The sequence below is a fragment of the Rissa tridactyla genome, chromosome 7 (genome assembly GCF_028500815.1).
Source record: "Rissa tridactyla isolate bRisTri1 chromosome 7, bRisTri1.patW.cur.20221130, whole genome shotgun sequence".
NCBI lineage: Eukaryota > Metazoa > Chordata > Aves > Charadriiformes > Laridae > Rissa > Rissa tridactyla.
Genome location: NC_071472.1, coordinates 741,528 through 811,029, shown reverse-complemented (window position 1 = coordinate 811,029; position 69,502 = coordinate 741,528). Strand labels below are relative to the sequence as shown.

At 53.7% G+C, this 69,502-nt stretch overlaps 3 protein-coding genes across 4 annotated transcripts; all 3 read right to left on the bottom strand.

Moving 5' to 3' along the window:
* Window positions 1-2,029: 2,029 nt before the first annotated feature.
* Window positions 2,030-5,467, bottom strand: ERMN (ermin). The gene is made up of 3 exons (XM_054210139.1): window positions 5,221-5,467; window positions 4,810-4,896; window positions 2,030-2,454 (listed from the first exon to the last, which is right to left on the bottom strand). The coding sequence occupies exons 1-3, from the start codon at window positions 5,465-5,467 to the stop codon at window positions 2,030-2,032; spliced, it is 759 nt and encodes a 252-aa protein (XP_054066114.1).
* A 9,336-nt stretch (window positions 5,468-14,803) lies between these two features.
* CYTIP (cytohesin 1 interacting protein) lies at window positions 14,804-27,218 on the bottom strand. The gene is made up of 8 exons (XM_054209727.1): window positions 25,817-27,218; window positions 22,817-22,866; window positions 22,439-22,493; window positions 19,677-19,779; window positions 19,452-19,545; window positions 19,224-19,293; window positions 16,170-16,236; window positions 14,804-15,664 (listed from the first exon to the last, which is right to left on the bottom strand). The coding sequence occupies exons 1-8, from the start codon at window positions 25,979-25,981 to the stop codon at window positions 15,195-15,197; spliced, it is 1,074 nt and encodes a 357-aa protein (XP_054065702.1). The 5' UTR covers window positions 25,982-27,218; the 3' UTR covers window positions 14,804-15,194.
* A 10,155-nt stretch (window positions 27,219-37,373) lies between these two features.
* Window positions 37,374-67,210, bottom strand: ACVR1C (activin A receptor type 1C). 2 transcript variants are annotated; one of them, XM_054209845.1, is made up of 9 exons: window positions 67,090-67,210; window positions 54,959-55,189; window positions 42,817-43,062; window positions 40,395-40,625; window positions 40,018-40,185; window positions 39,348-39,504; window positions 39,040-39,164; window positions 38,655-38,785; window positions 37,374-38,346 (listed from the first exon to the last, which is right to left on the bottom strand). In XM_054209845.1, the coding sequence occupies exons 1-9, from the start codon at window positions 67,160-67,162 to the stop codon at window positions 38,221-38,223; spliced, it is 1,488 nt and encodes a 495-aa protein (XP_054065820.1). In that variant the 5' UTR covers window positions 67,163-67,210; the 3' UTR covers window positions 37,374-38,220. The 2 variants fall into 2 exon arrangements, with proteins under 2 accessions (XP_054065820.1, XP_054065821.1); XM_054209846.1 differs by lacking the exon at window positions 42,817-43,062.
* Window positions 67,211-69,502: the final 2,292 nt, after the last annotated feature.

Here is a 69,502-nt window from a genome sequence, read left to right as displayed (position 1 = left end):
GCAGAGCTCAGTCCCAACTCCAGACAAACTTTTCTGTAAAATAGTTAAAAAAAGATCGCATCGACATCGCTGTGGGTAAACAAAGGTTTGTAAACAAAACAAAGGTTTGTAAAAATGGAGAAAGGTTGTGTTCCAACGGCAAAAACAAATCATGCATAAAACTTGCCTGCTTTGAAAAAAAAAAAATCTTTAAAATTTTGCGTCTAAACTTAGTGTGAAGAGTGGGAAGACATGTGAGAGTCTAAACTGGTGGCATTCTGAAAATACAGATTTCTGGTAGTGGTCGGTTTTACGGGGTGGACACCAAAGCACGCGTGGGCACGTGCCGTGCGGGACACACGGTGTCTGAGCCGCTGTGCCCGGGCCGGCCCAGACCCCGGCTGTGCCGCTGCGCACGGCGCTGGTCACCGGTGCCACCGGTCACCTGTGCCACATTCCCAAAGGCAGCCGGCCACCGCCGCAGGAGGAGGGGCGGTGGGGATGTTGCCGGCGGTGGTTTCGGCTGGCCGCACCCCTGGTTTCACGCTACCGCCGAGGACGGGCGAGCTGGAGGGCAGCTCCATGAGCCCAGCGGTCCCCGCAGTGCGCGCTGTGTGTGACGGTGAGCTCCCCCCCAACCTTTATCTCCTGATACAGCCCTGCCCGAGCGATAGCCACCCGTGGTGGTCACAACGGGTGCATCTCGTCGTGACGGCTCCACGGGCTCAGTGAGGTTTCGGGGGGACAGGTAACGACACGCCAGCCAGGGGCTGCCCGGAGCAACGCAGCGCTGGCACCTGGGTGAGGTGCCACCATGGCTATGGGTCAGGCATCCCACCCCATGGGCCGCGGGCAGCCCCAGAGCCCGCTGAGCTCTCCTGCGGGGCAGCGGCTGCGCGCCGCGGTCTGCCCCGGGCAGGGGCGCGCTCAAGCGTATTCCTGGAGATTCAGAGGTTCCCGGACACAACAGAGCCTCGGTAAGTGGTTTACAGCATGCTAGACTCTGAAGCTTCACTAAGATTATATCTTAGAGTGAGTGTGCACATATATATGATTGTGCACATATATAATCCTTTAGACATAAGCCGTTGCCTGGGTCTGGATGCAGCCACCCAGACCCCGCTCTGAGACGGCGTTTATAAAGCCGGGGGTGTTCTCCCAACCTCGACCCGACGGGAGGGTCTCCCTGACAGCTCGGGCTGACCCTGTCCTCTGGGCAGTATGTGCCAGTGTCCTTGCCATCGCATCTCGTTAAACCACTATCGAAATCGCTGGTTTCTATCAAGAAATGCTTCTCTCTTACGAGTGCAGTGCATCCCTCCGGCCACGGCACTGCGGCAGGCAGGCGAGGACACGTCTGAAGACACCCAGGCTGAGACCCGTCCCCGCGGCCGGGGCCAGCGGGCAGCAGCCCTTGCTGGCGCCATCGGGAGCCCAGCCCGCCTGGGGAGCGGTTGGGGGGCAGCGGGGCAGCAGGGGCCTTGGGGCCTTTTGTAATTCCTGCACGCCAGCATCCACCCGCCAACGCAAATCCCCCCCATCCCACCGGCACGGGGTGGGAATGGCTGGGCGCCGGCCGGAGCCGGCTGTCGGTGCACCACGAGACACCAGCCGGACAGAGAGCAAAACGGAGCGGTGGCAAACAGTCGTCTCTTTTATTGTTCTCTGAGCCACGGCGCTGCCAGCCCATTGCCAGCACGGCTGACGGCATGGACCACCCGTCTGTCGGCAGCCAGAAAAGCCCCAGCCGCTCCAAGACATCCTATTGTTCCCATACGGTTACAAAAGTTGGATAGAAAATGAGAGGGTAAACTTTAAATCAAATGGTATTATATTTAGCAAACTGATTATTTATTTTCCTGCGCTATGGATGCCTCTGCCCGCTGTCAAAGCAAAGATGTTAAATTTTCACAGTGTATTATGAAATCATATACAAAACCGAAAAAAGCAGCAACCTCGTGTGTGAAGAGACATGTTTTGGGGGAAACAAAAAAGAAAAACCAAAAACCAGAGTGAACGCTCGGCTCGCTAAGCAATTCTCCACTTCAGTTTATAAGTGCATCATGGATTCAAATTCATCGATTCGTTGTTTGGTGTTTCCTTTTCTAATCCTCCGGTAGGAAATTGTGTTGTATCTGGAATAGCTGTGTCTGGAGATATCATTTTTTTTCCCCAGGCTGGGCTGCTCCCCGGGTTTCTCCGCCTGGGAGTTGCAGCCGGGGCTGGAGGGGGGGGACGGCTCCTTGCCGCTGCCTTGCTGCTGCAGACGGGACGCCTCGCCGTTCTCCTTCTTCAGTTCGATCACCTGAACTTCATCCTCTTCGGTGTCCTCCTCCTCCTCCTCCGCCTCCTCCTCCTCCTCGGCCGCGTTCCCTCTCCCGCCGTCGCTGGCTGCGAGTGTCCCCGCCGTGTCCCCGCCGGCGCTGGCCGCCCCCGTCCCCCCGCTGCCCGCAGGCGTCCCCTCGCTGCCGGGCCCTGCAGGACACAGAGGGCTGTGGGTGAGGACGGGCTCGGCACCTCCGTCGTGCCCCGTCCTACGTGTTTCTTGCCACAGCGTCGCTCGTGGTGGCTCTCCAGCCGCTGCCCCCGAGGCACCCACCACCTCCCTCCCCCCGGTGGGGGTGCCCCCCCCTCCAGCTGAACCCCGTCACGGGGGATGGGGTGGGTGGTGGGTGCTTCAGAAAGGCTTCCTGCGTCCTCGCGCCCACCCCGTAAGGCCACCGGCCCTTGCGTTCCGCCCTGCCCCGCTGCTGCTCCACCGTCCCCGGGGAGCCCTCCCGCCGCCCTCCTGTCCAAGCGAGGGGCGGCAGCCGGCGGTGGTGGAGCCTGGGGAGGGCAGAGCGGCATGGCGTGCGTCCCCCACCCTGGGACCACTGTGCCCCCCCGCAGGCACCGGCTCTGCCCTGCCCTCTCGGACACAGCCTGGCAACCATCCCGCTGCCGGGCCTTCCCAAAGGCCTTCCCAAAGGCCTTCCCCGCCCTGCTCGGGCTCTGGCCTTGGGCAGAGGCTGTGCTCCAGGGGACAAACTTGCCGGGAGTCCCGTCTCCCCACGGCTGGGGGCTCAGTGCTGGCTCAGCCCGCCGTGCGGGGCGGGAGGGAGGGATGGAGAGAGAGAGGGGATGGATAGAAGGATGGATGGAGGGAGGGAAGGATAGAGGGAGGCATGGAGGGGGGAGGGATGGAGAGAGGGAGGGAGGGAAGGATAGAGGGAGGCATGGAGGGAGGAGGGATGGAGAGAGGGAGGGAGGGAGAGAAGGAGGGATTGAGGAAGGGAGGGGAGGATGGAGGGATGGAGGGAGCCGCTCTGCAGGCAGCACCCCGCAGCACCCAGCACACAGGGGGACCCCGGCACAGCCCTCCTGGGACACGTCCCTCCTTCGGGGGTGGCCGGCCAGGCTGGGATGGCTGTCTCCCTTTCGTCCTGTTTGGCACGTCGCTGCCCTAAATTATGCTTTAGTGTCACAACAAATGGTCTATTCAACATTTTGCCTGTGGGGTCCTGAGTATTAATTAGACTAAATTGGTTAGGTCCTAAAAAGCTGCCTGCAATTTAGAGATAAAGTGCTTGTGGCTGGGGGGAGCAGGGGGGGTGACTGTGCAAGATTGTTTAATAGGTTTTATTGTGCCCTCATAAAGCACCACGCTGGAATATGGATGGCAGCTCGAGGTGGGAAAGGCTCCATCGTGATTCACCTCCTCACAACCTACGCAGCTGCTGTGAAATATTATTTTGCCCATGACAAATGTTTGTATATTTTTTCCTCCTCTTAATCAAAGCAAAGTTTCTGTTTACAGGGCATGGCCCATCCATCTTTCAGAGCTACGGTCAACGCCTTTGCCAGGGCTGCCACAGCTGCTCTGGGTTGTTCACCTGCTCCGCTCCGAGGAGGGGGTGGTATTTCGGTGGCAGCTCACTGCAGAAAATCCCAGCTCGTCGTGGCCAGGCGGGTGCGTAAATGACAAGAGGGCTCCGGCACAGCCGGGTTTTGGGGCACCGGGGCAGAGCCGGCCGCCCTGAGCCCCGCCATGGCCCGGGGGAGTGACGGGGGTGTCAGTAGCCCCCAGCCCAGCCGCCCCTCGTCCCGTGGTTGCCAAACCTGGCGAGCCGGGATGAGCTCGCGGGTGGGAAACGTGGACGGGCAGCGATGCTGAAAGGCCACCTGCAGAGAGACGGACCTTCCCTCCTTTAATAATACTCAATAAAATACTGCTCCTTTTTGGAGGAGCGGCTGCATTTTGCATAGTACGATTACATTCCTGAGTCTGTGTATAACTCGCGCCCCGCTCCCACAGGAGGCAGCTGCGAGGTCCAGCCTCGGCACCGACTGATTTTTACCATTTTCACCCAGGAACAAGTAGAGAGAGGCCCGTCCGCAGATGTTTAGGAGAGCAATTTTCTGCTAAGTACTTGCGCGTCAGGGGGATTTATACATTCCGTGAACCAGGCAGGAAGAGAGTTTGGGTTTTGAGGCCACGGATTTTTGCCTGACAGCCTCGCAAGCTCCCCCTCTGAGCTCCCCCGCGTGCAGCAGAAGATGCAGCATCTCCCAGCCTCCAGGGCTGCCGGAGACCTCCTGCGCAGAGAACCCACGGTGCGCAGAGACCCCACGGTCACGGCGATACACGCAAACCTCGCGAAGAAAGATCCCAGCCATGTTTCCTGAGGTGCAGCAACTCTACGGATGAGAAATGAGTCCCTGCTCCCCAGAATATAGGGACTGACCGAACTTAAAAAAAACCCAAACTAACCACCTGTAGGTGGTTGTCTTTGAAGGCTACTCATTGCTGTGCTTCGGGAACACCTCACCTCACGCGGCATTCCCCATTACCTTCCTCCGATCCCTGGCCGTCAGTCCCCGTGTCCTGGCCATCAGCTGGTCCCTGCTGTAGCGTCCCACCGTTCTCCTCTGGCTTTTCTTTGGGAATACAAAGCATAAGGAATGGACTGGTGGAGCAGTTAGTGACAATAATCGGGTTGTAACGGTTGCAGAGCAGCAGCAGATTTTCAAAGTGAAAGATTATGAAATTGCTTGTTTCTTTAGTCACGTAGTTTTCATCGCACCCGGTGTACCTGCTAGCTCAGATTTGTCCCTAACTCGGAATTACTCCGAGTCACTGTTATAATGACCATAGGTTAGGAATTTTGACTAATATAGGTAGTACATCCTGTTATTCATAAGGCTATACATAAAACAGAACTTTTCTCTCCAAAGACTTAAAAAAAGGCACTTGTACTTTACCTTTGTGTTGCTTCTCTCCATCACAATCCCCACGAACTATGTCCTCTGCCAACAAATTTCTATTTTCCTCCTGATTTTCCTGTGCAGGTGGAGGGTCAGGGCTCGTTTCTGCGTTTGCGTAAGGAACCGTCCCGACAGATTTGGCTATTTCATCAATGACGCCGATGACCTGGAGTGGGCCCTTCTCCGGGGGTACGCTCCCGTTGCACTCGGGCATGGTGGAAGCTGCTGGGACCTCTTCTGTCATGCTTAGGACCGTGCTGTGCCGCACCGCGCCGTGCCGCCGGCCGGGGCTGTGCACCACCAGGGCCCCGCTCCTGCACCCCGGGGTGGGGAGCGATGCTCCTCACCCCTTCTCCCGGGGGTTTGGTCCCTGGGCAACGGTCAAGGCGTGTCTCCGCGGGCGCTGCGGCAGAGCCGGGACCGCGGTGGCACCATCAGCTGCGCCGAGGGCTTGCCCGCGGGCTCTGGCCACGGGGCGATCCAATCAGCACCGCGCTTGTTGCTGAGGCTGGTCCCGTTGCATAATTAAATGCACCATTTTAATTTACATAAACAAACAATCTGAAGCAAGGAAGCTTTTGTGCTGGCGTGGAGAGCGGGTCGTTCAGCATGTCAGCTCCGCCGTAATAAACAGAGATTTTGTACTCGGGGCACAATGGCCCTTTGTGCCCCCGCCTGGTCACAGGGACGAGGATTGTTCTGACCCCTAATCCCCAGAGGGTGACCACCTTCCGCGGCGCTGCCGCCACCTAACCCGCTTAACATTCCCCGGGGGGTTTGTGCCGATAAACCCCGCCGTGCCGCCGGCCGGACAATGCGGGCATTCTGCGCTCCTCAGGAGCAGAGGGGCCGGTGGGGAGGGCACATGCCCCGCACACGGCGCCGTGCCCCGCGCAGCCCCAGCCCGACCACGGCCGACAGATGCCTGACATCTGGAACGCCCCGCACGGGGAGACGCGCCACGAGGGCTCAGCCCCGGGGGCAGAACTGGGAGGTGAAAACCAAAAGCACCAGCCGAAGCGATGGTTTGTGACGAGGTGTGAACCGAGGTGTCAGGTCCCCGAGGCTGAGCCAGGCAACGGGACACTCGCCCCTGCTGAGACCCCAGCACGTCCCCTCCCATACAGCACAACCCCCGCTGCAGAAACAGCTTCTGGCCACAGCGCAGAATCCCGGAATCCCAGAGCGTCCGGGGTCGGCAGGGACCCCTGGAGGTCACCCGGTCCCAGCCCCTGCCAGAGCAGGGTCCCCCAGAGCCGTCGGGCAGGAACGCGTCCAGGCGGGTTTGGGATCTCTGCAGAGCAGGAGACTCCACACCTCTCTGGGCAGCCTGGGCCAGGGCTCGGGCACCCTCCCAGGAAAGGAGTTTTCCCTCCTGTGGGGCTGGAAGTTCCCGTGTCCCGGTTTGTGCCCGTTGCCCCTTGTCCTGTGCGCGGGCACCACTGAGAAGAGTCTGGCCCCACGCTCTTGCCCCCCGCCCTGTAGCTGTGGCTGGGCATTGCTGAGATCCCTCTCAGGCTGCCCTTAGCAGCAGAAACTCTCTTTAAAGGGATACAAAAGGAGCAAGGGCTGAGATTAGCACTGACATCGGTGGTTACCAGTCGGACCTAAAGGCAGCAGGAGCGAGAGGGGAAGGTCTCCCAGAGGGAAGCAGGAGGATCACCCCAGCCCCGGCAGCACCACGGCGTTTCCCGACTGCGGCTGAACTCGTCTCAACCCTGGTGCCCAAAGCCAGGTTTACGTAAGAGTGTAATCTCCTGCTGTGAATGACTTTTTGTGTTCATACAATACAACATTTTTGATATCTTTAGGCTTTAGGAGTTGGAAATCCTCTTGTCGACTCGATTAGAAATGGACCCAAAGCCTTCCCACTGGTTTTGTTCATCTGTGAATTTGCATTTTGAAATCAACAAACTTTCATCATTGTTATGCAAATGAGTTTGGTGTATTTGATTTATAAAAGCTATCTTTTGCTGGAAAAATTCATCCAAGAAAAATGGACGATGATGTTTGGACGCGAGTTGCCAACACGCAGCAGTCGGTGCTCCCAGGAGGAGTGGCCAGGTACCGGCACGGGCTGACGGCTGGAGGGGGGAAGGTTACTTTCTGTTCTTATCAAGATACTTCCACATCCCCAAGATAATCCAAAGGGCCCTACAGAGGATTTCTGTTTTGACAGGTCCTGTCCCCAGGGTTTCCCTTGTTGTGGAAACACCATCGGCAAGGGTTTCACGGCTGGGACTGGCCTGAGCGTCCCTGCCGAGCTGTCACCTCGGGCTGTGCCCCTGAGGGTACCCGGGAGAGCCGCGGGTGACAGTGGCAGTGCCGATGGCCACGCCGTCACCTCGCTTTGTGCAAGGAGCCGTGGGGACGTCCCCCTCCGGCCCCGCACAGGCCATGGGCACCAAGGAGCAGTGACAGGGACATGGCAGGGGCAAGGGGCCGCGGCCACCTCAGGACAGGCAATTCACCCCGCTCGGTGCAGCTGGCACAAATCCTGCTCCGCGGGGGGCAAACTGCCAGCCAGGCTTCACATTTGAAAACAGCTCAAATAACCCAAAAAATAACCCAAATTGCCCAAAAAATAACCCAAATAGCCCGTCTATTTCACACTTGAAATAACCCAAAGCTGAAAACATGGCACCAGGCTTGGCAAGCGTGAGCCCTGCTGCCCTGGGAGCTGGGTCAGCTCCCGCGGGGACGGGGACAGGGATGGGGAGAGGTCCCATCCCCATCTCCCCAGGGACCTGCCAACCTGACTTCTCGATTGCAAGAAGATATTGGAACAATCTGAGGTATTTCCTGGTGCCATCTATTGGTTACACAACCAGTTCTTGACAATTCACATTTTCCCAAATACGCGCCTCGTGGTCGAAACACCATTTGCATGAATCTATTATAAATCATCTTCAGTGTGACCTTTAACGCAGGAAGTTTCCGTTCGAGCGATCCTTTGCTGAAATTTCGGAAATAGCACCTGGGAGTTCAGAGGCGTTGGGGCACAACAGGGGTTTGAGAGCCAGCGGGGTAAATCAGCAGAGCCCCAGCAATTCCAGATCATCCAGGAATAGGAAGGGGCAGCCGTGGCAGGGCGTTTGCAGGGTGTTCGCAGGGCTCTGTAGGCTCCTCTGTCATTAACACTCTGCTCCTGGATTTCTGCTCCAGTCCCAGGTTTCTGGGAGCAGCTGGTGCCCAGGGCACACGCATGCCACCCGTGGTCACCCAGCAGCTCTAGAGCCGCAGCCGCGCAGCCCAGGGCCACCACGGGACATGCAATGCCACCTGAAACCCAGGGCAGGACGACAGGCACGGTGGGACAGGAGGCAACCGTTCCCACCACGCCACACAGCCAGGAGGGATCACACGTCACTTGAACACCCAGAGAAAAGCTCCTGTGGATCATGTCAACAAGCTGCAATCAAGCATTTCAATTATTGTTCAGCCTGGAGAAGAGAAGGCTCCGGGGAGACCTTCCAGCCCCTTCCAGGCCCTCAAGGGGCTCCAGGAAAGCTGGGGAGGGACTCTGGAGCAGGGAGGGGAGCCGTGGGACGAGGGGGAAGGGTTTTACACTGACAGAGGGGAGATCGAGATGAGATGTGAGGCAGAAATTGTTTGCTGTGAGGGCGGTGAGCCCCTGGCCCAGGTTGCCCAGAGAAGCTGTGGCTGCCCCATCCCTGGAGGGGTTCAAGGCCAGGTTGGCCGGGGCTTGGAGCAACCTGGGCTGGTGGGAGGTGTCCCTGCCCAGGGCAGGGGGTGGCCCTGGGTGGGCTTTAAGGTCCCTTCCAACACAAACCAGTCTATGACTCTATGACTCTATGATTTCCATTTTGTCAGTAAGATAAATACCTTGTGCTTATGAAAAAAACATACCTTGGGATTCCTCTTCTATAGAAAATTTCAGAATTTCTACTTTTCACCCAGCGGAGGGATGAAAGGAAAGGCAGAAACGCGGGCATTCCCCTGGCAGAGCTGTCAGGCACCAGCCTCCCGCATGTCCTCGGGACCGGGATGCTGCCACCGCCGCCGCCACTGGTGGTGGTCCCGCTGGCCACGCTGGGCTTCGGCGGGGAGCTGCAGGAGGGCAGTGTGTTTCCTCTGAAAAACAGGGCTGCGTGCCAGAGTCATGCAGCAAGGGCACGCTCGTTACAAACCATGGGCACACGCAGAGAAATCCAAGTTCTGATAGTGTTAAAAATAGGCAGCTGCTGCTTTCTTCTTGGCAGATGCTGCTGACAGAGCCCGAAGGGATCGCTGAGGAGGGAGAGCAGCTCCCGCCTGCTTGAGGCCATTTGCCCGCATGGGTTGTTCTCCCCAGCCCGTCCCCAGGAGCTGAGGGGACACACGTCACCCCCAGGTCACCGCAGTGACGGGGAGCCTGGCAGCTGCTGGGATGCTGCAGCATCTCCAGGGGTATTTTTAGGCGGGCAGAGCTCATGGCTGGACTTGGAAAAGGGAAAAGGGTTCCTCTCGCCGCAGGCAGCTATTTGTAAACAGAGCTGGGCAAAAACACCTCTCAAGGCCAGGAAAACATTTAATTTGCACAAACCTGAGGTGGTTTGTCCCTCTTTAAGCTCTTAAAAAAAAGAAAAAGCCTGTACTGAGAGAGCCAAACCTTACGGAGGCAGCTCGGGCTGCGGAGCTCTCCCCGCGCAGCGCATCGCCAGAACAGCCCTGCTCCCGCTCTCGCTTCCACCGGCGCTGGATCGCTCCTGTCCCCATGCACCCGCCGGTGCCACCGGGGCGTTTCTGGGCCCTGCAGCCTGGCATTGCCCACGGCAGCGACGTGGCGTCGCCATCCTCTGCCACAGACCTCCGGCTCTGCACTGAGTTGGCAAGGCCTCAGCGCCGGGGCTGGTCGGACGGGCTCGCTCTGGCCTTCAAGGGCTGTGTCTGGCTGCGGCGGCGATTTCTGTCACCCACCGGGTGAGTTTGCTTTACTTTCACTTAGCGGTGTGTGGCACAGCCATAGTTCTGCGCAGCAACAAGCAGCTGGTCTGTGCTGGGAGCACAGCAATAAATTCTTGGCTCCATCTAGTATAAGGTGTGTTTGCCTTTTGCCCGGCAGCGGCAGGCAGGACAGACCCAGGCACCCGCCATAGCTACCTTTCGTGATCTTCTTTTCAGTGCTACGAAAGCTGGGTGCAACACGTGAAAACTCCTCAAGCAGCTGCGTGAGAAAGGAACCATCGGGTGCGAAAGCAGAAATCAGCCGAGCAGGACGGCGCGGAGGAAGGCAGAGGCGCAGCCACCCCTGAAAAGCGAGCAGAAACGGTGGCCGGAGGGACAGCCACCCGCTCCGGCACAGTGACACGGAGCAAAGCCCAGGGCAAGCAGACACAGAGGAACGCAGGGACTCCTCACGTATCCCCGCAGCTTCCAGGGCTGCACCGTTAATCTTTCGCAGGATACTACAGCCTTGAATGATTTTCCACCAGATTTGAAATGTTCCCAGCAGAAGCCACAACCTGTTTCATGGCTTTATGGAAAAAAAGTTCCAGAGTAGAAATTACAGGCCAAGGAAGCCCAGGAAAAAAAAAAAAAACAAAAAACAAACAAAAAAAAAACAACAACAAAACACAAAACCCTGGGATGCTGCAAAGGTGACAGCGCAAGGGCCAGGCTGGCCGGAGGGCTGCGAGCCACGTGGGGAGGTCCCGGGGCAGCCGCAGAGGCACCTTCCCCAGCGCCCAGAGCTTCTGCTGCTGAAGCACAGGTGGTTCGCCAGCGCCGGCGGAGACGCCGCAGCCCACGCCGTGCTGCGCTGAACCAGCCCAAAAGAGTTAGGGCCCAAACACTCCCCTCGCCTCAAGCGGGCTTTCTGCCTGCGTGCTGCTGGCCCCGGGCCGAGAGCCGTGGCTGTGTCTTGCCCGTATTTGGCTCTTGAGTTCAGGGGGGGTTTGCCTGGATGTGGACACAGGGCAAGACCCAGTTAAGCAGTTAAGAACCCTTACAAGGTCAGGCTCGATAGCATTCAGCAAATTACTAAAGTTTTAAGTTTAAAAAGGAATAGCATCCTTCAGAGCAGCCGCGCTTCTTTCTGCAGCAAACTCGCATTGGCCCCTTTATCCTCGGGGGATAAGAAGAAGAAAGGTAAACCCCCGGCTGTTAGGGAATGGAGCAAACCCTGAAGGACCCCACGATCAGGGCGCACACCTCCTCCACGGACGGTCAGAGCACCTTCACACGGGTCGCTCGGCACTGCAGCCCCCTGACCCCTGCCGTTCCCACACAGTGCTGCCCTGGCGCCCACTCTCCCCTGGCCCGGTGTCCCCCCCCGGCCACGCTCTACGGGGAGAGATGCCATTTCAAAAGAGCTTTCTGGCCCGTTTTGCTCTCCGAGCCGTTTGGTTTGCCCGTCAGCTCCTCCCAGCCCGCGGAAGGCTGGGGCATGGTGGATCTCGGCGCCGGCTGCAGACACCCCGCCTGTCACCCACATCCTGTTTGTCATCCTGGCCGTCAACGTGTCATGTCGTCGTCTCGTAGCAAAGCATGCTCTCGCTGCTGCTGGAAAAGCATCATTTATTTGGTCTCTCTTACGGCCTTTCTTAAGCTCGTTGGGTGTCCAGGCGCCTTCAGCCTTTCCACACTGCAAGCAAGCACGTGTCTCCCAAGGTGTGTCACGTTAACCGTCCATACCAAAAGCAATCACTGCCTTGGACCATAAAGCTGCATTAATTTCCACCAGAGACGCAGCCTTAGGGAGCAGAGTTCACGCGGTGTTTTAAACACCGTTTTTCCCCTCTATAACGCAAGGCGGAGGGCGCAGGCTGTGACCACGGCACCCCGGCCAGCCCCACCTCTGCCTCTGGGTCTCTGCAAACCGGCTGCAACGAAGACAAAACGAGACTTTAATTACGGAGCTATAGGGGAAAAGTGAAGCAGTCCCCGGTCAGGCTGACACACTTCCATCGGTCTCTGCGGATCAGCCAGCCCACGCTCCTCTGCCCGGCTTCGGGCATGCACTGCCCGTCGCCCCGGGGGAAGAGTCCGCAGCACCGCTGGGAAAAGCTTCAACCCGCCGTCAGACACCTCGGGCCAGGAACGGTTTGTCTCTGGCACAATGCATGCAACAGCCCTGGGTCCTTGGCCAGGTAGAGAGAGGAGCGAGGCACCTTGGCCACCGGCAGCCACGCGCGGCAACGAGCCGGGCTTTGGGTGGCTGGAAACGTCCCCACGTTTCTGCGGCGATGGGGACGGCTCTGCCCTGGGTGACAGCCTGGCACCGCAGCCCGGTGTCCTGCCTGCAACTGGCGGAGGTTAAGGCCCCTCTCTGTGCGGGTCTTTGTGCTCCGTGGGGCACTAGGACACCCGCCACCACATCTCCTGGCTGCTGTGCCCGCAGTCGCTGTCGGACCCCCATATACCTGCCTTTACCTCCACAGTTTGTCCAAAGAGAAATAATCTCTACTTTCTTTTTTTTTCCTCCTTTCAGCTGGTGTTTTTGGCAAAGAAAAGTAAAACTCTACCTTGAGACAGCAAATCACAGGCAAAAGAACGGGCGTCTCTCCATGAGGCGCAGAGCCCAGAGCGGCGCCTGCGACGCCCCAGCGCGGGCTGAGGGGCCGGAGCGGAGCCCACCCCCGGGCGGGGGGAGCCGCTGGCAGAGGGGCTCGGGGCTGAGCTGCGGGTGCTGGGGTCGGCAGCGTGCACAGAACTTCGCTCCCACACACAAAAACCTCGCGAGCTGCTCTCCTGGTCGCCCCCCAGCTCTCCCAGAGACTTGCCGTATCACCATCTACTTAATCCTTTTAAGAGAAATTACAGACGCCAGGACAGATTCTGCTGCCCTAGATGCTGTTCGTTAATGCTGTTCATTCATTAGAGAAGTGTTGGGAACAGGCTGCTTTCTTTTGGAGTTCATCTCGGAGGGAAGCTATTGGGTTTAGCCTGAGGTTTCTGAAAAGACCAGGAAATCCTGCCCCAGCAGGACCTGGATGGTAAACAACCGCATGGCAGCTGGGGCAAGAGACGAATGAGTCACGCAAGGTGTTTAAATTATGTTTAAAATTCTTCCAATTCTATTTGAAAAACATAATTATGTTGCTTGGGCTGAACAAACAGCCTATTCCTGCGTCGCCTGAGAGGGGAAATAAAATTTCTCTTTTCCTTCACATCTATGCCCGTATTTATTAAATCCCTTCACATAAACCATCAAGTCAATCTGCCTGCCCGAAGCCTCTGCTCCTGCAGAAATGTGAACAGGTCAGGATCTCCCAGCAGACGGGCGGCGGGAACACCAGCCGAGGGGCACCTCCTGCCCCCCCGGGCGCACAGAGGGACCCGGTCCCGGCACAGCCCTCCCAGATGTCCCCAGAGCGTCACCTGCCACCGCGTCCAGGCGCGGGACAATCCTGCTCGCCCCTGCGGGACAATCCTCTGCCTTTACTTCTCTCGCCTCAGAGAGGTTCAAATCAATCCGAGCTATAGTTACATCATTGTAAGTGGACGAGTATTTTCTCAAATCTAGTAAAATTCCGGCCAGCACCGTGCCCTCCGGGGGAGCTGTGAGACCCCGTGTGCCAGGGACTCTTGCCGAGCTGTCACCGTGCAGAGCACACCGTTCCTGGCCGGCACTGCCGAGAAGAGCCCGTGGAGCCGCGCTGGGAAACGGGGGACACGGAGAGACCCCCCGCCCGCTCCTTCCCTATGGCAGCTGCCGTCCCCTTGCCTCCCCCCACGCCCAGCAGACCCACACTCCGAGCCCCTGTCCCCGGGGAGCGCTCTTGCTGCGGGCCTCCAGCCTGTTTGCCCCCTCGCCCACTGCCACAGGTGCCCCCGCCGCACCCCTCGCCTCCAAGACGGGGGTGCACGGTGATCGGGCACCCGGCCCCGCACGCCCCCAGCTGCTCGGGGCAGCCAGCGCACAGGCACGGGCACCGCAGAAAAGCCGGGGTCTGCCGGCGTGCTCGGGAGGGTCCTCTCTGCTCCAAATCCCCGCCAAGGAGAGAGGTTTGGCGGGACACGGGGCAGTGGCGGGACATGGGGCAGAGATTGCAGCTGGCCGCATCACAGCTGATAAACCAGGTTTTCACAGGGCTTATACAACGGCTGCTAAGGGATGCGACGGCAGCCAGTGTTCATCGAATCATAGAATGGTTTGGGTTGGAAGGGACCTTAAATGTCATCGAGTCACTTTGTAAATCTGTGGGCGCTGGCAGCACGGCGGACCAGGGGAACCCATCCCTGCGTTGGAGACTGGGAAGCGGATGGTGGAGTTCGCCCTTTCTGTTCCGACACACGTATCGAGCACGCACGTCCTCGAGCGGTGGCCGCGTCTCAGGGCAATGGCCCTGCACAGGCCGGCGTGGGCACCCCCACAGTCAAACGGCTGGTGCAGGTCCTGATGGCCAGTCCCGCAGTCAAGTGGCCAGTGCGGGTCCCGATGGCCACGTACGTGCCGGTGGAGCTGGCAAGTGGGCCCCTGGCCCACTCCTGCACACCCACCTAAATCCCCCACCGCAAACCACGGGCAAACCTCTGCCCCTCATCTCAAAACGCTGCTGCCCATGGGGGGGTCTCTCTCTGCCGTACGCTCCGGGCTCCATCCTCTCTCTAACGGGACTCTGTCACTGGTTTTAGTAGAAGCACTTTTATTAAAGACCTTTGTGAGACTATGACTTCGGTAACAGGAAATAAATAGCTATCAATTTTGCCTTCAATTAAAAACTGTTATTAACACTAAAGTACGCTGAGGAAGTCCTGCAAAGGTTCTTCACATTTCAGAGTTAGTCATTTTTCACGTTAATGAAGAGGTCCACGGTGTGCTCTGATTGAAAATTAAAATAATTAAAAAACCCCAGAGCATTTTAAATACCATCAGTCCTGTTGTGAGGTTGCGTGAGGAGAGGAAACAGGCCGTGCCACCGCGTTTCACCCACCGCGTGCTCCTGGGCGAGCTGCTGCCCTCGGTCCCAGCCCACGCAGCCGTCCCCCGCGCAGAGACCCAGCCACTGCGGATGACGCGTGCCATGTCACACCCGACTTTCTTCCTCTTCCACCGCCCGGTGAAGGCCTGGAATGAATTTCAAAAGGTGCTTTCGGACACTGGGTCGCCTGCTTTTCCGCGGGAGGGTCCCAAAACTACTGCTGCTGCCGCCCTCCCAGAGCGGGGACATGGACCCGCTGCTGGCCAGGCTGATGCTGCGGTTCCTGCGCAGGGACGACCTCCCGGCAGCACCCTCCACATCCCGCGGGAAGAAGCAGTCGTCGTCCACGCTGGACTGGCGGCTCAGGCTCTCTGCTGCGGAATCCTCGAAGGCGCCGCTCTGGTAGAAGCTGTCCTCGCTGTCCAGAGTCATGGAGCTCAGCCGGCTGCGGGAGCTGCTCTCGCTGGAGAAGCGAGGCTTCCTCGGAAAGAGGGGTCCCGGCGCGTCGCAGCCACCGAGCAAGCCGGACTCCTCCAGCTCCAGTGCGCCCAGCAGAGCGTTGTCGTTCACCTCCCCTGCAAGCAGAAGGCGAGGAGGAGCGTTATTCGCGGCTCCAGGATGCCCATGCCCCGGTGGCGCAGGGGACATCGTGCCCGGCATCTCAGCATCCCCGTTCCCTCCTGGGGAGCGGCTTCCCGGCCGCAGGGTGCTCTCTGCCCCTGCCTCCCCCCACACGCAGAATCAAAGCTGCTCCCTGGGCAACCCATTAAAAAACCAACCAAACGGATCCCGCCCCTGCTAAGTCCAAAATAAAGGTGGGGAAAAACTTTGCAACCTACATCAACCCCTTTCCTAGAACTCATGCAAAAGAGCCTTTGCTCTGCATCAGTCAAGCAGCGTCCAAACTCATTACTCCCGGAAAAAAAACACTTTCCCAGGGCCAGCCCCATGCCTTCGTTAACAGTGGAAAAGGAAAGCAAATGAAAATCAGATTAGAGAATTGCTCTTCGCTGATCGGAGCGCGTTTCCGCAGGAGGACTCGGCAGCGCTGCGGTTTCCGACCCGGAAAGGAGGACGTACCGTGCAGCAAGCGCCGTTCCTGGGAGAGCAGGCAGCGCAGCTCCACCCACTTCTGCTGCAGCGTTTGCTGTGGGGAGAAAAGGGCTCCGTCACCACGCGCTTTCGCAGAAGCACAAAACACTTGTAGAGAAAACAGAGTATCTAGAAAGTACAGGTCGCCTACAGGAAGCGCTCGTACCTTCTCACTGAGACAGTTTCCCCGGAGTTTGGCAAAGTTCTTCCAGAAAGCACAAGCCCAGCCGTGCCCTGGGGGCTGGGGCTGAGGTGCTGTACGCCTCTGATGTGAGAAGCAGAAGCCTGGCGACGGTGCTGCTCGCCTCCAGCCCACGGGACAGACACCAGCCCCCCGCACCCCTGGAGCCGCCGGCCGGGAACGGGCACCCCGCTCCTCCTCCGGGCTCCGGTGGCGCAGCATGGCATGGCTCTCGTCTGCGCTAGCTGGCCTGACAACCTCCAGGGTGCCAACACGTTCCAACCCCGTGCCAACCAGGAGCAACAATTTTCTTCCCCTCTGTTGCACATCAGCTTTTGAGATAGCAAATAAACCTGATTCAAAGCAAGAAGACCAAAACGCAGGTGGACCTGCAGCTGGAGGCGGCGGCAGTAGGCACTTCCCCAGTAACCTGCGTGGACCCGGTGCTCCTTGGGCACGCAGCCGGACGGGCTGGCAAACCCGGGCTGGCCAGACCAAGCTCGCGTGGGCAATCCTGCTATTGCATTCACATTGTTTCTCTTTTCCCCATTTCGGAACAATCACTCACAAACTGAAGACCGTGGTCCGCTGCAGGATGCCCTATGGGACGCACTGGGACACCCAGCGAGCCCCCAGCCCCCCGCAGAGGCCGGGCAGCCCCCAGCCGCAGGAGGGGGTGGCACAGAGGGTCTGCCTGGGGTCCCTCAACCTACCGAGCAGAAGCCATTTATGAGGGCACCAGGAAACCAGCCTTTTCCCTTCTTGGGAAATCCCTTCCTAGTGCATTTGGACATGCTGTGGCAGAGGGCTGGCGCAGGGCGCGGGTACCTGCTCGTGGCTGGGTACCCGTCCCACCGGCACGGCGGTGGTGGCGGGGAAGGGTCCATGTCCCAGCCGCCGTCCCCCGCGTGGGCTGTGACACCAGGGCAGGACATGCGTGTGCAGCCGCATGCCAAACACGGGATGCTGAGCGCTCGCGGGCACGGCACCGGGGCGCTGCTGTCACAGGGGTTTGCGGTGACCGAGCACACCCTTCAGTAAGGGACCCGCGACGGTGACAAACACAGCGAGGCACCAGAGACTGTTACAAACAGAGTCAGGTTCTCTGCGCTGCAGCCACGCTGGCGTGAGAGCGCAGCATCGGGCACACACCCATCTTTTACCCGGTACCCACGCTTGTCACAGGGGTTTGGCACTTCTGGGAAACAGCTGTTATCGAAAAACTCCCCTTTTGAAACAGAACATTTCACAGCAGATTTTGAGATTTGGGCCTTATAATTTCCCTAGAAAGGGGTGGGGGGGAGAAGGGGGAGTGATGTCCCATTTCTGGTATCTTTACCAGTTATTTCATCCAGATTTCTAAGGAACGAGACGGAATGGCTTGCCAGGGAGCCCTGACCGTGGCCAGGACGGGCGCATCCTGCTGAAGCGTTCCCATTAGCACAGCAATGAGCTCTCTGCCTCTGGGGTCTGGCTCGTTTCTCGCCCTGCCTGCTCTCGCCATCCGGCCGGGCAGTCTCAGCATCCCCGACCACCGCCCCGGCTCCCGCCAGCCTCGGGCAGCGGGGACACGGTCACACACAGCTCCACGCGTGGCCCCAGCACTCCCAACGCCTCCCGCCCCGCCGGACCACGCCGGGCGCGCAGGGGTTTGTCCCAGCCCCAGCCCCAGCCCCACAGGGAGCACCCCCGGGCTCGGCTCTGCCGGCTCGTCCCACCACCCGAGAGCCCCCCACAGCCCGGCGGGCGGTTTTACCTCCTCCAGAGAGAAAATAACAGCCAGCTGTGGGGGGGCAATGCCTAAAACCATCTCAGCTGTTTCCAAAAGCCTCCTCCACAGCCCCCATCAGTCTAACGAGCCTTGGAGGGGAAACCGAGCCCACGGAGGTCTCGCCCTGACCTCCTCGCCCATCTCCTAGGCTGGAGTGACGGTGACCAAGGCAGATCCCACACTGCCCTCGGCACCCCCGGCTGCAGCCCGGCCAAGGGTGGGGGGTCCCCTCCTTTCCTCCCCCCCAGCCCACGGCCACCCTTAAGCACCTGCAGCACCAGCGGCACGCAGCAAACTGCAGCTCCCTGTGCCGAGCTCTTACAAACGCAGCACAAACCAAATTAAATAAACATTGCTTTAAACGTGCTAAATACTAAACATGAAATCACCCCCGTGGCAGGGGTTATATTTTACAGGCAATGGCACATACGGCAAACCCTGCCCCGCTGCTCAGCCCTGGCAAGCCTCACCCATTTGGCATGAGGTTTATTCTAGCCAGATTCATTTTTAACGCACTGTTTAAAGTACCATACTCCTGCGCGGAGGTTTTGGCACAGAGTTGCCATAAGGAAAAACTCCTCACTGAGGTCAATGGAGTCCCAGCTGCGGAAAGCCCTTGCGGTGCCTGTGGCACTGCGGCTGCAGCGGGGCGAGCGGAGAGGCTCACCGGGCCACCGGCACCCAAAAACCGGCTCCCAGCCCCGCTGGGCAACAGAAGTTCTACACGTCAGAGGTGTCGTCAGCGTGCCGGCCCTAACGAGCCTCAGCTTCCCTTTTTGCTAAATATAGAGTGCGTTAAAATACGCGGTTGTGCTCTTGCAGGGGAGGTTGCCTACCCGCTGGGCACAGCCGCGACAGAGACAAGGGAAATGCTCAGTGAGTTACAGAAACTATTGTGGGGGAAACATTACCAAAAAAACACACAGCAAATATTACAGGGACCGCGGCTGGGGGTGCTGGCAGTGGGGGTCACACGGGTGTCTGCCCCTGCCGGGACACCCAGCCCCAAGGACACCCCCCACCCCCGTCAGCAGGGGCTCCACAACAGCCCTCTGCATTCAACAACAGATTAACTAATTAATTATATTACCTTCAGCAACTGCAGCTTGGTCTCCAGCTCCATTTTCCGCAGAAACATGGCCCCGTTGATGGTCTCTAACCTGTAAAGAGCAGGCGACGCTGGCACCCGCGGGGCGAGGAGCGACGAGCGCTGCCAGAGCCCCCGGGCCAGCACGGGCTGCAGGGCAGCACCAGGAGCCCTCGGGGCTTCCTGCGGAGGGACTGCTGAGCTAAAACCCATTTGAAGGGGGGGGCCTACCTTAGATAGTTCCCTGAAGACTTTATCAAGTCTACTATTTGCTTGTGACTAAAACCATCAGTGTTGACGCCGTTGATGCTGGCGAGGATATCGCCTGGTGGAGAGACAGAGGCGAAAATGAGCATCTGCAGCACACGCACACCGTCCACGTGCTCTGCAATGAAACTAATCCAGAGAAAAGCAAAATAAGGCCACCCACAGCAGGAAAAAACCACAAATAGTTACCAATTTGAAGGCCAGAAAGATGGGCAGGACTTTCTTCTTGAATTTTGCAGACGCAAGTGCATACCTCCAGGGAGTAATCATTTTGGTGCGGAAATCTAATAGTCTGTAAATACCGAAGGGACAGCGTTAACGATACTAAAGCCATGAAAACAATTTAAAAATGAATAGTCTTTTTGCACATTTTTTTTAAATGAGAAGGCTGTGATGAGCCGGGTGTATTATCACACACGTGAGAACACCAAAATGTTATAACCTAATAATGAGACATCGCATTCTCATGACAGAGACCAGCAGACACCTGCCTGTACGTTGTTTTTTGCGAAAACTAATTTTACAGCAAGTTGGTTGTTCATTATCAAAAATGCGGTAACTTCAGCCGAGAACAGCTGTCAGCAGACAGGGATGCAGGCTGCCTTCTGGATTGTCCTGCGCTGGAGGGTGCTGCCAGAGAGGTCGGTTCACAATCAGAACTGAAGAGCCAGGAGAGTTGAACCTACTTTTGCTCTTTTGGTCTCTCAGACTCATTATCCACTCACGTCCCCACACCCCCTAGAAAGTGCTTTTTATTCTTGACTTACACATTTAAATGCACATTAAGTAATTCTAAGTATAAATCCATCATGTGGTGATCAGTGCTGACACGTATTTAGAAAAATGCAAAAGTAGGCGACGCAACCTGACCAGATCTTGCAACGACAGGAAATGTCTTCTCGGTTACATGCAAATATCGGTATTTAGCCACATCTTCCTACCAAAATTTAAGACTGAAGCTAAACTTCCTGAAAACCCATGACACATCTAACCCAGATATAAGAAGACATGTTAGATTCTCCATTTTCTCAGCCAGTGTGGAACAAACAGGGATGAAGTCCAGGTGAGTCCAGGGCTTACCTGGCCAAATCACACCAATACAGGGATTTCAGCCAACAGTAGGTCAACAGTAAAACTTCTGGCTAAACTAAGAGCACCACGTGAAACCTGAGGGTCTCGGAGGACATGCCACTGCAGGCTACACATGCCCTTTTTTTTTTTTTTTGACCTATTTCAGAGTGGTAGGTCTCACCTACAACCTGAAAGACTGGGCCAGCTTGAGCAACAAGAGCTGGACAAGCAGGATGGGATTCATCACACCTAACTGGAGCCATCTGGACAGAGGTGTCTCAACGTCCCCACCAGAGCCACCGACAACGGCGGACATCTCCAGGGTATGACTGATGGCCCCAAGAGAAGCACTCCAACCAGGAGGGTGGACCTCCCTCTCCCGTACTTCTCCTCCTCACGGACTGTGGAGGAGGACTGGGCTGTGGTTTTGGAGAGGACACCTAGCTTTTAGGTGGCTGCAGTGAGGGCAGAGACGTGCTACCAGAGCGTCTGCTCTACAAACACCCAGGGACTCCGGGAGCCGCACAGCATCCGTCTCGCCCCCCGGCTCCGCTCCGCCAGTGGGAAGTGGGAGAAGAAGCGGTAACATGTGAGAAGGTCTGGCATTCCGCCATCGCTGCAGTTCTCATGAGCTCCCTGCAGATGGAAGACCCAGAGTTTCACATCATCTTACTCTGGTTTGTCTAAATTTAACTTGTAGTAATGAAATTACAGCTTCTAAATAATGGCTTATCCTTAGCATCAGACAGATGCTGCCTTTCTGTAGCCCGGACTTTCTAGTGAAGCGCTCTCGCTGAATGTACATTCAGTAAGAAAATGTGCCAAGAACAATTATTTTTAATCAGAATGTCACATATAATGAAAATCTGCCCTGACAATTTACACAAAAGCCCGATAATTGACTCAATTATCTTTCCTTCTGAAAGCTCTCCACTGTTGAAGAGCTGAACGCTTACCCGCTCATTAGTCACACAACCAAATTTGAGAAAGTTAAGCTTTTCCTAATACACTAATTTCACTGAAAATACTATTTTCCCTTTATGCACAGATATAGGCAAGCTCTTTGAAGATGCCCTGCTGCCACGGTAATCGGAACGGGGCGAGGAGGGAGGTCTGGCACGCACAGGCGGAGCTCTGCGGTACCGCCACAGCCCGCTGCCCCCAAAACGGCATCCCTTTATTCCTGGGATTATTTTGTTATTGATAACTGGGATTTTAGCAGGCCTACTGATCTAAAAGCTACCTTTTGAACAAAAAAAACCAAACTACAGAACAAAAATCTCCCATTAGCAGTACTCCTGATAAGATTCTGGTTTTCCTACTTGAAGATTTACTGACTTCCACATCTAACAGAATTTCTTCCTCTATGATTTAGTCATTAAAGTCATTAAGGTCATGCTTTATTTACTAAAATACATGTCAATACTATAGATCTACTTCAAAAATACGTATGTCTCTATATATGTCAAAGGAAGTAGCAAAACGCCTGGTGTAAGGTATTCTTTGGAGAGAGAGTTTATTGATCTCTCTCTTTTTATACAAAAATATTCTCATACACATTTCTCCCAAAAAATATTCACTTATGGAGGTAAGAAGGCACTGCCATTGCTGCTTTGCTGGATTTGGATGAGGTTCCTCCTGCATTCAACTCTGTGACTTGTGAGAAGGCCAGAAATTCTCATCTGTGACCTTCGCTATGAAGAAATCCTTGGAAATGCCTCTTGTGTCTGTGTCACGACTGTGAGCTCTTTGAGTTTCACGAGGAGCTGGCAGATCCCTGTCTGCTCTATGCTGTCGTCACCTCATTTTGAGGATGTGACACTTAAGAGACTGCACCATATTTTATCTCTAAATGAATCGACTTGTCGTTTAATTCTTACCTGGATTTCAAACCCAAAAGTCTCTTTATCTTCTTTTAATATAGCAACGAGGTGCCTGCAAGAAGAACACACAGAATTCCATACGAATGTCGGGGTGCCACGTTTCGTGCACTCCGTATTTCGAATCGAAGGGATCGTGTCCCGGCCACTGTCCCTCCCTGTGCGGGGTGGCAGCACACCTTCCCTTGCAGCACTGGTGCCTGCTCTTCCTTTGCCCAAACTAAACGTCACCGTTGCCGCTGCACGTCCCAGGTGTTGGGTGCCACTCTCTGCCTTGCACCCGTATCCCACTGGGGCTGCTACATGGGAAGACTCCCAGGACACACGGTTCATGCAGAATAAGTAAATAACAGTGATTACAGAAGAATGTCTTCATACCTTTGTGGCCTTGAAGAGTCGCCCAAAGAGCTGGATCTGGTCAAGGCAAGCTGCAACCAGAAATTGGAGTGGAAAAGGGTCAGTGGGTTCACGGTTCTTTGAGGTACACGGCTAAAATCAGCAGTTTGGAGAAAAACTAAAACAGCTGGTGGCATCCCACCGCCAGCCTGCACCCAGGCAGCCTCTCCCTCCGCCAAACGAGAACTTGAACTTTCAGAACAAGAGGAAATGCAGTAAGGTCCAGGACACCAGCCAACTCGTCACCACCTCCAGAGCCCCCTGCTAGCTGCTGACGGCAACCGCTGCCTGCAGAGCTTGGAAAAGGTGCTCCCTCCTGCCCAAGAAACCTTCCTCCCCACTACGCTTCCTTCCCAAGTGAGTTAGAGAGGAATTTCACACCCGTGGAAGACATTAAACTGGCATTACTGCAGGACAGAGTCCCAACCGCAACACATTCTGGTGTGAAGGATGGCAGTAATCTGCAAGAGGTGGTTGTTGAAGGAATTCACGTTTATTTTTATTATGTTGGAAATTAAGCCCTGGAAAACTGGTTATACATCAGCTCTTTCATTTTCACAAAACTTTTAAATATAAAATTGAGTATTTCCAAAATAAAAAAACCCACAAGTACTCGGCACATCGTAATATTGGTTCAGTTGTTCACCTCCAGAATACGTCTGGGCATCCTTGGTGGGAGATGGTAATGCAGTAACTCATTCCAGCTTTATTAGAAAAAAAATCGGCCACAGGCCGGCTATCCAGTCTTCCCTGCAACGAGTTAAAACCGAGAGCTGAGCTACCACCAGGCAATATAAAATGCAGAAACGTGAGTCTTTTTTTTGCAGAGGGGTGATAATTTGACATCTTCCCGATTAGCTTTCAGAAACTCACCAACACCTGCTTCGGGGGGGAGAGAGGTCTGGAACCAGCAGTACCTCGGCTGGGAGACCCCTGTGGCAATGCCAGTTGGAAGACCCTGTTTAGGGTGATAGGGGCTGCTGTGAAAAAGCACGAGAAGAAGTGGAAAAATTCAGGTTTTATCCCCAGAAAAATTTTCTGATGGCAAAAGTGCTCGGAGCAGAGAACTCTTCCCCAAGCTGCTGGAGGTGCAATTTCTGAGGACAGTAGAAATGGGAAAGACAAGAGGAATGACCATTCAAGAAAAAGCCTGCATCCGATAGAGCATCGGAGATGGACCTCTCACTGGTCCTTCCAAGCCCACAACTCTCTTCTCTTATTTTGCATAATTAAAAAAAGAACAACATCCCTACATGGCAGCCCTGTGTTTTCAAATAAGACAAGGAATATTCCTTCTTTTAGGGGTGCGGTGCCAGGAACAGGGGCCAGCGGGGCTCGGCATGCGGCTGCCCCGTGCCACCGGCTGGGCTGGGCTGCGCTGCTCGGTCCTCGGGGCACCTGTGCGCTCCTGCAAGGACGAGGGGCTGACGGGCACACAGCACCAAAGCATCGCTCCCGCAGCTGAAAGGGGTGAGGCTCCAAGATTTTGAAGTCCAGGGATTGCCGTCATTCCCATTTAGGCTGTAACTATTCTCTATAGCTCAAATCACACCTCTGTTATGCTAGGACCTCACCTTTCTTTTGTACCTTTCCCCTAAAAATCTGTGGGCATTTATAAACTTGATGCCTGGTCAGAAATGGCAGAAAGAGCATCTAAATTAAGGTAACTGCAGACAGTTATCTCTGCAGTTTGTCGTGGCAGCTGCATAGTGTTTCCGAGCCGATGCACGTATGATCATGGCAACGAGCATCCAGGATCCCTGCTTCAGCCTAGGGAGACCTGTGCCGAAGAGATGCCTGGAAAAAGCCAGGATCGGTGTTGAACACTGATTCTTCCCATAAAAATGACCCGTGAATAAGGAATTATATTATCATTGAAAAGTTTGTAATCAATATAGCCAAATGTCTCAGGCTTCAGCAGTATAAAATGAAGCCGCAGCGTGGCCGCCCACAGAAACACCCTGCTTTATGAGCGTGCATTTGCCGGGGGAGAGAAGGGAGAGGTGGGAGAGCCCCCGGGGGTAAGCAGGACCCGCAGACCAGGCAAAGAGCCGATGGCCAGCGCACCCCGTGCTGTAATTCATCATTAGCAGCCGTGGCCACCTTGCAGCCGCAGCCATCAGCCTCCCCAGCACCGGCCACACAAAGCTGCTCCATCGCAGCCGTGGGCGCTGGGTGCCACCCAGCAGCCACTGTCCCAAGATCAGCCCGGCTCCGGCTTTCCTTTATCTCCCCACACTCGGGCAAAGAAAAGGATTAAGTGTGTTGCTGTTCCTGAACAAAGCAAAGCCTTAAGCGCACAGATATTATGTACCAGTTTTCTGATAACGCCTTCAGGTTATAACGTGCCTCAGACATTTTCTATTTAGGCTTCTTCATGCTGGACAAAGAGCCCAACGCTGGAATCGCTCGGCTGGCAGTTTACAGCAAGAGCAAGAGAGACGTTTGTGGGAACGCAGTTGGAACCAGCAGAAATGTGCTGTTGTGGGGGAAAAGCCCAGGCGAGAGGGACAGCCCAACCAGCCCCAACAGCTGTGGCAAAATGTTCCAAAATCCGGATGGAAATAACTCACGGTGGGTGCCCTCTGTCAGCACTGCAGAAGGGCCAGCCCAGCCAGGCCGCTGTGCTGAAGTAAGTGCAAGTTTAAAGGAACACGCAGACAGCTGGAGCCTCTTCGGAGCCGCAGCGCTGCTGCGGATGGAGAAGCAGCGCAGCCGGGGCAGGACCTCGGCTGCAGCAGCTCTTCATGCGCCCGAGCCCCCGCAGGCAGAACCCCTCTTCGCTCACTCCCCTGCGGAGCTTCCCTCACTGCCAGTGCTCCAAAGATTTCACTGCCACCCCAAAAATGGCGGTAATCCTTCCAGCACCCTGAAGCCGGAGCCGCAGAGGACCTGTGCGGTGACTCGGGAACACTCGGCAGGTTCCCCTTACCCCTGCAGACACCGGCAGCGAGCCGCCAGCCCCCCGCAGCGCCTGCGTACCTGCTTGCGGCTGCGGGGCAGCGTCCCCACCGTGTTGGCCAGGTGCTGGATCCTCCTGCTGTCCATCGGCACGGCCGGCTCCCCAGCAGCCGCGCTGGCCGGGCCGGCGCCGAAGCCCACAAAGTTGGCGTTGTGGTTCTGCTGGATGAGCCTCCTCAGAGCCATGTCGGTGCAAGGGCGTTCAACACGGCATTGCTCAACGCTGCCGCAGCGCTGAGGAAACTAAAACGCCATCGCCCCCCACGCCATCAACAAGTACGGGGCCGGAAAGCCGGCCACGTGAGCTGTGGTTTAGGTGCACGTCGCATAAATCTCTTCTAGCAGCTCACCGGGGCCCTCGGTATGTGTTGTGCTCATAAGAGAGTTAAGAATTAGGCTTGGCAAGTAAAGAAATCTGCTTATTTTTTTTCCGTTCCTGCACACAACAGTTCTCACTGAACAGCTGCTTCTCTCTGCAACAGTCTGTCCCTAAAGCACTACTTCCTTCAGATACTCCCCTAACTTCAGCTTGTCCCTTCCCTCGCTTGCTCAGCATCCCTCGCATCGCTCAAATTACCACTTGGCAAAGCCGGGAGAAGAACGCTTTCCCTGGGGACGGGTGTCGGTGTGATGCCCAGGCCGGGGGGGAGCGGGAGCCGGGAGCAGGAGCCGCAGACGCCGCGGAGCGAGGGCAGAGCGGTGCCCGCAGCAGAGGGCTGCGCTCTGGACGGGAGCGGTGCCGCACGCAGCAGCGCGGGGCTGGGGCGCGCTGGTGCAGGCGCGGGGCTGAAGGCAGGGGCAGGAGGGGCTGCCTCAGCATTGCCCGAGCAGAGGAATTCCCGGTGCCGCGGGGCTCCCCGCGCTCCAGGGCTCCCCCCGGTCCCCTGGATTGCTGCAGGGCTGGGACATCCCCATGGCAAAGCCTCATCCCCCGGGAAACCTGCAGCTTGCAGCAGAGAAATACCCTGTCAGAGAACACCTGGGCACACACCTGGGGGAAGGTTTGTGGTCCCCGCGCCTCTCCCAGCTGACAGACCGGGACAGATGTGTGTTGCATGTCACAGCAGCACAGCAGGGACGATTTTAGACGTCCGTCCTTCGTCCTTCACCTCTGAGAAGCGGAATGAGACAGGTCCAGGGGGAACGCCTCTGGGCTAAGGGGTGGCACCGACCCTGCTCACAGCTCACAGCTCAGGTCTCATCTCCATGGTGCTCGGTCAGAAACAAAAAGTTAACAAAGCAATGTACGATGGGGGAAATCTCTCTCCTTTTTCCTGAGAAAAGCAAGCCGTATCTCAGGGATGGCATCTGCTCGCTTACTAAAGCTGAGTAACACGGGGACCGCAGTGACTCAAAGCCTCTTCCCCTTTTCCTGCTCCCAATCACCCTACCAAGTGCCTTTGAAAACAAACAAAGTGCATTTCAGTTCCTCAGGCAACCCTCTTTTACGTTTCTGAAACCGACTGACTCATCTCCAAACAAGCAGAGAGGAGCAACAAACAAGATGTCCCACCAGAGCAAACAGCGCGGCCACGGCACCCCGTGTCCCCTCGCAGCGCTGCCCCGTGCCCCGGTCCCAGCCGGGCACCCCGTGCCCCGCGCGCCCACCCACGGCCGCCCCGACGCCAGACCCATGGCTCAGGCGCGTCGCGGGAGACCAGAAGGGATGCTCCCTCCAGCCTCCTCCCCGGCACGGCGCTGGCTCTGCGCGGGGGCGAGGGGCAGCCCCGTGCCCCCCGGGAGGGTGGCAGAGGAGGCGTTCACAGCCCCCTGGAGAGGCAGAGCAGGAGCGTGCCCCAGCGCTGCCCTCGGGGCTGCCCATCACCGATGCCGAGCCGCTGCGGCTCTTCAGCCCGGTCCCGCTCAGCGCTAAGCTCCCGAGCAAAGCACGTGCAGGGACAGGGGTGCCGAGCAGCGCTGCCAGGTATTGTCTGGCACTTCAAACCCCTCCAACACGCTGTACTGTTGGCAGACCAGCAACGCGGCGCTACGAACACATCATCTTCTCATCCCCCTGGTCTCTCCCAACCTGCCCACAGCGCTGGCGCGTTCTGGGCAGACACCGGGCCATGGTTCCTCCACGCTACGGCCCCCGTCCCGGGGAGGGCTGTCGGGAAAGGCAAGAGCAGAGCAAACGCATTGGCAGGGCTCTCCTCTCCTCCTGTGGTTTGTGGAGGGAAAGCAGAAAATCCTCATCTTCCATCCTCAGACCCCAGAGAGCTGCTCCTTTGCTCCTCTGTGGGGATCGGGTCCTTGGCCGATCCCCGCCTCTGACCCTCCAGTCCCAGAGCTCCCTGGCTCTTTGCAGGCACCCCAATTCCCAAAATTACCTCCATCACCGCTGTCTGCAGAGGGACTCCCTGCTGCACACGAGAGGAGGTCCCAGCCTCTCCAGCATGTCCCAGGAGCAGCGCCGGTCCGTAACGGAGCACTGTTGGCTCTGCTCATCCCCACCGCCCTCAGCCCAGGATTCAGGGCACAGCACCATTCTGAAGGACCACAGCCCTGGGACACCTTGGGGATCACTCGTTCATGATGAGTAGCCGCTGCTTGATTGCACCGTTATCTGTCAAACGGGGCTTGCTGCTTTCTCGGCATCGCTATCTCCATAGGCTGGGCTTTCCCGGGCACGATCAGACCCTGCGCGTCCTTGAAGACCTTCAGGCTCTGTTCTGTCCATTTCTATTCTTCCTACAGCTTCTTTAAACTACAAATTTATAGTGGTTTTGAAAGGAAACCCAAACTGTTGTGACATTAAGGGAATGATTTTGCATCAAAATAATTGGACGGACAGCCACAGACTTTAGAATGGATTTGCATTTAATGAAAAGACAACAGGGGTCTTCTGTGATCTTGCTGACAAGGCAACATGAGGATCTTCCCGTGAGTTGGTCTAATCTGAAAAACTTCATACGTTGTGATACAGGCTCGTTTTATGAGAGTGCTCAAACCCTCCTCGAGGATGTGATGAAATCCACTGTGTGATTTCAAAACACAAAATCTCTATGTATTTTTTGAATAAGGTTTTGTATTGTCACACTTTACCGTGTAGACAAACCACATGAGCTATTTTAAGCAGCTAGTCCTGTGCGCTACCAACTTTTCCATCTGACAAGCAGCTGGTAAGCCATGCGATGACTCAGAATAACGGTTTAGTACCCAAATGAGTATCGCCCCGTACATGGCTCAGCATAGCTGCTGCTCTGTCCCCTGTGCTCTCCTCCGCTTTCCTCATCAAAACATAAATTTTTCAGAATGCCAAGATACGAAGCATAGGGCTGATTTTGAAGAAGTCTTGAACAACAAGCCTCTTGCTGAGGGTTGGAATTGTCCTGAAAGTTTAGATTCCTAACCTCTCCGTAACCTTAGTTCCTGTGATTTTATATTAGATTTTCAAACACTTGCAGAAGTGCAAGATAGTGAACCCAAGCAATAACCCTGGGGACTCTCTTACAGCCAGTGAATTTCCAGCCCCCATTTAACTCACCACTGAAATCAGAAAGGTGTTTTACAATGAATGAAACATGAGCAGCAATCCAGAAATACACCGGTATCTGTACAGTTTGTTTTTAAACAAATACATACCAAGGACTCCGTAGTACATTTAAGGAAAATAAATGTTGGAGGGGAAAAAACATCCGCCAAACCCCTCCGTCGTATCAGCGCGGTGTGGAGATGAGCACGTTTCTGCAGAACACAGCCGAGCGCGTGTCTGTGTGTGAGCACCCCCAGCTCTGCCCCCCGCCGCGGGGCGGCCACTCAGCTGCACGGACACACGAGCAAACACCTGCCTGGGCGTAACAGGAGACTGTTAGAAAACTGCCGTACCCCTCTCCGGTGGCATCCCATTTGTATTTCCGTCTCTTTAAAAGAAAATTCTCATCTGTCTTCGTCCTATTTGTTCTTCAAAATAACCTCACAAGGTTTAAAAGAAAGTAGGTTTTAGTATAACATTTGCCCCCACGCTATGAAAACTCACCTGAGTATCAATTTCATATAAACTTTCGATAGTTTTGCCAGTGCCAAGACACCAGCCAGATCGAATGCCTGCATAGCGCGGTTCTGTAAGCCGCGGCTTCCCAGCTATTGCAGTCCAGCCCAGAGGAGAGCGAGACAAATCACCTAAATCTCCTTCAGCCCGAAGCCCGTTGCTGGTCTGAGCCACGGCCACCGCAAACGGCGTGGCTCTACCTGTTCCCCCGCTCGCTGCTCCCAGCGCACTGGTCCCTTCGCCCAGGAGAAGGCCCGAGACGGCGGCACATCGATTTTCACCCCTGTGATTTGTTCCCTGACTCACTGGAAATCCATTTCCCACCAGCAAAGGCAGGAGCCCCAGTCAGGGCAGTGCTGAGAAACAGCCGTGCTTCTCAGGAGGGTTTTCCCGGCTCCCGGAGTTCCAGCGAACGTCCCCGGCAGGAGCAGCTCGAAGCAAATCCCCCAGGGAGCGGGCTCCCTCCCGCGCTTTAGCGAAAGGCTCAGCGGGAAACAGGAGAACAATGCATTTGTAGGGCACATGCCCGGTCTGGAACGTGGGCTTAGGAAAGTATTATGAACAAACACAAAGTCCACAGCAATGCTCTGGGAAGTCATTTGCAAAGAAAAGAAAAAAAAAAACCCAAACCACCCTATAAAGATACTGCAGTGAAAAATCTCAGCTTCTTTCCGCTTCCTTTGCATTTACTTTGAGCCCAGACTCTAGTCATATACCGGATCCTGTTCTCACGCGGGTATTAAGGACAGCAGTATCTAAAGTAAATTCTTTCATATTAAACTGACAGAAGCTTAAAAAACAGTCCCTTGCTCTCAGCCTCCAAAGAAAGGCCAGTCCTCAGCCTGCGAGGCAGGGTGACCTGAAAGGTCCCTTCCAGCCCAGGCAATTCCGTGATTCTAAACTGGTGTCCCAGCACCCGGGCTGCTGCAGCCACAGGATGCCTGCGCAATGACAGAGTGCAATTAAATTGATACCAAATAATCAAGAGGGGATCAATCACTTAATGAAAGGGGAAGAGATCCTGCCTCTGCAGCATAATAACGCCGCAGCCTATTGACTAGAGATCGCATATTTTTCATATTTTCTCCTCCTTTTTGTGTTCTTTATGAACTACCTACACATTTCCTGTGCTCTCGTGAACGCTTCCTAAGTTCCTGCAGTCCAGCAGGCCCAGGAAAGAATTAATAAAATATTTGAAAGAAAACAAGGTGCTACAGCTTTCCGAAATGCCCAGTCTGCGCAGGGGACGTGCCTTTCCCTGTGCTGTGCACTGACGGGTGCATCCCCCAGGCAGCGAGGTCCTGGGCGCGTCTCTCCTCTGCGCACACATGCAGCCTCTTCATACTGATCAGCGCACGCGCGTACACCCCCCTTCAGCCGCTTAGAGAAGTCACAGAAAGCTTTAAACCACTTCCGTTATGAAACAAAGCCTTTCTGCGCCATAGGCTAAGGTACAGCAGTTTCTACTTTGCCGTTCCTACGAATTCAGCTCGCGCACGCTGAGCAGAGACAGGAACCAGCAGCTCCAGCGCTGCCGGGGAGGGGTGTCCTTACCGACACAGCAGCAGCGGTTCCTGCCTCAGCAAGGTTTCAATTCCCTGCTAACCACCTCTAACATGCACAGAAAATGACAGCAAACTTCCCTAGGAGCAGAGCTCACGCAAAGCCACCTGCTTCCGAAGCATCCATTCTTCCAAGGCCGAGACGCCTGCAGGGCTTCTGCCCACACTCACCTTACCAAGGAGTCGTCCTCTCTGGGACACGAGCCCGTACCTTCAGGGACTGGTGAGCTGGCTCTGCTCACAGAATCCCAGAGCGTCCGGGGTCGGCAGGGACCCCTGGAGGTCACCCGGTCCCAGCCCCTGCCAGAGCAGGGTCCCCCAGAGCCGTCGGGCAGGAACGCGTCCAGGCGGGTTTGGGATCTCTGCAGAGCAGGAGACTCCACACCTCTCTGGGCAGCCTGGGCCAGGGCTCTCCTTTGCGACCAGGTTCGTACCGATGACTCCTGTGGACTCAGTTTACCTAATAACAAGAAAAAGCAGAATTAGCCCTTTCTCTTTTTGAGCCAAACTCTCCAGCGAGCAGTTTCTCTCCACACCTCTCCCCACCGGGCAGCCCGTGGCACTTTGCCGGCGTGCCAAGCGCCCAGCCGGCTGCCGCGCTGGCGCAGAGGGGACGGGGACAGTACCCGCGAAGGGCAGCACCCACCTGGCCACAGGGACGAGCTGCTCGCCTGCGGGCAACAGGGTCTCCCAGGGAGCGGCGTTCTGTTCTCCAGGCGATGGCCACCGGCCCGGCGCTGGCCAGGGGATGGCAGCCAAGGCTCGCAGACGGGCCATGGGCTGCCGCTGTTTGGCTGGGACCCGCTCCAGAGCCACCTCTGGCCGTACAGCAACCAGAGCCCGCACTTCACAGCCAGCACCGGACCTGGTAACTAAAACTGCCTTGAAACATGCAGTCACCAAAAGCGAGAGCGCGCCTGCGATCCCACTGACCGCTGCAGAAGGACCGAACTCACAAGTAATTGTCTACAATAGGCCAATTGTAGGCCAATAAGAAGTGGCCTTCTTAAGAAAAAAATAAAAGCCCACAGTATCCTTCAAAAGTCATGAAAAACTCAATACTCTTGGGTAGTCGTGTGATGGATTTCATTTTGACATGCCTTAAACTTGAACAAAGCCTGACTCAAATCCCCAGGCTATGGTTACGCTGCGGGGATTTTCAAGCAAGCAAAGACTTCAGAATCAAACTCCTGTCTGTGAGCGGGTCTCCCTCGGGTTTACACCCCTGAAAACCTAAGGAGGTGGAAGAGTGGGACCCAGGGAGTTCTGCGAAAGGCAGCTCAGCCGGAGTTCACATCAGCAGAGGTGCGAGACGAGGTGCTAAGGCGGAGAACAGGCTCTGCTCCTACGAGACTCAACCCCTCGCTCAGGACGGTGTCTCTCCAGCATGGGAGAAGCGGCCGTTTCCCGGACAGGGAGGCAGGAGGGCGCGAGAACGCTCCGGTTCAGCTCCGGTGCTTACCAGCTGCTCTCCTTGACTAGAGCAAGGGTTCACCACAGCCGCGAGCAGAGGCTGGATGTTTCCTGCATCACCATGTCTGCTACACACCAGGAAGGGCACGTGCAAGACACGGCATCGCTGCACGCACCCCAGCAGCACCAGAGCCCGAAAGCAGGGGGGATGTACCCCCAGACACAACTTACTCCCCATTTGGCAGCACACCATCCAGGAGCAGCGATGGAGGCTGAGGAAGTGGTGGCCAGCAGGAGGTTGCCCTTCCCCGGCCTCTGCGAGTCCCAGAGCCCCCAGCCCGTGTGGCGTCCCCCTGCCCAGCACGCTGCGGCCACCGCGGGCGAGGGGCTGGGGGCATCGTCGGCCCAAGAGCTTTGGATCGTGTCTGAAACCCCCAATGGCTACAAGTTACCCGAAACAGCCCACAACCCTTTCCCCCTCACAAAACGAACATTAAAACAATAGTTTTACACTTCACGGGAACACAATGGCAGAGTGTGCTTAATTTATTAAACTCGCCACATTTTTCCGAAAGTATACTGGTATGTAAAATATGCATACAAAATACAACATTTAAACAAATTATTTACATCCAGGGGCAACTGCAATATCAAGCAATAACTTTAGCAATAGTTTTAAAAATAACTTGCCGCAGTGTACACTAGATAAGGTATTCCACAATATGAAGGTTCAATTTTAGCATTGTACTGCTATCCTAAGTTCTAAAATATTACAGTACTTCCAGATAAAATATTAATGCTTCTTTAAAAAACAGACAACTCAGAAACCGGTTTGTAGACTGACAAAACACTACACATTTCTCTTTTGGAACTGAACACCACAGCAGATTTAGACACAAATGTAATAGCTACATTCAAAATACATTCAGTCTATTTATGCCAAAAATACATTCAGAGCCTTTGGTTACAACTTATTGCACGTTTCTTGTATTCTGTAGAAATATAGCGTACCTCTTAATGCTTGTTTTCCCGTACATTCATAAATTGTGCTGCCTGTTAAAACCGAAGAGGGCTGTCCTTCCCCAGAAGCTCCGCGGGGGCCGGGGGTACCACAGCACGCAGGGATGGTCCCCGCCAGGGCGAGAGCCCTCCCACCCCCAGCGGAGAGCGACCCCCGGGCTCCGCACGCCGGCCACGGAGCCTCGGCGGGAAGGCCTGCGCCATAACCTCCACCACCACGCACCGCTACACCAAGACGCGCTCGAGCACCCGCAGACGGCGGCCAACGCCACAGACCATCTCCCCACCCGCCCCCACACTGACGGCGACCCGCCATAGACAGCGGTCCCGCGGCGGAACGCGCCCCTGCGGCGGGGAGGCCGCTCGTAAAGCACCCTTCCCGGCAGCAAGGAGAAACACGACATCTGCCCGCCCATCAGCAAGGGTGCGCTGGGGACACCCCCAAGCCCATCGACGGGCACAGGAGACCCAGGCAGGTCGGGACCTCGCTCTCTTCAGCGTTCAGCCTGCTGTAGGGACTAGCCATGTTTCTAAACAAATTTATTTGCAATTCCTGAACGTGTTCCCTTCAAGAAGTGGCATAACGATAACTAAACCATGATAGGATTCATAGGGTTACACGAGGGAACAATCATGGTTAAGTGCAAATTACTATAAAAATAGGAAAGTGCAAAAGAGATTACAGTTTGAATTTCTCAAGGGTATTTGGGGGGAGCAGTTCAGGGGGAAAAAAAAAAAGATGCTAGAGAAAATGTTAATTAACTTTCCCTTTCAGTTCACATTCCATCCATTAAGCTTTCGGTTGTTATTAGAAGTGAATTTAAAAAAAAATAAAGATCAGTAACTCCCCCAAACTAGAAGCATGGATTAGGAGAGGCTAAATGCGGTGACCGGTCTTGAGCATCCTTGAGCTTGAGAATTTCTAAGAGCTGAAGAAGTTGTGCTGTAAGCGAAGATTAGCAGGAACTTTTAGTAACCTCTGAAGAAACCTAAGCCACCCTAAAACCAGGCCCAGTATAACCTCTGTTCTTCAATTTGAACGGGACGAACATACATTGAGGGAAAAGGTCACTAAAACAAGGGGGGGTTGTTTGTTTTTTTAAAGGAGCAAAGTTTACAGACACGGTAAAGCCCAGTACAACAGCATCAGCCCCTTGGCTCAGTCACCTCTGACTCTGCTCTGCTGAAACGCACATCTACCTCTCAACAGCCGAAAAGAAAAAAAGGTGCAAAAAGTACCGAGCTAAGCGAGAAGCGAGGGGGCAACCGGCGCCCAAGGGCTGAGGCCACGGATGTGTGTGGGAGATGTAGAGCGCTCCCGGAGCGGGAGCTGTGAGTCCCAGCAGCGCCCGGCTGCGCAGAGCGTCCCCCCGCACAGCCCCCGGCACCAGGGGGGGCCTTCCCAGGGTGGTTCAACGATTTTCAGAGGCTCCAGGGGGGCAAAGAGAAAAAACCCAGCCTGAACAGCCACCGCCGCGTAAGAAGAAATGGAAGAAAAACTCCTAGAGAGCATTCTGACCACTCTCCCCATGGAGAATGCCTCCATTTTAGGCAAAAAAAAAATCACATGTTTTCAAAGTTGTGTAAGAGAAGCTAATGGCACCCCTTGGTCATCTCGCATTTTGTACAGCAACTGATCAAGTTTTCACTAACGAGTCCCAGTGCACCAAGACTGCTGCCAAGATGACAGGCTTCGCTTTGGGGACGGTTCCTTTCCCCACTCGGCAAACCCCGCTCGTCCTCCGCTCCCCCGCGCCCTCCCGGACCTGCCCCCGCCGGTGCCGGGCAGGCGCTCGGGACGAGCTCCATTCGCTCCCAGTCTCCCTTCGGAACTGCGGTACTTTCTGGTTTAAAACCATCGCCTTCAGGTATTTCAGCGCTATTTTGAGCAGCTCTCTGTGTTTGGTGATTTAAGGCTCCAGCACAGGCAGGCGATGCTGGGATCGTGCGACTGCATCCCGGACGCTCGGGATGGGCTGGCGGCAGCTGGGAGCTCCTCGCTCGCTGTTCGCGGGTACCCCGCTCCGGCAGCCACCCCTGCGACAGCTCTCGCCTCACCCTCTGATACCTTCTCCTTAGTCGTTCCAAAGCACTGGGTTTAATGCGCATTTTAACACACTGCTCTGGTTGTTCACAAACATTTGATTATTTTTTCTCGGAAAAGAGCTAACGGGGTCTGTAAGTGTCGAGAGCTCTGGAAGGACAGACCATTCCCTTTCATGCACCTTCCCGAGTGCTAAAGCAATTCTGAGAAGTTCATCTCACCTGCACAGTTTAAATACTTTTGAGAAAACAGGCCTAAATCGACATACTATTTAAAATTACTTTTACTCCACTACCATTGATTTCAGACCCCTTATTCTGCAAATTCAGTAAGAGCTGATTTCAATGGGTAAAACACTTCCTTTTCCCACTTAAAAAAAAATAAATCTTTGATTGTTCCTTTTTAACATAAGGATTTTTTTCAAGTTACGTTCTACAAGAACAAATGCTGGATCTTTTGCAAAGCTTTCGACACTCAAGTCAGCATCGCACTTTGGATCATACAGTCGCAACGATGACCCCTCCAGCAGCTCACACAGCACGCATCTGTGGAGCTCCCTGCTGTAGTTTATGCAGCTGAAGCACATAACAATTAAATCTATAAGACAACGTTGATTATATCTCAGAAAGCATACTGGGAAAAAAACCTACTAGACATCTAGTAGAAACGTTCTCCACCGCTCAGCAAACAGCCCGTGCAAAGACTTGCATTGTTAACACGAGCAGCAGAGACTAAAAGGTACCAAACAGGTAAATCGCATTACAGCCTATTTACGGGGCAATTAACCTCCAGAAAGAGTCCATAATGTCCCCGAGTGTGTCAGGATGAAGCGCTAATAGTACTGACCAGCCCACTCAGTAAACGTTCATTCTCCCACGTAAGAGCCCTATTCAAGAGGTTTCATACCAAAGGTTGATCTTAAATACCGTAATTAGCTAACGGCTTACTTCCACCGAGCTGCATGTGCCACACCGAATCTTTGCAAAGCTTCGCTACTCTGGGCTGAACTTCTGTGGATCACCTGGATTTAGAAACATTGAAAGAACCATATTATTATGACGTGTATAATTTTGGCTATTAAAAATACTAGAATACCATATTCAAATATGAGGACCACAGAGTGGGGCAGAATTCACAAAATGCCAGAACATTGGTGAATTTTGAATAAACACCTCACCTTTTACAGCTTGCAGTATTATGGAAATAGAATTAGAGATGTTAATGCTTTTCACCAACCAGCTGCTATTACAGAAATCCGTATGAAACCTCCGAATAGGCGCTATTGGCTTCGTGCAAGGACATCAGCGCTTTAAATGTACATTTTAAGAGGTGCCTAGACTGTGACAGACAATAGCAAACTGCCATCCGGCCCAGAGCGCGGGGACATTTGAAACATTAAGTGCCAAAAAACTGGGGTGGTAGAAGGGCGTTAGTGTCCCAAAGCGATGGGCGCTGCTCCATCACACGGCCTCCGACCGGGCTCTGCCACTCCCCGGCGCCGCCGCTGCGGCTCCCAGTTTTCCAAGAATTAATTCTGTTAAAGCTTCCCCCTAAAACAGCAAAAGGCACTAAAAGAAAAAAGTTACCAACGACAGATTGGCAAGCTGTTTTTTAAAAATATATACTTTCTCGGTTTAGGTAGAATTTCTCCCATTCCATCTCTACGTACCTATCGGAAAAGTATTGCCTTTATAATGTCTTCCTAACTGTTAAAAATTGTCCCTTGATCAATATGTTCAATGAACAAATGAACGGAGTAAAAAAAAACCTCCAAATCCTAAACTATAATATTGTGTATTAAATCAAGACCATAAAACTAAAATTTAATAAAAAACTGACTAGATGCTTTTTTTCCACAATATACATACTTAGTGGACTTTTCATCTTTCTTTTATTTGCTTAGGTAATGATAAATATAGTTTTTTAAAATGCATTTTACTGACAGCCCCTTTTCAGATTCCTGCGCAAAAATACGTAAAAAGCTTGATTAAATTTGGTCTTTTACTTGGTTTGAGGATAAAAGGTGTGGTTTGTCCTGCAAACAAGCTTTAACCAATACCAGCTATTTCCAATTTGTTTGGAGTTTGACTAGGATAAAAAGCGCAATAGCGAAAGGTATCGTTACGCTGCCGTGCTGTTTTAAGCTCCTTTCTGCGATTAGCCTAGTGTCTAATTTACTTTCGAAAACCAAAGCAAGTCATCAACCTGCTGTATAAAAGATGAGTCAAAGCTGCCCTTTCCAGTGGCCAAAGATGAAGGTGGATGTCAGTGCTCTGGTTTGGGCACTCAAAATACTGAACCACGTTATGTGAGGTAGACCAAAAATAAAAATACTATCACATGTTAAAAGACAAACAGAAGAATTCGTTGCCCTCTCCTCCTCCAGGGAGCTCGCTCAGGCTTTGGAGTCCTCCTGCACGCAGAGCTGGGCAATGGTCTTCTTCACACGCAGGGCGGTGAGCCGCGCCGCCCCGTTGGCGTGCCAGCACTCCCGCATCACCCTGCCCATGGCCCGCAGCGCCTGCCAACGGAGCACAGCAACACGTCAGGGACCGGCCCTCGCCTCCCGCTCTGCCCGCTTTACCCGCAATGCGGGAAGATAAAACGTAGCTCTCTGGAACGGTCATTAACAGCGATACCGTCAATTAAGACCTGTGCTCCAGAGAGTTCGCATTTGGTGCAAAGACAGTTTCCTCTGCTGAAAAAGAGCTAGACATCTACAACACATTTAAATTCAGGAGAGGCTGGACATCGAGCTCCTTTTGTCTCACTGAAAAATTCTGCCTTAATTTAAATATGCTTTGTAATAAACCGGAAAACTGCTCTTACCTCACAGCTTTGCCACTGGTTTGGAATATTTGGTCTGAGCTTCTGCTCACAAACTACCCTTCTCATATCTTCTATCGAAGGATCAGAAGGCACAACGTCATAGTAAGGCAACTGGTATTCCTCAGTGATTCCTAGGAAAGACGTCTTGCGTAGGTAACACAAAGTCCAAAGTCGCTGCTCCAGAATCAACTCTAATTGTTTGTTTTTACAGGCCCCCCAACGTTTGGGGCCACCCTGAACAACTGCTCCACAACAGACTTCTACCGCCAGGTACTGCCAAAATAAGCGGGACAGCAGGGGCAGGGACACGGATCCTTTCATTCATTTTGTTTTGTTTAAGACAAAGGCGGTCTGGATTGCAAAGTGAAAAGGCCAGAAAACTCACCTCCAACAGAGCACCTCCGGGCTATCTCCCAGTACACCAGCCCCAGAGAGTAGATGTCTGCACGCTTGAAGGACTCAAAGATGTTCATGTTCATCGCATCATCAAGTATCTCAGGAGCCATGTACCTTTAAAGAAGACAAAGCTCACTTTGCTGGGGGGATTTTGTACAAAGACCACAGTTGCTTTGTGTGATGCCCTGCCCCGAATATGCCATGGGGATGACCAACACCCACGATGACCGATGAGCCACAGGTGGAGGAAGGGCCAGGAGGAGCCTTCCCCACGATGGGCACAGTGCCCTCACCCACCTCCTGGTGCCCACCCGGGGGTTCTGGGGAATGTCGATGGTGTTGAGCACCGAGTCGTGCTTCACCGCCAGGCCCAGGTCCGCAATGGCACAGCTTTCGTTCCTCTTCACCAGGATGTTTTTGGATTTCAGATCCCGGTGCGCAATGGCTGGCTTCCCTGTGTGCAGAAAGAGGACACATCGTCAATTTTGATAACAACGGCACCAATTTTAATATTATGAGCAAGGAAGGAAAAACAGTTTTATTCAACTTTGTTACTACACCCCGCAAAAACCTTAAAGCCTATTTTGCACTAGGGAGAGCTCTGCTAAATGCCCACAAATTAAAAAAAAGCTTTGGGGGCATTTTTGTTCCAATATCTGTATTTCAGGAATAAAACACAAAACGAGGAACTGCAAGTTCACCCTCCGAATTCATTTAGAAAATCCCTCATTAGCGCTCCCCTTTAGGAGAGCTGCCCCCACAGACACCCACTGGAAGCCGTGGAAGAAGGCGCCGACTGCGACAGTGGGAAGATTACATTCCTATTCTCTGTTTATGCCGTGTCACCCAGTGTTATGCCAATACTGCTCCTCGCGGTACTGCAGGTTGTGAAGCGCTTTGCCGTACCACCTCACCCACAGACGTTTTTGCAGACACCGCTGGAGGAGCAGGGAAGGGGAGCGCTTGCCTTGCGTGCCGACGATCTCCATGTGGAGGTGGGCCAGGCCGCTGGCCACCGACAGCGCCAGCTTCACCATGCCCTCCACCGTCACCGTCCCTCTGTTCAGGTAGTCGAACAGGGACCCTTGCTCGTGGTACTCGGAGACAAGCCAGAGCTGCGTCCATGTCCCATTATCTACCGGGGGGAAGCAAGATTATTCAGATTTATGAAAAAAAATAAGCCAGGAAAAGCGTCCCCCCCCGTTTTGTGGCCGGCTCAGGCACACAAATGAAGAGGGATGGTCGCAGGGCATCTGGGGGCTCGGAGGGGCATTTCGGGAGGGAGCGGGGCAGTGGAAGCAGTCCCCAGCCAGCAGCCAGGGTTCCCCGCGCCTTGCAGCGTACCTTTGTTATCGGCAGCGATAAAGCCCAGGATGTTTTCGTGCCTCAGCATCACCGTCTGATAAATTTCCGCCTCCCGAAACCAGGACCGTTCATCTCTGGAGGAGAAGATTTTCACAGCTACATCTTCCCCGCACCATTTTCCACGCCAGACTTCGCCAAATCGGCCTTTTCCTACAATTTCCTGCAGGACAATAGTCCTTGCGATTGTTCTTTGTACAAGCAGAGGTAAACCTAGTTGGAAAAGAAGACATGGGTATTTGTGAAATAGTTCACCAGTGATTTTTAAATCCCAAAGTTAACAGATTTTTCCAGCAAGTTGTACTCATGACTTTGCTCTCAAAGAGTACCAAGGGAAAGTCGCCTCCCATCCAAAATATCTCCAAATCCTATTTTTGAATGTTACTGGCCAGATGAGCGTACATCGGCATCTGTCACTAGGCACCACAGACAACTTCGGTGCTGAAGCGCCTCAGGCAGCCCAAAGACCGGGGGTCAGGTTCTAGTGCGTGCCAGCACCAGCCCGGCCCTCCCAGTCTGCCAGGGGACACCACGAACCCCCTCGCACTGGAGACAAGCCCCACAGGTGCCTCCAAGAGCTACAACCCACTGTGGGTCACAACAGGAATTACAAACCCCTCAGACACAGGGGTGGGGGGTGGAAAAACGTCTGAAAAACTGGCACATACACCATGGCCTGCCTGAAAAATCACAGAATGGTTTGTGTTGGAAGGGACCTTAAAGCCCAGCCAGTGCCAGCCCCTGCCCTGGGCAGGGACACCTCCCACCAGCCCAGGTTGCTCCAAGCCCCGGCCAACCTGGCCTTGAACCCCTCCAGGGATGGGGCAGCCACAGCTTCTCTGGGCAACCTGGGCCAGGGGCTCACCACCCTCGGCATAAAACATTTCTCCTTATATCATCTAAATCTTCCCTCATTTAGTTTAAAGCCGTCACCCCTTGTCCTATCACAAACCAGCCCAGCTTTGCTGTTCTGTGGGACCAGGAGACCAGACCGGCCGTGGCTGATGTGTAAAGAGCCACCACACCAGACCACAACGACCGAGCGCCGGCAAACGCGGGGGCCGGGCCCACGCCAGGGCAGTTGCCAGGAGGAATTCTGTTAAGTCCCAAACCAACACAGCATCAAAGCCGCTTCATTTCGTTTTGCTAGCCGTAATCCCCTGCCTCGTTTCATTTGATACTGTATTTGCTTTGGGACTTAAAGAAGTTTTCTAATTTTATTTTAATTTTTTTAAAATCAAGACAACCTTGCTTTTAACAGACCAGAATAATCAGCAGTTAAAATTATAGTTTGAAGGTCAGCTTATTCAAATTTATTCAAATTTCCCCTCCGGGTTGCTTGACAGAGCCCTTACGCCTTGCAGCCGCTACTGCCTGTCCACGGGCTTGTCCAGTGCCCAACCCCGACTCACAGAGAGGAGCAAAATCGCCATTTGGCTGCAATCAGGGCAAACGGCGCAGTGCACGAGGCTCCGTCTGCCGCCACCGCCTGCCAGCACCACCAGTAAAGCCCTGGTCTTAGCCCAGGGATGCCTACGAACAGCTAAAACTTCAGGGTAAAAAAGGCCAGAGTTTACTCATTCTATCTCTGAAAAAACATCAGGGAAGTACAATAAATTAATCGGAAAGGGTATGTAGTTGATGGAAAATAAAGTAAATTAAATTAAGCACCATTTATGAATTTTTCACTTATAAATAAAATTAAGCTTGATATACATATTTTTCAGGTAAATAAAACCTCTTAGTTACTGCAAGCTGGGCTGTACACACCAGACGCACCACCAGCCTGATGAGCTGGAATGTTTGAATTCCCACCTCATTTTTGCCTTTCTTTGATTTACCAGGTTCTCAATAGCAACGGAGGCATCACAGCAGATAGGATATCAGAAAGAGGTAAAATATTAAAAAGGTTGCCGTTCTGCTCAAACTCAAAAATTTGGAGAAACATTATTTTGGCACCGCTATAAAAATTTCAGGAGTGGTGTCCTGACTCGTTCAGTTAGATTTAGTACCTTTTATTATCAGCCGTGCCCCATCAGCCAGCAGTGCCTTGTTTCACAATTGAGTTCTGAGTTACCTTTTTGAACTCTTCCACTTGAACAACGAACCCAACTTTTGTAATCTGAGAGAAAAAAGAGCAAACAAAGCCCTGTTGCCACTCTAAGATGTGTCCAAGCCTGTTGGTCACTGTGCTGGCACAAAATCTCTCGTGACATAAAACTTGTCACCAGTGTTAGAGCCCCTGAGATAAATCCCCACCTGCACCCTCTGCTCAGTTTTCCATCGCCCTAGAAGCAAGGTGCCACGTTTGCCTTTGGTTTAAGCCCCAAGGAAACTCGCTCCGACGCTTGGCAGCGAAGCACCATCGGCCGCGCAGGGGCAGGAGCAGGGCAGCCCCACGTACCGGAGCCGGAGCCCGAGGTTGTCATGTCGTAGATGAGGTCCTTCAGCGTCTTCCCAGAGTTGACCAGGTTGCACTCAGAGAGGGGCTCCTCCATGTTGGGCTGCTTGGCCCGGCCGCGGGCACAGCGCCGGCGCCGGTGGGTGCACGCCGCCAGCACCGCCACCAGCGAGAGGACACAGACAGGCACCGCCACCGTCACCGCCAGCACCAACGGTCCCGCGCTGGCTCTGCCCGGCGACTCCGACGCTTTCAGAAGACACAAGGGAGAGCGGAGTGGAGGGAAGAAGACGGTAAGTGAAGGGCTGTGGAGCAGTGACGTATCAAGATTCAATGACTTCCCACAGTCGTCCTGACCGGGACCAATAGCAGTGAGACAGACTTTTCTCTGAGTTATGGAAGCTTCCCCCACCACCACCTTTTCACCAAGGCCAGGCTCATGTTAGCTGTGATCACCACTAACACCACCATCTCAGCCCCACCAGCAGCTCCTCAAGGAGGACGTTCAGCGGCGCGTGGCTGTCGGCAGCACAGCTGGAGGTGAGGTGCCACACGGACCATCACCACGCCTGCCCCCGGGAAAGCTCCTCAGACACCTCACCCTCCCCGCAGGGCACTCTCCACTTCTCTCCACTTCTGCTACTAAACCCACACAGGCTTCTCACAGCACAGCACATCCCCAGCTCCCACAGTACCATCCAAGGCAGCAAACACCTGAAGAACATCTCCTCGCAATTGTAGTCCCAAAACCACATAGAGTACGCAGTTTTAATCTGTTCACCGTGTCAAAACACCATTTGTCTGCAGTTAGCTGATCCCCCACCTCCCCATTGCAGAAGACCAAGAGACAGGACCAGCACGCCCACCGTGGGAGCCCCACCAGCGCAGCCAGAACCCGATGGCCAGCAGCTGGTGTCCCCCCCAGTGCCATGGGCAGCAGGGTCTGCGTTCAGCCAGAGAGACCTCACCAACGCTGCCACCGGCGGGCACAAGCCCTTCCCACACTTGACAGTGTGTATGGATTTCTCAGGACATTGTCCCTGCTGCCCCCAAATCCTTGGGGAAAACAATTTCCTAACACTTAACGCATACAGGAATGCAAAGTTCTAGCAAATGAGGCATTAAAAGGATTTCTAGCACAGAACGCTTTTGGAACTTGTGCTCAGGAAGCTGTATTTCACAAGGGTGAAGAAATGGGACTGTCCTAGATCATTTTCCGTTTTAGAACCACAGGGGTAAAAAAGCACATCAAGAAGCTACAGGAATACATTATTAAGGTATTTACTTGCACATCCACACACACAAATCCCTTAATGCCCCCAAAATTGTAAATACTCTAAAAAAGAAACGAAACCAAACCAAACCAATCAACCAACACCCACTCCTAAAAACAAAACAAAGTCGATCCAAAAAAACCCTCAGTGCTCGGAATTGCAAGTACCAAACAGTGGATCTAGAGTCTACAGAAGGTTTAAGAATCATGAACTCCACACCAAAGTCACCCCTTAGCTGTCCTCGAAAACAAAAAGACCCTCTCTCCCGTTAGGAAAATGCTAAGCGATGTGTACATAGTCATCTGCTGCAATCTGGGAGTCTCGGAAGCAGCAGCCTGCTGGCCCTCAGCATCGACTGTTACTTTCCTCCAGTTAATACTGCAATGGGAGCGCTGCTTCTTCACAGGCCCCTGCCAAGCCACGCACTCCATCCTTCAGAGGCGCCAGCAGCGAAGTTAGCTCTGCAAAGTTAACTTGCTCCTTTTTCTTCTCTTCCTTACATTTTAGCGCTATGCACAAGCGAGAAAAGAGAAAAAACCAGAATGTTAACAGAAGGCCTCCTGTCTAGTCACAGCGTACAATTCAAACCGTTCTGAAAACATATTACATCTTTCCCATGGGCTTTTCCTCTAATGGACTCCAACAGGACACGCAGGGGCTATCTGGCAGATCCGTAAGAGGATTTGCAGGCAGGATCCCTCCTTGCAACTGCTGCCTGTTTGCCGACACGCCGGGGTGTCCTGGGCTGTGCCCGGTTGTGTTTCCCCAGGCTGAGGTTTCCCCTGCGGCAGATACGGATCCTCTGCCATAGGGACGTCGGGCGCTGTGAGGGGCGGCAGGGCCAGGACGCCGCGGTGGAGGAGGGAAGGCAGCTGGCACTGCGTGTCAGGTGAGGAGCCATTGCCTGTGTAGCCAGGCATCGCCCAAACCCACATCCTCGCCCGCAGAGCCAAGCGGGTATGTTGTCTATCGGCAGTTGCTGCCAAAGACAGTCATGCACAAGATACTCACTATAAAATGTCGGTTCCTTCCACCAATTGCTGACACACAACATAGAATCCTCTAGGTTGGAAGGGACCTTTCAGATCATCGAGTCCAAGCACCAACCCAACGCTGCCCAAACCCCCACTACCCCACGTCCCTCAGCACCACGTCTGCCCGGCTTTTGAACGCCTCCAGGGATGGCGACTCCACCACTGCCCAACATAACACGAAATGAACAAAATATAAAACTTTATTGTTCTTAGGCCAGTGCAAACAGTATCAGAAGGAACCCATTCAGGAATCTTTGGACAGCCACAAGTGAGCCCGTGGGAAGAGAGAGGCTCCGAGGGGCATCTTCGCAGATGCGCACAGGAACTCAGTGCCTGGAGCCGCATCCTTCCCCGCTGCAGGCAGCAGTGACAGCAGTCCAACCGGAGAGCCTTTGCTCCCAGCAGCAAGTGACCTCCAGCACCGCAGAGCCCCTGGTGCTGCCCATCAAACGCCAACATGCAGGCAGCAAGCACGCTGTGGTCTTGGTGGGACGTGGTCCTGGTGGGACGTCCTCCCCCCGTCCCCATATGACCACAGCCTCTCTGCTGGGGTCCCACCTCATCAGCCACGTCTGCCACTGGGTCACCGCAGCCCCTTCTCCCAGAGTACAGTCATCGCCGTCCTGTGTCCCCCTCCCAGTCCTTCCAGCTCCTTCCTCCTCTTCCCTCTTCTTCTGAGCTCCCTCCATTCCCGAGCACCGCTCTCTCCAGGAGCAACTTCTTAAAAATCTCCACATTTGTTCTCTTTTCCTTTACTTTCAAGCCTGTTCCTTTACAGTCTGGGTGTTACAGGTGGCGAACCTACACAGGCGAAAAAGAGTAACAGTTACTGTGGGCTTTCTTTTTTCTTAAAATTCTATACATACCTAGATATATACATAAAACTTTCCAGGAACTCCCAAAATTGGGAAGCGGCTCTAGAGAAACTTTGAATAGGAGAAAAGCCAAGTTCGCTAAGGGCACAGTAAATTAATTACTTCACCTAGCTTTCCTTAGCTGTTCCTGGACCATTTGCACACCACAGCGCTGCAGCAACACCTCGCCCTGCGTTCAGGGAGGCTGCCCTGAGCTCAGACCGGCAGTGAACGCGGTCACTGGGCGATGACAAGCACAAAGCCCCGAGGCAGGGAGCCAGGACGGGGCAGAAACGCGCATTTCCACATTTTTCATTGCAGGACAGACGCCGCTCAGAAGATGAAACTAAAAGTACGTACCCATTTTTGAAGGGTTTTTCACATTAAAGCCATATTACTGCACTGGCTATGTCTACACTACCTCGTCATACCTTCTGCAAATCTAGGTTTGGTTCACAGAACCGCCCACAGAATTAAGCCAGACAACAGTGTGGCTCAGGCTTCTGGGACATGAGAACTTGTAACCTGCAGTGCACTGTTTGCACATTGTAAACCGCTGAAACAGGTTTTATAGCAGAATTTTAAGGGACACATAAAAAATGCTCAGTACATCTTTAAAAAAAGCACCAAAACGATTTTTATCGGAAAAAACGTCTTGAATTTTAACAGAAAAGTTCTCTGACACATTTTTACTGCAAACGCGTAGGAGCACAGTTTGCATCATGAAGGAACTGCAGTGCAGGCTGTGAGGGAGAACGGCATGAGCAGTAATTTTCAGCGACATTTGCCTGCGGCAGCTCCGGGCAGCAGGCGAGCAGCGGGGCGGGCAGCAACACGGACGGCTTTGACCGCCGGGACAAGGAGCAGGAGAACCTTGGCCGAGGTGGGAGGAGGGAGCAGAGAGAGAGGGACACTCGTGGCCATTCCAGAGATGCACAGCGAGACGTCAGAGCGAAGCAGAAGCAAAATTCAAACACTCTCACACCCGCTCAGGAGGGTGACAGCCAGCAGCAGGAACACAAGCAGACGCCAGCGTTATGACTTATGCAGTGACGGTTGTTCGGAATAAAATCAAGTTCAGTGATGCTTACAGGTCTCCTCTGAGATGCTGCTAAGTGGAGGGAGCTCAAGGGCAGAAGGCAAGTTAGCAGTGAGACTGGAAGCTGAGGTGTCCAGGCCAGTTTGCACGGCATCTCCACCGAGTTCCTGGGGAATGAAGAGATCCTGACTGTCTAGAGAAGTTTCTTGGAAGCAGTCAGCTGGAAACCTCCTTTGTCATCCTTCAGTCTACTGGCTGTGCCAAAGAAAGTGCGGATCACGGCTGGTGGCAACTACTCAAACTCTTTCCAGGACTTCATAGAGCACACACAGGAGACTTGAGAAGCACCAGCGTGGTGGTTTGTGCATTAGAGTTGGTTGGCAGCGTCTTCAACCCTGACCCTGACACAGGGTGTCCTGCAGCCGGCACCGCGGGTGTCCCGGTCCTGGGCGCACACACCACGGCCCCTGCGCTTCCCGCGGCACAAACCGCCCTCGGGACAGGCGACCAAAATCAGCACAGGGGCAAAACACACAGCAGGCACGGTACAAGCAGTAATTAAAGGCTACATCACCAAATTAGCATGGTAATGTTTTCAGCAGTTGTGCAACGTTAAACTCTTTGGGAAATAAGAAAATCCCTCATGACTACCTAAAACCATCAAGTCAACACCATTAATCATAACATTTTGCAATCTCATTTCGAATGTGCTATTCAATGACTTACTAATCAAGAATAGAAGCTGAAGACACGTTGCCACGTACGAAACAAAAATAGCACATCTGGCAATATTTAGCAATTTCACAATATGGTATAGTTATACTTCCAAGTTGTGTAAACAAAAGAGAACTTTCAGGCATCAAAAAAACCAGGACAGATTTTTTTTCTCCTCCAACAGAAAAGACACTCTCACATATGTTTGCCTTGCTTTTGACATATAACGGGCACCATAAGACTTCTAAAAGCCCTGAATCACACGTGTTTAAGTTCTTCAGCCACTCAGGGGGAAAAATTACATGTTCTTTCCAATGTAGTAAGAAAATATATTGCATCTAATGGGGGGCTCTAGTCACACAGGCTCTGGGCACACAGAAGACTTTCAAACAATTTCAAAAATACACAATTTGGACTAGAGCTTAAAATTCAAGTTTCTCCAGCTTCCACCATGACTACAGACCCCAGCGCCCCTTTCCAGGGCATTCAGAAATCAGCTGGGAAAGGTCTGCTCGAGGATGCAGATGTTCAAGCAAACCCATGAGGGACACAGCTAGGAGATAAACGGACACGTTACCTGAGCTGCCATTTCCCCCTCCCCTGCCCAGCCCTGCCTTCTCTTCGCATGGCTGTATTCCCACCGGTCCCTCCAGAGAACACGGATCTGGGACGGCCAAGATGGACAAAAGTATGTGAAACATTTGCAGAACAAGACATCCACAGAGCAGCTATAGAGGTTGGAGCTCTGCCCGCAGGGATTTCTGGAGGAAAACCTCAGATCGGTCCAGCCGGGGGATTATCCCAGGAACCGCAGTGTAGCACCAACCGGCACCGACACAGAGGGGACCCAGGTTTGGTGCATCCCCCGCAGCTACTTCAGCCTCTGAGCAGCTCTGGGGCACCGCAGCCCACGCTGACAGCCCACCTTCTGGGTCACGGACAGCCAACCTCCGAACGGCCGGACAGAGAACAGCTGTGATTCAGAGGCTGATGCCTTGGGGCCAGCCGGCAGCAGGCTGGAGCACTGCTCGCACTGGTGCGCGCTGGCCCCAGCGACCCCATCTCCCCAGAGTCGGCTGGGCTCGGGCCAGCCCTGCAGGCTGGCAGGCTCCAGACCCAGACGGAGCTTGCTCACGAGCAGCTCTTCCTCACCACTTATTTTTGAGTCCTGGCCTCCATCGGAGGCTGTCTGTGCCACGGCAGACAGGCTCATTTTCTTCATTAAAAAAGCCAGAACAGAAAGCAGCCAGCTAAATCACGTTTCTGTTAGCACTTTGCAGCAGAGTAGTAACGCAAACTGCTGATGTTGGACACTGAACTCTAGCAGTGGCTTTCAGAAACCATCCGTTAAGAGGAACTAAAGTGGCCACCCAGAAGAGAGAAACAAACATAAAAAAATATTTCCTGTCCTTTTCTTGCTCCGTTCCCCACCTTCCCTGTTTTTACCCATCACTCAATTTCAGGAGAGTTAGTGAGAAGAATTGTGTTTTGCCTCTGCACTCATTGACCAGACCTTCCTTCTAACGCTAATCTCAGACCAAGCCTGAGCTGAGAAGACAAAGCAAGAGCTTTCCATCCCCTTCGATAAAGACGAGGGACACCAAAAGTAAAGGAGAGGGAAAGGCAGAGCCCTGCCGGAACCGCAGCCCACGGCTCAGCCTGCGCATCCTCTGCCCTCGGGGCCCCAGGCAACTCCCAAGGGCCATAAACGAACGAAGAGATTGCCCTTACAATTCACGTTCAAACACTGGGGTTTATTCAGAAAGTTACTGGTTGAAGGCTGATTCTTCTCATTTTCTGCATGAAGATGTACCTTATAAAACTTGTGGTACAGTAGTGTCTGACTTCCTTAATACTAACATATCCGTGCATGCCATTCTCCCAAAAGGGCTTCAATGTCTTCAGGCATTTTCAAACAGGTAAACGAAGAGTAATTATTAGTTCATGCAAAACCTGCAGACAATATTAAAAAAAACCCAACAAAATATAAAAATCTTGCCCAACAATTAGTCTAATTGGTACCATCCATCTCTCCTGGCAATACAAATATACTCAAGGGATTTTGTTTCAGGAGTTCCACCATATTTCCCTTTCTTTCATCCCAGTGTGTGCCACTGCGGGTGATACGAGGGCCATTTGCGCCTTTGTACAGTTTGGGCAATAGGAATAAAGAAGAAATTACTGGAAATTACTTATTATACAGTTTGTTGATCCCACTATTAGCTTAATGTTGTTCCATAAAGCCCCCTTTCTCCTCTGACTCATTTTCCACTATGCAAATACAGAGCAAAAATCATACGCTTTTTGTCTCAGGTTGTGGAGATGCTGCTGTGCAGAGCAGAGAGGAGACCGTTCTTGCTGCGTGCAGCCTTTCGCTGGAATCACAGAGGTACCTTTGAAGGAAAAACCCTAAAACCTCTAGAAGCAAAACTTTTACAGAGGATTCTTTGCTGTGCTGAAGTTTCCCACCAGTGTGGCTGCACACACTGAACACATCCCCGTGTTTTTCCTCAGAGAGGCTGATGTTTTCTTTAGCCAGTCCCTGGAAGAGCCTGGTCAGGAAGCCCAGAATCCCCTGACAAATTCGCAAACCCACCTGCACCGATCCAGCCTCAATTTTCAGTATCTGTAAAGATGGAGAACTAATATCCAGCCTCAGCAGGTACTTTGAGATCAGGAGGTTAGGAAGAGCAGCAGGATGAACTTTTCCCCACATGTCTACAGACACACTGCCAAAGCAGACCAGGACACCAGAGCTGAGAAAGTCCAGCTCACTCCACCTGGCACCAAATGCGAAGCGCCTGAGCCTTCGGGTGCAGGTTCCGCGGACGCGGGGTCCCTGCCTCCACCTGAGGAGGTGACCAAAGCCAACAGCAACTTTGCTGCTTCGGAGAAGGGATGGGAAAGCAGTTCCCCAGCCTGTACTTACTCCTACTGGGGTGAAACACCACCCTGCGCCACAACCAAGTGGAAGCACCGGGTTGGAAGAAGCTCCAGCGGTCGACTGCAGGTGAAGGCCTGTGGCCAGGCTTGGGAGAGGGGTAAATCCTGCTCACAGGCGGGCTGGGGGCAGAGACCACAAGAAGCATCTCCCAGCTCTGACACATGGCCCGGGAGTCCTGTGAGACACAAGTCTACAGCTGGGAGAAGTCTTCTAGCTCTCATTAGCAGCTCCTGAAAACACCTGCCGCACACGGAGGCGCATGGCGGCGATTTCCCAGTTTCCCACATGGAGATCTTCCCGGGGCCCATGGAGGACGCAGCGTGCGGGCCCTGTCCTGCAGCCCTCTCCCCACAACCCACTGACGGGGGACGGTCACCTCAAGCCACCCACTGGGGCAGAAAGCATTCCAGTTCAAACAGTACAAACCTGCAAATAAATTCAGGGTAACACAGAAACCCCCTAATTCCTGCAAACTAATCCTGCCCTTTGGAACTGAGCACCCGTTAATGCAAAATACCATAATGAAACCCCTGCCAACAATAAGCATATAAAAAGCACATATCCAGGTTGAATCTGTCCCTAAAAATGTATGTTTTCACACACTGTAAAACAACAACTCAAGAGGAAAGCAGCCTGCCCCCACGCAGGCGCAGGCCGAGCGCTCTGCTGCTGGCCGAGGCAGGCAATGCCATCTGCAGTTTTACCAGGGGAATTCACGTGCGAGCAATCAAAACTAACAAATTGTTTTCTGCCCTCAGAGAGCCTCATGCCGCAAGCCACTTGATTGTTTTCCAGGCGCTCCTGACACATTTACAAAATGAAACCCTTGGTACCCAGCATGGCCGAGCCGAAGCGGGTCAGTGACAACAAGCAGAGGGACGGGCTCGTGTCCCGGTGCAGTGGCCAGGGGGAAGAGGGTGCACTGGCCACCACCCAGAGGGAAGAGCCTGCCAGGGTCCTGCCTCGCCTGGCAGGATCTGCACCGACCACACGGGACCTGCTGAGGATAGGCGGAGAGCCCTGGGGCTGTTCCGCTGGAGAGGAGCAGCCTGAGAGGGATCTCAGCAATGCCCAGCCACAGCTACAGGGCGGGGGGCAAGAGCGTGGGGCCAGACTCTTCTCAGTGGTGCCCGCGCACAGGACAAGGGGCAACGGGCACAAACCGGGACACGGGAACTTCCAGCCCCACAGGAGGGAAAACTCCTTTCCTGGGAGGGTGCCCGAGCCCTGGCCCAGGCTGCCCAGAGAGGTGTGGAGTCTCCTGCTCTGCAGAGATCCCAAACCCGCCTGGACGCGTTCCTGCCCGACGGCTCTGGGGGACCCTGCTCTGGCAGGGGCTGGGACCGGGTGACCTCCAGGGGTCCCTGCCGACCCCGGACGCTCTGGGATTCTCCTCCTCCCTGAGATGCCCCCCTGCCTACAGGCAAAGCTTCTCATAGCCACAAACTCTACTTTTACACTAGAATCTGCATAATGGAGAGAGAGGGAGAACTTCCATATCAAGATGTCTGTACCAAGTGCCAATCTGCATGTATGACTGCTCTTTAAAAAACAGGGTGGGCTGGCTTAAATACATACTTTGACAAAGCAGGTATGTTTAAAAGACCAGAGAGCCTGTGTGCTAAGTTAAGCACTAATGAACAGACCCAGTCGTGGCTGGCAAGGGACAACCGACCAAGACAAGACAACAGTACACAGGGACGTGCCGAGGAAGAGGTGGCATCACACATGGACCTCTGGGCCAAGCACTCCTTTACCCCAGCACGGCCCAAGCACAGACCGTTTCCAGGTCCAATCCGTGTGAATCCCGACCCAGCGGTGGCAACAGAAACTTCTACAGTGTCAGTGAGATAATGGACTAATTACTAAGCTGAGAACTGCCTCCATGTCTTGTCAGACCGGCTGACGGTTCCAGTGCTGGCCACTTGCTATGGTGACTCCATTTTAAATTTCTTGCCCCGAGCCAGAGACTAACCCAAGATCCAGATTTGGATTTCGGGGTACCATACAAGACCAGAAGTGAAGGAAGAAAAAATGCAAGCTGAGCAAGGAGTTGCCTGAAAACTCGCTTTGGGAACGAACAGTGGTTTCACAAGCAGGGTAACACCCGCACCCACCAGCACAGCCCAGCAATGCCCTTCAAGAAGGTTTTCTCGCGGTGGAGCCTGGCACGGCAGGACCCTGGCATGGAGCGCGCAGGGTCCCTTATGCGGAGGGTGCAGGTCCCCGGCAGAGCCCGGCTCCCTCACCGACACCCCGGCTCTGTGACGCCCCTCAGAAAGGTTAGCGTTACCGCAGCCCAAATGAAGCTTTCCTACAGCACAAACTGTGTGAAGAAGGGCTGTCAGAAACGGCCACCAAGCAAATAGCGCTGGCACTGTTAAATTTTTGACTAACGTGAATTCCCCCAAATGTTTAGAGCAAAGGGCTCAGGCTAAAAATTAAGTAATTAATTTTCTCTGGTATGGAAACATGAAACCAGAGGTTTTGCAACTACCGGTTCAAGTGCTAGAACGACAGACATGCCTCCACTATAAATAGCAGTTTTCTCCCAAGATTCCAGCATCCCAACTTGGGAAAAAAAAAAAAAAAAAGCAGCATGGTATTTTGTTTCTACATTTCTAGGGCATGACCACTATTAGCATCTCCCTTCTGTTGTCACCTGAAAGGAAAATACTTAAATAATCCTTATTCCTGCCCCACGCAGCAGGTGAGACGAGGTCCCGGGGTACAGACCTCCCAGCTTCTGCCTGGGCTGGTGGGAACATCTGCCCGCCCGCACCAGGAGATGACAGTCCCCAAGGCGACCACGGCAGCTCCTCATGGTCTGCCCTCCGGTACCTCATACGATATCCCAAGTGCTCCCAGAAACAGCCTTCCAAATTCTGTTAAGTACTAGATGATAGCAGCTTAAGTGCCACTTGTAATTGTAAATTATGTATTAATTTGCATCTTTCTTACCTGTAGCATCTCTCACTGGCGTAAGTATATAAAAAGGTATTTGATAAAGTAGTATATTTTACAGCTTTTTCAAAAAAAGCCTGGATTAAGCACAAATATTGGGAAGAAGAGTTAACCAATTAAACTTAAAAATAGTATAAATATTTATCTTAAAAAAACACTGAACCAGCTTCATTACACAATTTTGAGTCCAGCAGACTCAAGTACTGCACCAGCTCTGTAACGCACAGAGCTCCTGGAAGTGCAAATCTTTTTCCTCCCTCTAACTGGGACCCGGAATCTTACACCTTCTCCTCCTCCCTGCTGGGCAGGAATCAGTGACGCCAACCTAACATCGAACAAAAGCTGCTAAAATGAACTGCAGAACCCCAAAGCTCAGGATTGCTGAAGCAGCATCAGCCAAAGACGCCCCCAGCGACGACTCGGTGTCCTTCACCCCTCTGCCCCCAGCAGCAGACCCTCCGTGCCGTATGACCCGCACCAATGGAGAGGACACATCTGCTGCCCTGACCACACCAAACTGCAAACCCCTTGCTGCTGGAGCACGGGCACACCAGCACGAGCTGCAGCATCGCTCACCAGTCCCCATGGCAAAGACATGGCACTCGGTGACACAGACCGGCCAAGGACAATGAGGAGAGCAGCTCCCCTCGCGCTGGGGCACTGCCCCATTACGGGTCGAACCCCACCGCCAACCCGGACACCCGTCTGTCCGAAAACATGCATTTCCCACATACAATTCAGTCAGCACCTACAACTAACCTTTCCAAACCCCTCCAGTCTGCCATCTAAAGCAGGTCCTTTAAATTGCGTGCAGAGATTTTGAGACTGTAGGACTTCAGCCAGTGCAAGGTCCTCATTATTTCCTTGTGACGCAGCAGCTAACAGCTCTCCGCTCCCCACAATTGCTAATTCACAGCTGCCATACACTGCTGATCCGTGCCCCGTGGACAGTCCCCAGTACCTCGGACGCCTTCCTAACATCTAGACTAATGCCAATTCAAATCACAAACTCCCTTAAGATATTCCAGCCCATAAAATCTGTGCAGTTACAAGTCTGTTTCCTTCAGACACTTCCTTTCATCGTCACGGTTGATGCCTCGTGGGATATCAAAGACAGCATCTCTTTAGGAGATCCAAGAAATTCTCTTTTCCCCAAATGGAGCTGTAGTTTAGATTTTCCTGTCTGAAACAAGTTGGGAAAAAAATAGCTGCTGTTTGACAGACAGCCTTTATAATCCCCATTTGCTGGCTCCCACGGCCGCGTCCCCCGCACAGTGTTCCTGCACCCCCCGCTGCCACACCAGCGCTCGGGCGACACTTACCGACGGGCAGGCGGAGGGTGATGTTGTTGCAGAAGTCGGTGTAGCAGCACTCGGTCTTTGTGATGTTCTTGGAGCTGTGGCAGAAGACCTGCGCGTTGAGCTCCGGGAGGGAGACGCAGGACTTGATGACCTCCTCCCGCCCGTTGGTCAGCATGACGGAGGCCCAGCAGGCGCCCTCCGTCTGGCAGGTGAAGTTGGTGTGCTCGCACAGCTGGCACACGCACTTCAGACCTGAAAAAGAGGTTTCCAGCTTTCATGAGAAGACCCCAGAAAGACAGACACACACCCCCAACAACTGAGCCACCTTGGCTCATTCGTTGGCCAAGGCTCTCCACGAGCGGCCGGCAGAGCTCCAGTGCAGGCCCTGTGCCGGTGAATGGGCTCCTGGGCTGCAGGAGGATGACCAACAGTGCAGGTCCCCAACACCCACGGGTGACAAGTTTTCAGACCAGGCGGTCCTCAGTCACAGGAAAGTATACAGCATCTGTCTTGCACAAGGGAGAAGACTGACGACCTCAAGAAGACGTTCCTGTGAGAGCTGCCTTTTGCCTAGACAGGGAGACGGAGCTTAAAGTCTTGAGGTTCACGTTCTCAGCTCCCACGGACTCAAGACACCTTGGGCAAGCCCCAGGACAAACACGCAGGCACATGCTCAATTCCAGATATACAGACACAGCCACGCTCATTCCATACTGAATTGAAGTACTACCAACAGCAGCTGTTCCAGTAGCAGAGCTGACTTCCCCAACCACGGCCAGCCCTCACCAGAGCCCGTCCCGCGCCAGCACCGCGCACACACGCCAGAGCCGGCTGGGCTACCACAACGAGCCTGAGGAATCGCCAAGACACAAGGTCCCAGCACGCACCACCCTACACCCCACGGACAGACACCAGCAGCAACGACGGACTCCTCCTCCCCACGTCGTCTGAGATGATGCACCTTTTTCAGGCACCCAAACAGCTGCCCCGTTTCTTTTGGTGCAAAAATGTGATGACTTCTGAGCTTTGTATGTTTTTAACCACATCTTCATGTTTTACCAGATCAAATAGAAACACATTTAATAATTACTATGTTTTTCAGGCTTTATTGACTCTTCCTTGGAAGAATAGGAGGAAACCAAAGCCACATCATCTCAGTGAAACACCAGAGGCCAACAATATGTATTTTTGCCTTCCTTGTTTTCTTCACCTGCTCCATAACAAACAATTTTTGCTCACTTCATGCCAAGTTTAGGAGCGTATATTAGCAGTGATACAATAACCAAGGCATCTTAACCTTGGGCTGACAGCAATTTCTACAGGAAGCCCTTCCTTAAGTGCACTTTATATGATTATTTTGTTCCTGTAAAAAAAAAAAAAACCAAACCAACACTTCATGTTAGAGTGCACAGACTTGATCTCTTCAACTTTTGACTTATACAGTTCTTACCCCACCACGGGGTCCCCAAAATGCATTCTGTACACCTTCCTGGGTCAGTTATAACTCTGCAAGACTGAATATCCCTCTACTTACAGGAGCCAAGGTATTAAAAAAAAGTCATTTTATCCCTAAATCCATTCTGTTTCTTTGGGAATTGGGCAGGGGGAGGCTGTTTCTTTTACTTAACAATAATAGACATCTAAAAAGTAAAATCATGAGATGACCGGGATGGCCACCAGCAAGAGAAGAACTTCCCTCCCATCACTAGCTAGCTCCCGACAAGCCAGCGCGCTCCAACAGCTGCCGTGTTTCTCTCTCTGACACCCTTCCCCAAGACCGAAACCAGACTCTGCCATCACCCCACACCGACAAAAGGTTTGTCTACATGACAGCGTGGTGGCTCCCGGTGTGATTTATCGCCCCCCACGTCCACGGTTGCAGTGGCAGCGCACTGATGATGGCTGAGGAAGCAGCGCGGTGACGATGGCTGCAGCAGCGCGTGCCGCGCGTCGGGAGCAGCCAGGACTCTCCCCCCCGAGCCCCCAGCGGACCCCTGACAGACGTCAGCGCGAATCTCATTTCTGTGTCTGTGACACTATTTGTTTTCTTTACCACAATCTTCATCCTGTGCCACCCTTCCGAAACAACAGCTTGTCGTGTTTATCCTCGGCTGGCGCCCGCAGCAAACCTCCTTGGCACCATATGTTCGTGTTTACCCTGGATGCAGGGCGTGCTGGGGACCGTGTCCCTGCCTGTCGGCTTCGGCTCTCGCCCGGCACAATCCATCACCCAGCAACAGAACAGAACCCCTTCCTTAAAGACATTACCGTGGCCCTAGAAGAGATGCCAGGAGCAAGACTCATCAGATCCAAATAAATAAGAGATCTAGTGGGAGAAGAATAGACACATCACCACCAACACTGCAAAATAAAAGCATTACTTGAGGAAATGAATATAAGGCTGTCACAAGTGCCTTCAGTCTTTCAGACACGTCATCGTGCTGTTTTTCTCCCCCTTCTCCTGGCCTAAAAATAAAATGGGAAATGGTTCTTGCGATGTCACCCACAGTAGGTAACTGACACTTTTATCCACGTTCTGGGATTTTGCAGATTGCCCGAGAGAGGAGTTTTGATCAAAACTGTCACGGCGAGTCCTGAGCAGCTCCAGGGGCATTCCACCGAGCACCATGAACACAGGGCGAGAAAGGGATGGGCAAGGGCTTGGTGACCTCACCTGGACCAAGCTAAACAGCCACGGGCTTCCAGAACGAGAGGGGCCACCTCGCGCTTGCCCGTGACCAGCGCTGGCTGGGGGTCCCCTGGCAGACAGCTCCGAGGGCCGGCGCCCTGGCAGGGACAGCAAGGGGTGCTTCAAGATCGGCATTTTCTACTGGTGTGTTCGGAGACTGTAGTATTCTGCTGGATGTTCTTTCTTTCTACATCACTGATAGAAAGATCCTAGCCCCATTTTTCCTTTTAGTTCTGAGTGTTTTATTCAAAACCGACTTGTCCAATCTACTGCCCACAACCGAAAGGTCACAGACGGATGGAAACCAGCCCTGCTCCCCTCAGAGTTGTTTCTGCGAGAAGCCATTACACAAAGAAGAACAAAAAAGGAATAAAGTCTGGACAAAATTCTCAATACAACCCAATCACATTATCTTTGCTTCTGAAAGTGAACTCATTCAGCCACTTGATGACAAGCTGGGAGGAGCAGGGACAGGAGCACGTTGAACTCAATACTTCCAGAGAATTTTCATGTCACCTGGAGGCTAGAAAGCCCTGGAGACCAAGATGGCTCGACAGGCATTCCCTCTGCTCCTTCGGGACTGCTGAGCTCACAGAAGTCATGTGAGACAGGCACATGAACTTCTGATGGGAACACTGCGTTCAGTTTGGAAAAGGCAGCAGAGCACACGAAGAAAAACTTGTCCACACCCAAAACCATCACATCCTAAAAACCATTTTAATGTACTTTTCTCCTACCACACTTGAACTGTTGCCTTTCCCTTTAACCATTCCTTTTAAAAAAGCTGAGAACCACTGCCCCAGCGGGTACAAAGCCTTCACCCTGCGCTTCCCACCACAGCTCCTTCCAGCAATCCTGTTCTGGTCCCGGCTCTCCCCCTGTCCCAGTTCCTGTCCCCCCATCTCTAGGCAGCCCCGGACCCCACCGGGTCCCAGGGGCTCTCCCCAGGATTCCCCCAGCTCCCTGCGCTCCGCTGCACCCTCCGACCACCTCTGCTCCTCCCGAGGAGGCTCATGCTCACCATTGACTCTGTGCCCGGAGCCTCGCCGAGGGCATCCTGCCAGCCCACACGCCTCCTCCTTCACCCTCCCCCAGCTCCCGCGTTGCTCCCCAGCTCTCCGTCCCGCTTTCTCTCCGATGAGTTGCCAGCTGCAGCATCACCCTCCGCTGCCTCTCCATCCCGGCTCCACCAGACTCTTCCCATCGCTCAGACGAGGTTTCGCCCTCTCCTCGCTCGGGGCAGCGGTGGGTGCTGTGGTGGGGGGAGCACGGCACCGGCAGCAAGGGGAGAGGCTGCTCTGCTCTCCCGTCCTGTCGACGGCCCCACGCCTGCATCCCACACCAGCAGCTCCAGACAAGTCTTCCAGCACCAAGACTCTCTGGGCTGGGACAAATTCGGGCTGTCGGGTGACGTGTGGCAGAAGTCAAAGAGACGCCGCGAGAGCTGGGAGCAAGAGCTGCTCGGCAAGAACGAGGGCTCCACACGTCTCTGCTGGTAACAAGGTCCAAGGGGTCCCACCGACAGGCGAAATCCGCACTCCCTCCCCCTTCAGCCTCATATTCCAGGTTTTCCTAGCGTCGCGTCTGCTGCCATCGCTCAGCCAAGATTAAATGCTGCCAAATTTCAAGCCCTTACGCAGGGGAAAAAAAAAAAAACCAACCCAGAGAAAAACAGTGCAGCTGCATCTATTCAAAGACAAGACCGGAGTCTGAGTTGTGGGCAAGACAAGACTCTTCCCAGAAGATTTACGCAGACCACTTTTAACTATAATTCTACAAAAATAGAAATGCAAGGTTCCCCAGCCTGTGCTACTGGCTAATTTCTCACATGGAAAAAAGGACAGAAAACTCAAAACAGATACAAATACGTACCCTTGTTTCCAAAAGCTTTTACATACATCAAGAATCCTTTGCTAGAAGAGCAGAAAGATGGACTTAAAAATATGACCATAAAAGCACAACTTTCCTGCACCCGTGCTATTCCAGCGTCCTCACCTCAGTGGAACGGGGAGACGAGGAGCCCGGGAGCTCCTGAGGGTGCCCTTGGGAAGATCCGCGCTCCTCCTGCCCCCGGTCCTGCTGAACAGGGATGCGACGGACCCCTCCGCTCTCACCCAGCATCGCATCCCCACGCGTAGCTCCTCTGCTGAGCCGCTGCAACCGTCCCACTGGCACTCTCAGGGACACGGGACTCGCCAGAATTTGGGATTTATTGGTGCAGATGCACCAGGCACATCTCAGTGCTGCTCCATTCATCCGTAACAACCTCCTCTATTACCCTTTCTTTTTTATGGAAAAAACTGCCCATATTCAGTTCTACAGTCGGGCAATCAACAATCTCTGGCAATGTATGTCAGGCTTTCACATTACGTATCTGCACAATTTCTCCTCTAATTTGACTCCGCTGCTGCCCCAGAGAACTGGTGAGACATTCCACTCCATTTTCCGACCGGAGGGATAACAGCACCACGACAGAAGATCTGCCCCTTCTCTCGCACCGCTCAAGCCCCCACCACCGTTGAACCACGCTTGCCCGCACGCCTGCCCATTCTGTGGCACGAAGGAAGAGGAAGAATTTGCCAATATCGGCTGAAATCCTGCAAGTCCCTGAGCGCAGGACGAAACGGTGACTCCCTCCCCGGGGAAGGCGCCCGGCGCCGCTCCCAGGGACGGTCCTGGCAGCGTCACCAGACATGCTGTCGTGGGGGAAAGCTGGGATTTCCACCGCCGAGGAACCCCGAGAAGTGGGACAAGGTGATTATGAAGGAGTTAAAGGGAAAGGGATCAAAGAGGCAGGAGGAAAATGTGCTCCCAAAGTTTCAAAACAAGGCACTCTTTAATCTAGTAACGAACATGACTCCTTTATTTACTCAAGCACAACATTTCCCTTAAAACATTGCATTCTCTGGTTGAGAAATTAGGAGAAAGTGAACAACTGAAAGGCGCCATGGCCTCAGAGAGCTATGTTAGGCATCCACACTTGGTTACCAATGGTTACAGCTCTCCAAGCACGGAATTCTCCAGCAGTCATTAACACCTTTGTCCTCAATCTCCCCAAAGCACGGCCCCCTCAGGGATGAGAAGCAGGTTGTCCTGCCCGGGGCAGGGGACGCGCGGTGGCTTCAGGGACAGCAGTTGCCCAAGGGGGCTGCGGGAGGGGGCGAGCGGTCCCTCTCCTCTCCCAAAGAGCAAGACCCACGGGAACAAAGGGAGAAACCAGCAGCCAACCCAGGCGACGGGGAAGCTCACTCACAAACCGTTGTTAGATACACGAGGAAAGCAAATTTTACATATAGAGACCACAAGGGACAGGTGCTCCCTGCTTTTAGCATTTTTAAGACATAAAGTTTTCAACGATTTTTTTTCCCTGCTGTTATTGCAATAGGAGTTGAGTCTATATATCAATTTCTTGGTGGAGACCCACTCTGAATCCAGGACAGGATGGCCTGCTCTTTGGAGCAGAAAATAACCTGCATGACTTACATAAAAAACTACATTTTTTTTCTTCTTAGTTTTCGATGCAACCATAAGAAAACACCCAGTACAGGCAAACACGCTCTGCAATTAACGTACATAGCAGGAACTGAACCAGCATCTGATTCACAACAAATCAACACAAAAACGCATAACAGAAGATTATTTTTTTGTATGCTTCCATCAGTTTTTCCTCAAGCGTCAGCTTCAAATCCATGAATCAGTAGATAACTAAGAAACAAGAGTGACCCTACGTGTGAACCAGAGATGCAAGAATCTGAGTTTAGACACCAGCTTAACGAAAGCAGCTAACAATTAAAACAAGTGCGTAGACACGGTGCAACCTCAGAAGTTAAAAGGAATGAACTGAGCATCCAATTGGCGTAAGCGAATGAACAGACTGACAGAATACACTGAAACCCGCGGGGAAAAAAGCCCCAGACTTGCTATCTCTTACGAGCCACACAAAATTCTACATTTCAACACAGACTTTTTACTATACAGATTAAGCAGCCATTAATCTTCCATTAGGTCATAATCCAGCACAGCCCGCAACGGTTCGCAGTTTCTTCCTGTGGCTCCAGGGCAGCAGAGCACTCACAGCTAGACTGGAAAGCAAACGCCTAACTGGCCCTACAGCAATTAGCTGTCTTTAATCACGACGGGAAGGAGGGCCGAATAGCCAGAATATCGATCATTCTGTACAGTCATTCTGCCCCGTGCACTTCTAGATACGCTTCCCGTTGATTCCCAAATTCCGAGATCCGGGGCTCGTGCGAGCGCAGGTGCCACGTGTCGCCAGGGTCCCCTGCCCGGGGGACAGGAGTAATAGCAGCTTAAAAGCTCACTATATACTGCAAAAAGGACTGATACAAGCTCGGCAAAAACCGGAAAGCTGTAGAGAGGAAAAGTAATTATTCCAGAACTGAAGGAAATGTCTTGGAACGATAGACCTTAAATAGCTCCACTGTTTTCATTTCTTCAAAATACGTATGGGGAGTGATTTTATTAATGTCTGCAACTACCTTAATTTTGGAAGGAGGATACTGGGTACTCAAAACCCCTGTTCCAGAGAAGTTTAGCAACCGTTACAAAAAAACCCAGCAGACAGAAACACAGGCCAAGCATTTAAATTAACATTAACTGAGCAGGGAAAGGGCAACAAAACCCAGTGCCAGTATTTTTGCCGGAATAAGCTGTCAAAGGACGTTTGCTCATTTCTCATTAGCTTCCAACAGGCGAGGTATCCTTTGCAAAGTTGAGCTTTATGAACTAGAAGCTAGGCGGCAACACACAAAGGTGTTTTGCAAGAATTCTGTGAAATGCGGTCCATAGCCAAAGCCGCAGAAGAGCCCGCTGGCGGCAGGCGGCAGCGGCCGGAGGAGGATCCCGTGCAGGGACGAGGGCACAAATTCCGCGGGAAGCGGCTGAGACAGCACCGACTGACGGCGAGGCTGAGACGGCTTGCATAGAAAAGGGATACCTGGCATTGAAAGCTGAACCCAGTCACCACCTGAAGGCATCTGCAAAGGCATTTTCCAGGCAGGAAATCACAGTGACCGGCTCTTCTGTTGCCGCGCAGCCCCCTCCAGTTACACACAGCCTTCTGCACAAAAAGCAGGTGCTACTGAAGCATGAAATTTGACTTTGAAGATGAAAATTTGAATGCTTTAGAATTATTGTATCAAGAAGAGCAAAGTATTTCAGAACAACATTTGGAAACCCAAAACGTCCTCTTTTACTTAACCGTCACTGGTTTTGCCCCGTTGTATGTCAGACTGAAGACTTGTTCTGCTGGAGAAGCGAGGGGGACACAAGTTCCACAAACGCTGCCCTGACTACCTACAGTCAGCCCCCTGGTAAGCACGGAATCAAGAAACATTGACTTTTTAATGTACTTTATTTATTTTTGCCACCACCAAACTTCAGATGAACCAAGAAGAGAGAGGTTAAAATGCCAGCAGCATCCTAGCAGCTGGACTGGGTGATCACAGCAGGTCCCTTCCAACTGAACTACCCTCTTCTGTAAGAAACACTTAACTTGCAAAGACCATTTATTCAGGAAAAAAGCATTCCCGGGGTCCCAGTTGGGCGTGAAAGGCGGCCAGCGCTGGATGAGGGCTGGAGGGGCAGCAGCACAGCGAGGTGACATCCATCGTCTCAGCCCCAAGGCAGAGGAAGGACACGGGCACCTTTCAGGACACCGGGGTTAAAGCGTCACCAAAAGGGTTCAGGACAGGACGTGTGCTCAAGTGACAAAACCTGCCAACCTCCACCAGAGCCACCTGCATGTGCCCAGATTCATCTACACGTGCCCCAAATTGCCAGGGTATTCACAGCATGTAAATTCAGGCACCCAGGTTGGGCTTTGCTCTCTGCAGGCAGCTAGAGACAGCCCAGGGTCATTCAGAGCCAAACAGCACCTGAGCTACAAGAGAGGAAACGGCATTTTTGAACTGGGATGGAGTTATTAGCCAAGTATCTCTTCCCCGGCGTCGCTCACTGCACAACTGCACAACACTTCCACGACTCGGATCTGTTAATTTCCAGGTTGTTGGAACCCTCCCAGCCAGGAAGAAGCTGAATTTCTAGCCTACCAAAACAAGCACGGATAAAAGCCTGAGCCCACCCTCCCAGCACCTGATACGGAGAAGAATACGGTAACGGACTGCAGCGCCGGGGGGCCTCAGCACGATGCCCGAGACCCCTTTTTTCTAGGGATTTCCACTGTAAGCTCTGACACCTCGAGGCCATCACCCACAACTCAAGGCAGACTTCGGCAGACACTCCAACACCAATCCAGGTGAACCGACCGGCGCATCCGACAGCTCGCGCCCGTCCCGAGGGAGGAACAGACGGACGGACAGACGGGCTGCTGCGCCACACGCAGGGAGAGCGACCCTACCACTCTTATTGCAGCGGTGCTCTTCAAAAGTGACAAGATACCCTGGCCAGATTAAAGCCTAGAGTAATCACTTGCAAGCAACCGGTAAGGAGGTACTGCAAAAAAGCAAAATTAAATTACACCCACTCACCCAACACGTAGTCTTTTACCTGTGCGAATTATTGGCAGACACCCTGGTGGATCACGGAGTCAGGCCATTAAGTGCTTATAGTTCTCATTCATGTTGTTTCATTAAAGCTTTTTTATTATTAAAGCTTTTTACTAAACGCTAGGAAAGCAGAGCTTCAGTGACCCACAGAAATGAGAAGACAGCATCATACTGGTAATTCGTTACATAGCAGTGAATTAATTGTTTAGTGAAGTACCACTGCTTTGCTATTGTACTTTCCAAGGACATACTATTTTTGGTGCTTGACAACACATAGGCTTTGCAATCTTACCAGTTAATAAGGACTAAGCAAACCAAACTATTGAGCTGGAACAAAAATGCTTTTTGCAGAAGGTGGGTCTGGATCTGCCCGCGACACACGGACACGCAGCGGCTGCTTCACAGCTTTGTGTGCGGGCAACAGCCATCGCACCTCCGACTTTTGTTCCAAGTTTACATTCTGTAGGAAATACTGGAATAAACACAGTGTGCTAAAAACTCAGACTTAAGATTTACAGGGCACTTTCAGCGACTGTTTATAACTCAATCCAAAGATACTAAACCACACGGAAAAGAAAAGTTGTTTGAATACAGTACTACGTGTGTAGCAGGAGTCCAATTTTATGCTATTTTCATGTATTCATCCTTGTGGAGCAGTTTTCAACAGCCATCTATTTTGCTTCCCATTTTCCCACTGACAGCGTGCGTTCCCCCAGCTGGCAGCAGCAGCTCGTGCGAGTGCTCTCTCTTCCCCCTGTGCTCGGCCGCATGGGCCAGCGGAGCCCCCACGGCCACCAGCCCCACTCGCCACCTCCCACCCGCCTGCTTCACCGGGCACGCGGCATCTCTGCCAGGCCTCAGGGACAGACCACGGGCGCTGGGGTTTGCCTTTTGGAGGACTAAAATGCATTGAAGTAGGAAACAAACTCTCACAAACTTAGAATTTGTCTAAAGGCTCCCTTAAGGAATCCAAAGCAGTCCAGCGGTGAGCGCCACGAGGGGCTCTCGTGCCACCACCACGCAGAGTAACACATTTCCTTACTGCAGCCCACACCCCCAGCGCCCGTTCACAGCACCCTGAGTATTCCTCACGTCCCCCAAAATAGTGCTGTGACAAGCACAGAAGAGCATGCAAAGCATTTGACACGACACAGGTGTAGACAGTGTAGCACAAAGGTGGGAGAAGCAATTTTGAGGAGCCCACAGGAGGTAAGCGGATAGGAAGCAGAAGGACCGTTCAGTACGCCAGTAGCAAAAAACTTTTCCTCTTAATCCTATAAACATTCCCGAATACTGGGGCACACCAGAAGTTCCTCAGATCTCCACTGTCCAGCACAGCATCTTCAGACTCGCAAGAGAGAGAACAGGGAGGGAAAGTTTCCCAGAGCACGCTTAGCCGAGTACGGTGACCAGCCAGGCTCGTGGAGGGCTGTGAGCAGACAGTCAGCCCAACACCCGACAGCAACCACCACGCCAGACCTGAAGCCCCTTCCCAGGGACGTGCGACTCCCCTTGGCGCCCCCTCTAAGGAGCTGTAAGGGCACAGAGGACTCCGCCTGCCCCGGACCACGCGCACACACCCCACACCTCATCCAGACCCTGGAAAGGTGACTAATGAGGAAAGAAAAGCAACTTTAGAGAACGGAGCAACGCAAGACTGGTTTAGATCAATGACAGCCCGCGCCAATGAGATCTGTGGGTGTATCGGCCTCCGGAGGGAAGCGGCAATGGTCACAGCATTCATGCTGCTTCTATTCATTCAACCAGACCAGGGAAAAACAAGTATAGCGCGGGGTTGCCTATTTCTGTGGTTCGCTTCCAAATTTAAATAATAAAATCTGGACAAACAAAGAGAAGCGCTCGGACAGATCAGGTTTTAGGCCCCTTGAAGGTAACAGGGATTTACCAGGTGTACAAGACTGTACAGAAACACTCCAAACACCAAGAGCCGAGCTCTGCTGCTCCTCCCTTCCCCAAAGGGCGGTGATGTGAGCCCTGTGCTGTGGCAGCGGGCACAGCCCTTCCTCTCCGCTTGGGGCTGCGACCCCCGCTCTGCGAGAGTGGGATCAGCATCACACCAAGAAACTAATTCCGGTGAAACACTGGCAGAAAAGTAAACTGGAGCAAGCCTAACAGAAAAAAGTGTGAAGTGTCCAAGTCTACACTACCTTACTCTACCTTAGCGATAACTGCTGGTTTACAGAGCGTTATTCGAGAGCGTAGGGTTAGTTTGTACAGGAAAGATTGCGAGGAACGAGCGTTCCGTGCTCCCTGCTGCGTGAGAGACGAGCCCGTATCGGAAGGAGCTCGACAGGGCGTTTGACACCCTGCCCAAAGCCTCTGCGGGTTGTGACCTTTGTCCCATCGCGGTGTGACGGGACAGGACGGGGGTGGCCGCGCTGCTCCCCCCACGACACCCAGCGCGGGCAGACGCGGGGCCCTCTCGCCGCCACGGACGGTGGGAAAAGCCGCCCCCGAGCACCAGGAGCCGCGGGAAGGGCGGCGGGGGCGGCTGCGGCACCGCCGGGGCCAGACGGCGGGCACCGCTCCTTAAAGCCCCGGGCCGAGCACTCCTGCGCCAGCGGTACCCACCGGGCGGGGGCCGCAACCCGCTGCGGGCCGGCGGCTCCCGGTAAATCCCGGCTGACCTATTTCTCCCGTATACATGTTGATCGTAATTAAATGCATTAAGCTCCTTAACCTCCCGAGAAACAACGCTGACCCCGGCCGGGCGGGGGCTCCGCTGCCGCGAGCGCACGGGGGGTCCCGGGCACAGGGGGATAACGGGGCGCGGGGGGGATGTCCCGGGCACCTGGGGAGGGGGGGGGGTCCCGGGCACAGAGGGGGGTCCCGGTGCTCGTCGCGGCCGACCAGCCGCCCCCACCCGCGGCGGACGCCGGCAGCGGCGCGGAGGGCGCCCCCGGTGCCGGCCCTACCTGCGCACAGCGAGACGGCGGCGGCCAGCAGCGGCAGGGCCGCCCGCAGCGCGGGGCCGCCCGCCCGCCCCATGGCCGCGCTCCGGCGGCGGGGCCGGGTCCTGCGGCGGCGGCTGCTGCGGCTCCGGCTCCCCCCGCCGCCGCCGCCGGCAGCTGCCCGCGCCCCCCCGCCGGCGGCGGCAGCTATAGCGGTGCGGGGAGGGGCCCCGCCGGCCCCGCCCGCCCCCGCGCACCTTCCCGCGGGGCTGCGCCGGGCGGGGAGGGGGCGGCGGCGGGGCCGCCCCGCCCGCGGCCCCCCCAGCGCTTCTCCCCGCCCCGCCCGGACGCCCCCCAGCGCCCCCGCCGTTCTCCCCGCCCCGCCCCGCCCGGGGGCCGCCGGCCAAGGCTCTGCCCCCCTGCGGGTCCCGGTGCGAGCCCCGGGGCTGCCCCGAGCCCGGCCCGGCGGGGGGTACGGGCAGCAGCGGGGTTTGGGGGGGCGGGAGGGGCGGCCGGAGCCAGCCGAAGGGGGGGGGCATTGGGGGCAGCCACCCTCTCCCAGCCCGGCTGACACGGCTGCAGGGTTCCTCGTTACACCCGTGTGGAAGTTCGAGCTGCAGCTGGACATCAAACTAGCCCAAAATAGCACTTCTCGGTTCTTAATTTTTATTTATTTTTTTTTCCCCTTAAATACCTATTAGTGGGTTTTGGCATCTTTCCCTTGGCTGCTTCATCAGGCTGTGCCAAGTTTTCCACATAGAGCAGAAGCCTGAACTGTTTTCAGCATCTCATCAGTATCTTGTTATGATCTATTCCACCCGTACCAAGACCCTCAACCCCACCATCCCTTACAGCCTGGACAGGACGAGCCTCCCAAAAGCTCCCTTAAACACTGCAAACCACCATGGCAGTTTTTAAAGCCATCGTGCCGCTATAACCCAGAAGCCTCAGTAGTACTTACATGATCATCTTAAAATCAACTCAATTTGAATCAAGACTCAATCAAGTCTACTCTAGAAGTGTTAGAGGAGCAGACTATGTCGCCTCATTTGTCTTTAGGAAGGTGCTGCACATGCTCCATTTCTCTGTATTTGTTTTACAGTAAAAACACCAGCAAGAGCCCCCTTTCCCACACATCGTTAGATGCATCTCTGGATTTTTATTACTGCCATGTAATACACTTTACTAGTATTATGACATCTCTATCAAGCCTTTTAGACTTCCCTAGACAGTAATTTCCTAGCAGCAATTCCCAGTTTTTTGAATACTGAAGTTAGTGACATTTGTCAAATCAGCCTTTTGCAGCTTACCGTGTTCTACCTGCTATTTCCAAATGCCCTGGTGGAGGCTCCACAGTTGTGTTAAAATGCCTGGAAAAAACAAAAAACAAAAAACAAAAAAAAAAAACAAAAACAAAAACAAAACAAAAAAAAAACAAAAAAAAAAAAAAAACAAAAAAAAAGAATCATCACTGTCTGTTGATTTTATTCATGTAATTTTCCTTAAGTATTTATCCAGGGTCACAACCCTGGCCATATTCATGAGGTCTTTACTTGCTCCTAGTCCTGGCTGTGTCCCAGCTGCAGGGTCCCGGCTGAGCCCCCCTCGCTCCCTGGGCTGCTCCCACCCACCGGCTGAGCCAGCGGTGGTCCCGGTGCCTCTTCCCAGGCAACTGTAGGTCAGGAGTTTCAGCTTCAGGTCCTGGGATGTGGCAATTCAACGCATCCCGGTGCTTTGCTGCTAACATTAGAAAATTACCGCAGGACCCGGTTCAATTAGGAGCAGGATGCTGTGGAGCGGAGACCCAGATAACCTGAGCGAGAACTCGCCAACAGCGAGCGGTGCAGGGAGGTGACGATGCTCCCGCTCCATCCCTCGCGCCGGGCACCCCAGGGAGGTGTCCCTACAGCCCTGCATCCTCCTTCATCAACTGCTTGGGAAAAATTAACCCGATTTCACTAAATTCTTTTAAGACACCCCAGAGGAGGAGTGCCCAGCTGTGCAGCAATAGGAGCGGCGATAAGCCGGGGACGAGGAAGCTGGGCTGGATTCCCTCTGCAACGGCTGCCGGGGAAGAGCCCGGAGCAGCCGAGGGCTGGCGCGGCCGAGGGCTCGCTGCTCTCCCTGGGGAAGGAGCATCCGAGGGAGCTGCCTTCCGGAAGGGAAGAGAACACCACAAGACATGCAGAAAAAGGAGTACGAGCGCCTGCCTTGCGCCCCGTGCCCTCAGACACACACCAAAGGCAGATTCCCCGGGGTGCAGGGACAAGAGCCCCGGCACCCCCTGGACCCCGCCGGTGCAGAGACCGGGGTCCCTCTGAGCGTGCCGGCGCGTGCCCAGGGTGCAGACCCCCAAAAAGACCCCTCTCACAGTCCAGCAGAGCAAACTCACACGGGTTTCCCTTGGTTTCAATGTTGTGGGTTTGTTCTGGGAATT

Bases quoted from the DNA above. Each gene is read 5' to 3' on its own strand.
- ERMN (XM_054210139.1), bottom strand. From the start codon at position 5,467: ATGACAGAAGAGGTCCCAGCAGCTTCCACCATGCCCGAGTGCAACGGG. The intron at 4,897-5,220 runs GTAAAGTACAAG...GTATTCCCAAAG, and splicing joins TGGAGAGAAGCAACACAAAG to AAAAGCCAGAGGAGAACGGT. The intron at 2,455-4,809 runs GTAATGGGGAAT...TGTGTCCTGCAG, and splicing joins CGGCCAGGGATCGGAGGAAG to GGCCCGGCAGCGAGGGGACG.
- CYTIP (XM_054209727.1), bottom strand. From the start codon at position 25,981: ATGGCTCTGAGGAGGCTCATCCAGCAGAACCACAACGCCAACTTTGTG. The intron at 19,294-19,451 runs GTAGGCCCCCCC...TGCTCTTTACAG, and splicing joins TCTTCAGGGAACTATCTAAG to GTTAGAGACCATCAACGGGG. The intron at 16,237-19,223 runs GTAATATAATTA...TTCTCCCCACAG, and splicing joins CCAAGCTGCAGTTGCTGAAG to CAAACGCTGCAGCAGAAGTG.
- ACVR1C (XM_054209845.1), bottom strand. From the start codon at position 67,162: ATGGGGCGGGCGGGCGGCCCCGCGCTGCGGGCGGCCCTGCCGCTGCTG. The intron at 39,505-40,017 runs GCAAGCGCTCCC...TTCTGCACACAG, and splicing joins GGAGATCGTCGGCACGCAAG to GGAAGCCAGCCATTGCGCAC. The intron at 38,347-38,654 runs GTAAGAGCAGTT...CTCCGTTGGCAG, and splicing joins ACCAGTGGCAAAGCTGTGAG to GCGCTGCGGGCCATGGGCAG.